The 72089-nt window shown below is 45.4% G+C and overlaps 1 protein-coding gene across 1 annotated transcript; it reads left to right on the forward strand.

Moving 5' to 3' along the window:
* The first annotated feature begins 1005 nt into the window (after positions 1-1005).
* Positions 1006-46078, forward strand: CA12 (carbonic anhydrase 12). The gene is made up of 11 exons (XM_065412524.1): positions 1006-1096; positions 5316-5336; positions 13513-13692; positions 17249-17391; positions 22611-22706; positions 27070-27133; positions 28344-28501; positions 36959-37085; positions 43264-43290; positions 44960-45044; positions 45994-46078. Exons 1-11 carry the CDS (start codon positions 1006-1008, stop codon positions 46076-46078), a joined length of 1077 nt encoding a protein of 358 aa, XP_065268596.1.
* The last annotated feature ends 26011 nt before the right edge of the window (positions 46079-72089 follow it).

Here is a 72089-nt window from a genome sequence, read left to right on the forward strand (position 1 = left end):
AATACCCATATATACTTAATAGTCAATAACTACTTGCAATCAGTAGTTAATACTCGTTATAAACACCCACCACCTTAGAGCTACATATTAACAGAACATCAGTCCCACTGGACCTCTCCTTGGGGTGAGCTGGCTCTCGGCCCCCCTGCGGAGATAGGGGGAGTACTAGAAAGGCCCTTCTCCAGCTGTAGCCTGGGACCCCTCGGGGGGAATGGTGTGCACTCCCCACATGCAGCCTGTGTTCCTCAGGACAATGTCCCCCTTCCTCAGGGGACATGCCCTCTTACCTCTGCTTCCCCCCTACCCCACCCGCTACTCCCCTCATTCATACATATACTGGATGTAGCCTTTGGGCTGTATCCTGATGACTCTCAATCTGTCCCATCTCATCTCTGCTGTCAGTTCCTGGTGGCTTCAATGGGAAAATCCCCTTCTCACAGCCTGGACAGTTTGTGACAGGAATTTTCCAAATTTCCCCTGAATTATTAAGAGTCTGACCCATAGTCCTTTCCCTCAGCTCAGTCTTTGGGATCTATTATACCTGGCTGGACCCACATCCCCTCAACCAAATCATGGTGGTTTGGATGTGGGAACTGGGCAGGCTAGAACTGGCAAAGCAAAGGATAAAAAACCCATGAAGCAATGTCCATTTCTTAGGCATTTACATCTCTTTTGAAGGCTTCTGAAGCTCCAGGTCTCAATTCTCCAGCTAAGTACCAAGGTCTAACACTTCTGCAGTACAACTGAGTAGGGGTTATCAAGGAAATGATCAGTTTCATGAAGATGCAGTGACCTGGAAGGCAGGTCTCTGATGACATCATTTGTTTTGGGCTGAGTCTGGGGAGGAGCTCTGTAAAAACCAGACCAAAAGAGAGAGAGGGGTAATAGCTCCTTAGCAGCAGCTCTGTGTGCATGTTACTGTTAGCCAGCTATCTGCAAGGGAGTTTCTTCAGGGAGTGAAGAAAAGCCTATGAACTGTTGGGAGATTCTAAATCTTTCCTTGAGATGTCAGCCAAGAGCTTCAGCATAGTCACAGCTGCTGCAGTGCTTATTCTCTTCCAAAAGACACAGCTCTCAGTGCAAGCACCGTTAAATGGTAAAGCCTTTCAGCTTTTTATTTTATTGGCATTCCTAATCTGGCAAGTCTAATGTGGGCAGTAAAATGGAGAGATTATTGGTTTCCCTAGTATGTTCATTGGTGTTGTTCTAGCTAGCAGATTACTTGGACTAAGTGTTAGGAAATGTCTCAGGGCAGGTACATTCCTGGGGAAGAGCATGTGAGTTTGTGTTATGGACTCATTCCACACTCAGTACTGCTCAGTCTGTGATCTCTCTGCTCCTCAGGGAGTGAGGCAGAAAAGGGACCCTCCCTGAGTTAGTGGGAACACTGTATACTCATCCCTTTAGTTTTAAGGAGGAAAAACATGGCTCAAGTCACTGTGAAATGCCACCTTTCTTACAAACTGGACTTGATGTTTTTGTTTTTAAAAAGATGGTGGTCAGCCTTCCCCTCTTGGCTTTTGGCTGGAGTTAATTCTCATCCATTAAGAAAAAATTCAGTGCAGTTATATAGGAAATAAGGGAGAACTGCAGCACGGATCTGGGGGAAGAGAGGACTGCTCAGCACCTGTGTGTTCATGGAGTCTTTGAGATTTAGCGTGACTTTGAGCACTCAGCCTCATACAGTGCCACACCAGTACAAACTACTGGATTACGGCTGTTTGCTAGCAAGGGTTACACTAGGGCTGGAATCAAAACTTTTGGGGTCAACATGTTATTTCAGGCATTTTTCCTGAGGAGTTTCATCTTCTCCAGCAGAATCTCCCACCTTTGGGCCAGTGGTTTTCAAACTGTGCAGTTCAGAGTCCTATTGGTGGTTCACAGAATAAAGTATTTAAGAACAAAGTAGTGGGTGGCTTGGAAGTTGTAGCATGTCTGGGAGAGAAACTCTCTTATGAGCTCTGAAAAATTATATGTTCCATTATAACAGAAGTGGTAATTGAGGTATGTGCCCGTCCTTCTGACTTCGCCAAGCCATAGGGGTAACAGATGGGGAGACCATCACTCCCCCCACACACAAGTAAGGGATAGCTATCGCTCCTCACTTTTCCAACTCAGAGGTGCATTTTGAAAGATCATCACTTCCTATATATATATATATATATATATATATATATATATATATATATATATATATATATATGTGTGTGTGATGGGACACTGTCACTATATTTCCCCCTCCCGCATGCCCAGAAACATAACTGAGTCACTCATCACTCAGACTTCCCCACACAAATGGGGGAGATTCCGCACAAGAAACTGTCGCTCCCACACACAGAGGGAAAGCCAAGGATTACCTGCTGCTGTTTCCCCCCTCACACCAAAGTGAATCCCGCATTCTGGTGACACTCACATTGGCCAAACCGGACAGTCTCTACGCAAAAGAATTAATGGACACAAATCTGACATCAGGAATCATAATACTCAAAAACCAGTGGGAGAACACTTTAACCTGTCTGGCCATTCTTTGACAGACCTGCGGGTGGCTATCTTAAAACAGAAAAACTTCAAAAACAGACTCCAACGAGAGACTGCTGAGCTGGAATTGATATGCAAACTAGACACAATCAACTCAGGGCTAAATAGGGATTGGGAGTGGCTGAGCCATTACAAACATTGAATCTATCTCCCCTTGTAAGTATTTTCACACTTGCTTCTTATCAAACTGTCTGTACTGAGCCATCTTGATTATCACTTCAAAAGATTTTTTTCTCTTACTTAATTGGCCTCTCTGAGTTGGTAAGACAACTCCCACCTGTTCATGCTCTCTGTATGTGTGTGTATATATATCTCCTCAATATATGGTTCACTCTATATGCATCCGAAGAAGTGGGTTGTAGCCCACGAAAGCTTATGCTCTAATAAATTTGTTAGTCTCTAAGGTGCCACAAGTACTCCTGTTATTTTTGCGGATACAGACTAACACGGCTGCTACTCTGAAAACTCTCCTCAACCTTTGCCAGTTGCTGCTATGCTAAGCTCTATCCCAACTGGCTGGCATTTTCTAGATACACTGGCATTTATTTTACTGAGAAAAATAGGGATGACAGTGGCCTTGTCTACATGGGCAAATTTATGATCCAGATTTCACCACCATTGCAGCTCTACAGATGGTAGCAATACTGAAAACTGCACTGTAGACAAAGCCTAGGAGATTTTGCCATCTTGTCATCCATGCCTATTCTGATCAGAGTTAGATGGCACTGTTTCTACTGTTGCTACCACCAGTGAAGCTACAACCGTAGTGAATCACAGGTCATTAGAGCTTGATGGAGAATGGAAATTCCATTTTGCCAAGGATTTTGAGATTTTGAAATTTGTTTTCATTCTGATTTGGAATGAAACCTGAACATTTCAAAGTTCTCCACACAAAAAATTCAGAAAAAAATTCAATTTCAGTCAATCAAAATGTTTCATTTTGACTTTTTAAATTTTATAATATATAAAAGTTTGCATTTCCTTTGAAAATTTCAGCACAAGGGAACCAGGGCCCCATAACTACCACTGAAACAGAATTTGAGGCCTAACCTTACCTTGCTTCGAAAATCCCATCCCTAATCAGAACACAAGAGCAAAGTACCTCTACTTTGCAGAGCCCTACTAGTTCATCTTGATGATTTAAGCTGTGTACGTGTGCAGGGCTATGCAGGTAACTGCACTTCAGGACACTGGAAAGTCAGACAAGAATCACTTATTATGCACATACACAATAGTTGTCAGACTCTTATAACTTAGGTTCCTTTTCCAAATAAAAACCCAGATCTAAATACCCCAAAGTTTGGGCTAGGTCAGATTTGCATCAGCTTGGAACCAATTCTATTTCAGGTATGTCAGTCCTGCATGAGGACAAGTGCCTCTAACTCCATAGAAAAGCTTGAAGTTTTAAAAATATGAATAGATCTCCATACCAAAAAAAAAAAATTAAAAAATTAAAAAAAATAAGCATTTGAACAGTTCCTTCGTGTGAAACACTTCCACCCCACACTAGAATGACTAAATGGAATTTTACTCTAACCAGTCACCTCCGCTTTGAGAAGAAGCAAGAGCGATTTCATTTACAAGAAATGTGATAGGCACACCCTACCCAAAACTAACTATCAGATCTGAATACCTACAGTACAGTGTTGCAAGTAATATCAAAGCTATATTTGGTGTGATCTGTAGCTGTGGAAATTGACAAACCATGGACCACATTCAAGATTTTAAGCAATCCTGGCTAGTTATTTATGCTCTCCAGTTTTACTTCTGAACCCTTGTCTTTGTTTGTGTATTGTGATACTTAGATTGACAGGATAACAAAAGTCAAAAACTATTTAAAATATTGCTGTGCTTCTTACAGAGATGACACTTTTTGACCTTCCAATGACTTGCAAAGGTATTGGCCCAAATTCAATCCCTAATGCAAAGAATTAATTTGTCCCATTGACTATTTTAACAAATAAGCAAACAATAGCCACCAAGTAATGGTCTCACACCTCATAGGAAGAGGCATTTACACTGTCTCCTAACAAACCACAGCCATTTCCTACAAGAATCACATGGTGAATACCCAGAATGATTCTGCAGAAAGGACTTCCTTTTATCTCTCACTTTGGCAGCTGACAATCAAATTTTGCTTGCTGCAGGTGTGCTTCAACCATCTGAACTATGCATGTGACCTTAAATGACAACCACATGCCTGCCCATTTGTGCTTCACATTGTACCAGCCAGAGAGAAGAGCTCATTTCTGTGTGTTGTCTCTTGCCATTCCAAAAAATTTGGCTTTAGAGAGGTAATTAATAAAAATCAATCAATCCAGCCAAGCCCCTATTTAGCACTTTTCATCTGTAGCTCTCAAAGTGCTTTACAATGGAGGGCAGCATCATTATCCCCACTTTACAGTTAGGGAAACTGAGGCACAAAAAGGGGATAGTGACTTGCCCAAGGTCCCCCCAGCAGGCCAGTGGCAGAGCTGGGAATAGAATCCAGGTCTCATGAGTGCCCATCAAAGGGTCTATCCACTAAGAAACACTACCTTTGCCAAGGATTCAAATAACTAACCGATTCTCTAGCTCTGTGGGCAGGAGCACAGGGATCATTGTGACTGACAGTACATGGGTTCAGTCTTTAATAATCTGTGAAAACTGGCCTCCTTGTACTGGACAGCTGAAATCAGAAGACAGTTAAGTACTGTAAAATTCACCAGCTGACACTATATAGAATAAGCTCAATTTCATATATTCACAGTTGTATTTGTTTTTGTTTTTTTAAACAGGATCTAAGTGGTCTTACATTGGTAAGTAGTTATTTTAATTCATACGCTGAAATTTAATTCTGTATTTTGTACTTTTAAGGAAAACAGGCCAAATTCAACCTGGCAACACCACACTGGAATCAGTGTAGTTATAACAGGGTTGAATTGGGCCCATTGTCTAGCAACCTCCTACTTAGATGTCAGGGTTTGGCATTGGGAAGGATTGCTTAGCAATATTCACAAGTGCCAGCTAAAGGGATCTGTGTTAACCTGCAAAATGACAAGAACTGCAGATGTTCCCCGAAGGTGCTGTCTTCATACCATTTACAAGTCTCCCTGTAGGGCTGTGGACAAAACCTCTTATTCTCCAATCCAGTCCCTAACACATACTGGAGGTGAATTTTCAAGCTAAAGATATTTTTAAAATGTTATTAATCTAATGACTTTTTATTTTAAGGTAAAGAAGGCATTGTAAAACCAATTTTAAAGACTGGGATTAGCATAAAATATTAGAATAGAAACTTTAATTTGTGATGAAATTTCATTTGAATGCAACTGCAGTAAAACCTGGTTAGAACACTGCTTACTGGGTTGTATGGAAAACAACACTGTATCTACGTGACCCACATCAAAACAGTAAAGCATGTCTTCTGTGTGCTGGAAGTCATCTCCCTCCATCTCCGTCACCCTATCGCCTTTCACTATGTTAGACACTAAAATGAAGTCAGCAGCAAGAGAAAGGAAAGCAGTGGCATTATACCCACTCGTGGTGATGGAGATGAGCATGCAGTTATAGGGGCAAGGGAAAAAACCATGAGAGCCATGAGCAGTGCTAGAGCTAGAGCTGCTATTAGTGACCAAAATCACTGTTTGTTAAATGAACACTGGATGGGACTGAATGCTGCCATTGCTACACCACTAGTGACATTAGAGCCCAGGGCTGTATCACAGGATACCATTGCATTTGACAAAGCATCACTTTCCAGAACAAACTGTGAACCTGACAGAACTAGGTACTTGTCTTGGATACAAATGGAACCTGCTGTATTTTATACAGTATCCTTAAAGGCAAAACTGTTCTACCATCTGCACTGTTCTTGTATAAAAGTGTAGCTCAACTGTGTTCTGTACAGCAGTCTTGTTGACATCATTAAGAATCGTATACGGTGTGATAGCAGAACATGCCTATTTGTGTAGGAACCAGTGCGGCTGAATGGATCACAAACTGAACTGGGACTTGGACCTGTGTTCCACTCACAGCTCTGCCTATGGTCTGCTCTTTGACAAGTTACTACACCTCAGGGAGTTCCCCATCTGTAAAGTGGTCATAATGATACTCAATGACACACTTCTTTGTAGTGACTGGTCCCTGCAGGTGATGTTAGGGGGGAGCTAGTGTTCTCATCCATGTGCAGGGGAGTAGAAGGACAGAGATAGACTCCTGGTACCTTCCATCCTCTTTTGGCCCTGCACAGAGGTCTGGCACAGTCTAGCCAAGGGAACAGACATGCTGAGAAACCATGTGCCTTTGGCCTTGTCTATACTGCCACTTACAGCACTGAAACTTTCTTCACTCAGGGGGGTGAAAAAACACCCCCCTGAGTGATGCAAGTTTCAGCACTGTAAAGTGGCAGTGTAGACAGTGCTCCCAGTGCTGGTAGCTATTCCCCTCGCGGAGGTGGTTTTATTACAGCGTTGGAAGAGCTCTCTCCCAGCGCTGGAGCCGCGACTACACAGCCATGTTAAAGCGCTGTCACGGCAGCACTTCAGTGTCGGCTGTGTAGACATATCCTTTGTTACATACACAGAGGATATGTCTACACTGCAATTAAAAACCCGCAGCTGACCCTTGCTAGCTGACTCGGGCTCGGGGGCTGTTTAATTGTGTGTAGATGTTCAGGTTGGAGCCTGGGCTCTGCAGCCTGAGCCTGAACATCTACACTGCAGTTAAACAGCCCCGCAGCCCTGCCAGCCCAAGTCAGCTGGCACAGGCCTCCATGGGTGTCTAATTGCAATGTAGACATACCCTGTCACTTTTCTGCCCTAGTCCTACTGGGCTTCTGCACTGCCCAGCACTCTGCATAGCCAGACCTAAAGTCCCAAGAGTGGTCAGTTTTACACAGCATTGAGGTCTGAAGCTAGGGATAGACTGATTTGAGTAACAAATTTGTGTTTCTCTCTGCTGTACAGATTAAGCCTTATTATCCAAAAACCATTTCCCATTAGTACTTATGTGTTTGCCTTTCCTTGACCACTTCTCTTTCCATGGTAAAGGTCAGAGAGTTAAGAAAAGAACTAGAAGTGTCAGCTACAAAAACAGTTTCAACTTCAGCTAGAAAACTGGAATTACAGGGCTGATTTAATCAGTGATAGTTTCCATCCCCAGCCTTGGAAAGAGGTGTTTTTATAGCCTAGGACCCCTTTGTCAGCAGTGCAGTTTGGCCACGGTTTAAGTGACTGTTTCAATTCTTCTGCAGCTCCTCACTAGAAGCTGAAAGTCAATTGACCCAGTGCTCTTTGTATGCTGGCCCTCTGCCTCCTTAATCAGGAGTACTGGATATAAATTGAACATACAGAATTACTACTTTAAGGTGGACAGCTGGCTAGAATGCAGAAAGTTAGCTGGTGTTCCACAAGAGTATTAAAGAAGAATCCCAGCAAGGTTATTAATGCACTTTAGTGCATCTATGTGGAGGGGAAGTGGGTACCACTGCAAGTAACCTTAAGTGTCATAAATTAACAACACTTTAATTAAAGCTGAACAATCTTTAGTTTTATTGTTGCCATATGTTTACTTCAGTTCAGCAAGGTGCACAGAAGCCTGTGCTAAGAACTCTCACCTCAAGTGGGAAATGTGCAACTTTGATGACCTTGTTAGAATATCCCTAAAGTTTCCAGCACAATTATTAGGCCTTTAGTTAAAGGCTGTTTTTGGCAGTTCCCCAAGATGACCACTTAACAGGTTTCTCTCTAGATAATGCCCATCACTGAGCTTCTGCATGTTACCACATTTGTGACTGTAGCTTGGCTTCTTGGGTCTCGTTGCTACAATTGTATGCATGCAGGTCACAAGGTGGGGGCAGGGAGATGGCACAACCCCAACATGCAGCCCCAGTTTTGGGGTGTGCGTTGCTCAGCTCATTACAAAGCTGTGCATCAGTATAGTTTCAAGTAATTTTTATTAATCATATTTTACTTACACGCTTCTCTTGTAATGCAGCCACAAGGGCAAAGTCAGATCTCCTTACGCTCATTCACTCAGGACTACTTACTGCATGTGAGGAAATGCATGACCAGGAGCTAGAAGTTGTACATTAGAACAGGAGGTGGTCTACAGGACAGGTGGTCTACAGTAATCTGGGGTCCTAAAGACACCATGACAGGGAGACCCCATGGCCTCACCCTCCAGCACCTGGAACAGTAGAGGCAGGGGTCCCTTCTCCTCCCACAGAGGCAGAGGCAGCAGCAAGGGGCCTCCTTTCTCACATGGTAACAGCACCCTACCTTCCTCTGGTAAATGAGATCACTGCACTCTTCTTCCACACCCAGAGTCCTCTGCGATCATAGTATAGATCATATCATAGGTAGGGAGCAGTGACTTGTGGATAATCACCCATTGAGATGCATGGGGCAGCTCATTCTTCCTGAGCTATCTTTTGGCTGCAGCTATCGCTACATTGATTACACTTGTCATGTTTTGAAGTTTTCTTCACAACTATGAGCGCTAGAAACTTTCTATTTAGAAAACTACAATTTTACTGTAATAGCACAACCCCAGGAGTTGGGGCTCTCAGCACGAACCAGTAGTACCTATGCCTTAATCTGGCCCTAACTTATATTGCAACTTCTTACACTCTGCTGTTAGTTGCTTTTCTTTCCCTGCTCTAGTGCTCACAGACACCCTTGATCAGTGGACTAAACTTGGAGGTGATGTGTAAGGGTTGTGTGTACAAATGGGCTTGAACCTGAGTAGATTTAAGTCAGTCACACTAGGCCTTCTAGGGGCCCTGTCCACATTATAGAATCTTACATTTGAACACAATTGGCAGTGTTAGGAGACAATGCTGAGCACAGCTTGTGCTGGTCCACTATGACTGCAAAGCCCTGGACAGTAGGTCATCTAATTTGAGGGCTCTCCATTTTCAAACATAAGATATTTTTTTTTTTTTGCTGTAGACAAGTGCTAAATCAGTTTAAGTTTACGTCAACATACATGTTGACAGGCTCCCTAGATTTACCTCTGAATTTGACCCTTGTTCTGCAACATAGGACTCCTATTTCCATAGCAATCCATTCCCACTCTGTTGCAACCTATTCTTCATATCCGTTGCACCAGAAGGAAGAGTACTAAAACAGCAGAGCTGTTCTGCAATGTCTGGCATTTAAATACCATGTAAACTTATCACTCATTCCGTGAGTCCATCCCTGATGTCCCTTATGCAACAGCGAGCTGGACTGAACCCTAGTACATGCAGGTACAGCTTCCAGTGACTTCCCCCATATATGCCAGGGTTCAATCTGGCCCACCAAAGGCAAACTCTGTTTCACACAATCTGTTACAGCTGAGTTAATTAAAAAGTGCCTTAGAGCGCCATTGCTTATCTGCTAAGGAAACCATAATTTCATAACTGCCAAAGTGTGACAAGAGTCCAGCTCTTTCAAGTGAGTTCTGGTGCACTAAAACAAAGACGGCTACATGACAATATGCAGGGTTCCTGCAATGCCTGGAAAAACTGGTTATGGACAAGGAAACAAGCTGATGAGTTAGCTGAAGCTGATGTGGGGAAATGGACAAGAATCTCTGTAGTTTAATCCTCATTGGCTGTCATTCTCTTTGCTTACCAGAAATGTGCACATCCACCCTGATGTCATTGATGTGCCTAAAAATCTCAGTAATTGGCATATTTTACAAGAAAAAGAATTATCTCCAATCTCAACTGCTGACCAGTTACTAATCCCCAGTAACCCAATCCCTCCAAAAAAGTAGGTCTGAAAAAGTGTATTGCACTTCATGATGTGGTTTCCAATGGCTGAAGTCAGATTTCTGTTTTACTAATCTTTAAAGACTAGCCATTTAGCAATCACGTGACTGCCATAATCTTGTTGGTACAAGATATTAATGTCTTCCTGGAAACCCAATACCTTAGCAAGGTGCAGTCAGAGTTTGGGCCGGGCTTCTTGGGTTAAGACTGGGGCAACCCTTCCTCCCCTGTCCCAGCTCCACACAGAAATCTAGCCTCTGATTCAAGGAAGCAGACATCCATTTTTACCCTGCCTGCTGGGCCCTAACTGACTGCCGCCTGGCCTTAGCTCCTCTAGCTGCTTGAGGACTGATTTTCATTGGTTCCACCTGCAACTGATCCTTGGTGGCCTCTCTAGGCAGCTCAGGAAGGACTAAACTTGGTGCTCTTTTTCCCCAAAAGGACACCTCCTTCAGGCAGGGTGCACCAAGGTGGTAGGGCCTCCAGCAGAAACCAACAAATGCCTGGTACACCCTGTCAGTCATTAAACTACAGCTGCACTGGTGCTGGAAAACAGGTATGAAGTTTTGTAGTATAGAGGCAAGGGAGAACCCTGGAAGTTTTGTCTGAATAGTGACTACAGGATCAGGCCCATGGCATCTGAAATGCATGAATAAGATAGAGAGGGCTGAATTCTACTCTGTTAGACTAAAAGAACTTGTATTGAAGTGAAAGGGACGGCACTTGAGGATAGAATTGGTGTAAGTGCTTTAGTTTGTCTCTCTCCCGCAAATGTATGACATCACCTAAACAGATTTTGTAGTATATTTGCCACTGTCAAATCTAACAAAAGTTGAAATACAGATTTCACTTCTTGCACTAAAGCTTAATAAAGACTTGCACATCACGTCTCAACCTCAAGCGGCCAATTATTTTTATTTCCTGATGAGCTGGGTTATATCCTCAAAGTGTGTGTATTCCCATAACCCAGTGCCAAAACAAATAGTACATAGTTCAGATTTCTGTTCTGTGTTCTGATGAATGGGTCAGTGTTTTGCTAAAACACATGCAAGACGGATAGCTGTCACCTTTCAACAGTTTTGGTCTACTATTTATTAGCTCTCAAACCCACTAAAGAGAATTTAAATGCTGTTTAAGATATGCCATGAAAATCTGGGAGATAAAGAATCAAAGGGATTTGCACTCCAGCACTAAGTGAGATCCAATTTAGATTATATTTGTGGAAGACAAGCTCCCAGATCACTGAACCTTAACAACATCAGCATCTATCAATAATTTTCATATTCATTAGTTTTCCTTTTTAAAACATTTGAACTAGTTTTGACATCAATGTTCTGATCTAGGTCAGATTCTGGCACCCATAGTTCAAGAAGGATATTGGTAAATTGGTGAGGGATCAGAGAAGCGCCACAAGAATGATTAAAGGATTGGAAATCATGTTTTATAGTGATAGTCAAGCAGCTCACTCTGTTTAGCTTAACAAAGAGAGGATTAAAAGAGGTGATTTATTCACAGTCTATAAGTACCAATATGGGGAACAGAAATTTGGTAATAGAGGGCTCTTCGATTTAGCAGATAAAGGTACAACAAGATTCAGTGGGTGGACACTAAAGTGGAGAAAATTAAAACATAACATATCTGGTAAAAAATATACTCTGTTAGGGCCCAAACTTGCCAACGTGTATGTAAGTGATTTGATTTGGTAGTTAATGGTGCTGCTTCGGTGAATAAACATTTTTAGCACTTCTTTTTAAAGTGTCAGTGCAATTGCCTGGCTACAACACAAAATGATAAGACAAGACAACTAAAATCAGTGCATATCATCAAATCAGCTTTCCGTAAGAGTTTCAGACATTTTGGAGAACTCTAGTAAAATATTCCAGGCCCTTGGACCCACTGCCTGAACACCTGCCTTGATCAAGAGTCAGTGTGCTTTCCCTTTTAGCTACAAGATTTTCCCAGTCTTTTTGTTCTGTGATTACTTCATATATCTCTTCCTAGTGAGCCAAGGAAAAGAGTGTAGCTTCAGGCACCCTTGGAGCTTCAAAAGCAGCCCCATTTTGATGACTCTCAGGAAGGACATACCCACCAAATCAAGCTGACTCTCACACTTCATGTGTCTATCTCTTGTTGCCATTTTAGTTGCCTAAAAATAGATATTCAGTCTAGAATACAACAATGGCATGGAGTACAAAGTATGAGTTCTAATGCAATGGCTCAACAAAGAGACTACTTTTATAGCATTTAGAGAAGAGGTGTTTACTGGTAAAAATGAAATGTTTTTAATCAAACAGTAGAGCATGTTTGAAAGAGATCATCAAAATTATTATTACAGATTATGTCTGAGACAAATCAAGTAGTTTAAGGCTATTCAACTCAAGCATAGGGCCTCTTCTGGGCAGCATCTGCGTGGATCCCCAAGAGTATAAGAGACGCCCCTCTGCCACCACACATCCAAGCAGCAGCTGGCCAGATTCCACACCAGAAGTGTAGTTCTTGTCTCTCTCCTTCTGCCCATTGGTGCCTAGGTGTCTGAAACGGGCCAGGGAGGGTCCATAGCTGACCTTCCCCATAGTAGCCACTGGATGAGTACATTGCACCCTCTGCTACGGGAGGTGCAGTTCCTGGGAGCCCAGATTTCTTTCTGCAGATGCCAGCTGGTGACATGGCACCTTTAGTTCTCACATTGCCTATGATAAATCCTATCCCTCAGAAAAGGGGCTGGTTTTATAGATAGTTTATTTCTATGGAAGTGAATCATTTACATGTATACGTCAAGTTCTCTGAAGGCTTTTCCTATTTGAGGGTGGAGCTGACTAGATACGAGTTCATGTATGTAGTGACTAATAAAATCATAGATTAATGTATATTTACCATTAGAATTAAATGAATTTGAGTCTTAATATATAAGCATTTTTTGCACCACAATTTCTTAGTAATGATGGGTCAAACTCAAACTACTCAGTCAAGGAAGTTACATGAACAGCTTTGATTGCAGGAATTTGGCCCACTCCTTCCAGTAATAGACTGAATGTGTGAAACTGAGAAACAGTTTATCTCACCATTTTAAATAGAGAAAAGGACAGTTAGATTCTGTTCTGGGTTTTGGGTGAATATTCAGGGAAACAGGGGAGTTCTTATATTATCCAAACCAGTTGTTACTAGCATGTAGGGAAAGTACCAATGAAGACAACAACAAAGATTGATAAACCTGTCTCTTCTGTTAACATTCCCAGGTCCTGATGGAGAGAAAACTTGGCCCAAGAAGTATCCATTTTGTGGAGGAGTATTCCAGTCTCCAATAGATTTTCATAATGATATTCTCCAATATGATACCACTCTCTTACCTTTAGAGCTTGTAGGCTACAATGTGTCCTCCACTGACCACTTTATGTTGACCAATAATGGTCATTCAGGTAAGGAAACCAAATGTGCAGCAAGAGAATTTGAAAGAAAGAGTTTCTGGACTTATATTTCATTTCTTATATTATTGGCAGTGATCGACCAAACCCTAGCAATAGAATACAAACATCTTGGATAACTGTCTAAAGAAACTTGTAATTATAAAACACACAGCAGTGTACCATATATATAGCTGTTGCACTTTAGATTAACTTATGCTTGTGAAAAGTTTTTCTTATTAATTTGGTTAAAATACTCAGAAATAGGAACAGAATTTGCAGCTTTGTTTAGAAAGAAGTGAAAAGTCAGTAAATCTGGATGAAGTCACCCTTAATAGATATTGTAATTAACTGGAAAGATAAAATGTGGTTCACTGAATTTAAGACAAAAATCAAGCAAACCTGGGAGTTTCAGCAAACGCCTCTACTATTTGAATGAAGATAGAGAACTTCCTTAAGTGTGAGACAGAAAGACATATATAACCATTAGGATCAGCTTACACACACGCCTAGCGCCCTCCACTGTAGCGTTAAGGCAAGATACCCTACCAACAACAACAGGGATGAGAACAGAGATGAAGCAATCTCTTAAAACTTCAGAATATTTCAATGCCACAAAGTAGAATACTTATAAGCCAATTCCCCACAATTTTTTCTAGAAACAACGTAAAGACTTACAAACGAGAACAGCAGCAAGGCTCTCCTGCAGCACATCCTTCTTCAGTACTGCCAAAGCGTCAAAAAACCCTGCATTATAAAATACCTCAGACTTCACCCCTTCCCAGCATGCTTTGTTAAAAGGAGCTTGACAGGCAAGCCTCTCTTTTCTCACTGTTTCTGTGGGATAAACATGCTCTGTACCATACCCGTAAATAGCCAGGTCCCCCAAGGAACTGTACTGGGATCAGTTCTGTTCAACATATTCATAAATGACCTGGAAAAAGGGGTAAACAGTGAGGTGGCAAAGTTTGCAGATGATACGAAATTACTCAGGATAGTTAAATACAAAGCAGACTGTGAACAGTTACAAAGGGATCTCACAGAATTGGGTGACTGGGCAACAAAACGGCAGATGAAATTCATTGTTGTTAAATGCAAAGTAATACACATTGCAAAACATAATCCCAACTATACATACAAAATGATGGGGTCTAAATTTGCAATTATCACTTAAGAAAGAGATCCTGGAGTCATCGGGGATAGTTTTCTGAAAACAGCTGCTCACACAACTCTCCCAGTCAATTCACATTCCATGTATTAAATTCTACAAGAATATAGGGGGGAAATGTTCTAGACCAGGGATCGGCAACCTTTGGCAGGCTGAGGGATGTGCTGGCCACTGCTTCCCGCCGCCCCCATTGGCCTGGAGCGGTGAACTGCGGCCAGTGGGAGCCACGATCGGCCCAACCTGCGGATGCAGCAGGTAAACAAACCAGCCCGTCCCACCAGGGTGCTTACCCTGGCGGGCTGTGTGCCAAAGGTTGCCGATCCCTGTTCTAGACTCCCTTAAATTGCCTAGAGAGTTCCAAAGACTGCTAAAGATGATAATCCTCCAGATACTATAACATATGGCATGTGCTGGATTCTGGGTTAAGAGCCTGAATGGTTTATTCTGCTATTCTAATTCTCTGTGTCTGTTACAGCTGTCCCCCTGCTGCATTCCTTTTCCCCCCTCTCCTTTCTGTTTGTCCTGTGTGGCCGCCCCTCCCGGCCATTGTGCTAACTAAAGTCACAGCCCTATTCATAGGAATGGCTTGTACAGACTAACTGGAGCCATTGCTCTGCCTAGGGAGGGGGCTTCTTGCTTCTTTGTTTGGTTCCTTTGTTCAGACCCGGGCTCGGTGTGGGGGGCGCTGCCCAGAAATGCAAGACCTGAAGTGGCCAACTAGTTAAGCATATGAGTCATACCTGTGACTCAGAACATGCCCAGGCATGCCTATGCTTACCTGCAGCCTTTCCCTGCCTTCTCTCCTCCCCTGTATCAAGAGGAGCCAATCAAAAGTACTGGTGGGAAACTGCCTGAGTTTGCCTTTAAAGCCGGACATTTTCTGATCAGACCTCGGAGAAGGTCCTTGCTTTGCCACCTGGTCTGATCAGCTAGGGGTCTTTGGGGGGCCCTCTCCCCGCTCTCGTTTGTTTTTGAGCGTACCCCCGTTTTTAAACTCCCCTCCCACGAACAACGAATTTGTGCCTGGAGATCTCCTGATTATTGTAAGCGAATCGAGTCCTCTCTCCATCCTCCAATGCTACTGCCGTTCCTGTCTCTGTGCTTGCTGCTGTCCTGGGGAATGGTAAGAACTCCCTCTTGCAAACTCCCCCTGTCCTAGCTGCTGGCCTTGTTTCCCCAGTAGACAGACTCAAGCTAACTCCTTGATCTGTATCTGTAATCTGTTTCTGGCTCCGCAGCGCCTTTGCTGTTAGAAATAAGCCTGTGCCGCTGCTAGGCTGTGCCTTCCTGGACAGTATCCTGGGCTGCCGGCTTGCAGCCACCCCACTGCTGCGGCCACCACTAGCCCCCCCCCCCCCCCCCCCGGGTTGTACCCTGGGCACACACCACTCTGCCCTCTGGAACTGCTCCCCCTCCCGATCAAAGAAGTGGCAGGGAGTGTAAGGTGCACCTATTAGAATCAGGTTCTTAGTCCAGATAAGTTGTAATTTCATTTTGCATAGCTGTGGTTAAGTTAGGTTTAAAGAATTGTTTGTATTGTGCTCTGTAAGTTAGGTTTAAAAAATTGTTGCATTGTGTTCTGTTACTTGCTAATTTGTGTAGTCTTGGTTAAGTTAGATCATAGATAAGATTTTGCTGTGTTCTGTATAATTGTGGTTAAGTCTGTCTTCCCGCTACCCCCCCCCCCAGCTTGCCCGTGTCTCCCCCCCGAGCTCCCCAGTCACTCGTTGCAGTCTCTCTGCTGTTTAAACTTGCAGCCTGTCTGCTCTCTGTGTCTCCCTGAGTTTAAATCTCCCTCCGCAGCGCCTCTGCCTTTGGTCTCCCTTCCCCTACGTGCTCACCCCGCTCCTACTGCTGCCAAACCTCAATTGTATTACTAAAGTCTAGCATAAACCCCCATTGGTTACCCTTTTCCTTTCTAACACACCTCACATTTTACATTTACACCACTGTGACATATTTTTACCTAGAGTTGTTGGTTATTTAACACATTTTACCCATAACTGTTAGTTGGTTATATGCTGCTGTGACACACCCTTTACATAAAAACTGTTAGCTACCTGTTACATTTATACTTCAGTGTTAATTGGTTACCAACTGTATTGTACCCAACTGTATTGTACCCCACTATTGAAACCCCCTATCCTATTTACTAAAAGAAACCCCTCCCCAATTGTCTACCTTAACAAACCCCATACCCCTCACTATTGAATTTTCCCTGTTTTTACATTTTCTTAATAAAGTTGATTTTGCACCCCACCAGTGCAGTAGTTGTCCCCCAAGATCCCCTACCTGCTGGCAGGGTCACTCTGAATCCAATAAAGTCAGACACACTAGTTCTGTGAACCAAGTGCATCAACACAGCAATATAATCTTCTCCCATATTTTTTGGTCTACTTGCAGTAAGAATGAGTCTGTTTCCTACCATGCACATCAGAAACCTCCCTTTCCAATACACTGCAACTCAGCTTCACCTACACTGGGGAAACCGGAACAAGCCAGAAGGCTCGGAGCACACAGTCAGTGGAAGGCATTTTGCAGCAGAGGTAAGATGGTCTCAAGTCAGAGAAATCTGGAAGGGAAAATTAGACAGTTCCCACTATTTCAAAGCTAAAATTTGTATAGGCAGTGGCTGATGTATTCACCACTTGTGTATAAGAACATTCTGCCAAAGAAGGCACACAGGCACTAATTTAAACACTTATGCTCTTAATATTTAATATATCCTATATCAAGATGCTACAAGATGCTCTGGATTTAGGCTGGACTCAGTAAGTGGTATGGCTTTGTTGCTAAAGCATGACACTGGGAATCAAGAGATCTGAGTTCTACTCTCAGTACTGACACTGACTTGCTCTGTAACTTCAAGCAAGTTATGTATTCTCTTGGCACCTCAATATCGCCACAATGGGGATAGTGATTAGCTGCAACAAAGGTGTTTTGTGAGGCTTAGGCCAGGTCTACACTACCGCGGTAGTTCGACAGCTGGCAATCAAACTTCCGGGTTCGATTTATTGCGTCTGGTCTGGACGCGATATATCGATCCCGGAAGCGCTCGCCGTCGACTGCGGTACTCCAGCTCGGTGAGAGGAGTACCGCGGAGTCGACGGGGAGCCTGCCTGCCGCGTGTGGACCGCGTCTGAACCACGGTAAGTTCGAACTAAGGTATGTCGACTTCAGCTACGTTATTCACGTAGCTGAAGTGTAGACCAGGCCTTAATCTCACTGTTTTGACATGCTTTGTGATAGCTTTTATATAGATGTATCCATCAGACTAAGAATGATTTGGTAGGTCTTTTCCACTTCTACCTTTCCTGATTCTGTCATACTAATTTAGGAATAGATATTGAAAAGCAGCACCGACTGCTAAATCACTGAGAAAGCATTGAATCAAAATGTTTGGCTTTTCAAAATTGATCCAAGTGTTTTGCGTAGAGGTTCGCATACATGTAAACTTAAAATGTTTGTACCATGCAGATACTCTAAATTCTGCTGCTTAACACCTATCTATCCAACTGGAGACTAGAGATGATGCAGAGCACTGTTTAAGTAACAATGTGTAATTATGCTCTTTGTTGCATGACACAAGCTCAAATAGTCTCTCTGCAGTTCTGCTTGGGTTCAGTGTAGCAGATGTGGAAGTGCTATGTGACCGTTACATGAATAGTGTCTGGGTCCTGGTCGGCAACATAAGGTTCTATATAGTTAGATTGGTTTAATAGAATTTCCTGTATGAATGTATTCAGGGCCGGCTCCAGGCACCAGGCAACCAAGCTGGTGCTTGGGGCGGCACCTGGAGGGGGGCGGCGCGGCGCTCGGGCCGCCGGGGAGAGCGGGGCCACAGCCGGGCTCGCCGCCCTTCCCCCGGTGCTCTGGCCGCCCTCCCCCCCCGCGCCCTCCCCCCAGCTGCCGGGGGGAGAGCGGCGAGCCCCTGCCGGGGCTCGCCGCCCTGCGCTCTGGCCGCCGGGGGGAGAGCCGAGCCCCAGCCGGGGCTCGCCGCCCTCTCGCCGCCCTGCCCCCGGCGCTCTGGCCGCCGGGGGGAGAGCCGAGCCCCCGCCGGGGCTCGCCGCCCTCTCGCCGCCCTGCCCCCGCCGGGGCTCGCCGCCCTCCTCCCAGGGCTCCGGCCGCCCTCCCCCCCGGCGCCCTGCCCCCGGGCTCCGCCCCCCCTCCCCCCCGCGGGGGGGGGGGGGCGGCCGGAGGCTTTTTTGCCTGGGGCGGCAAAAAAGCCAGAGCCGGCCCTGAATGTATTAGTCTAGCTTAATAGGGGGCTGTTGGAAAAACAGCAGGGAAACAACGCAATGGATCTAGATAGGCCATACTCCAAAAATATTTGTGGGGCAATTACAGGAAAACGGCCTACTTCCAGGTTCCAGTCCGAAGTTGCACTGTTGTTTTGCCAGTTCTGGACACTAACAGATCAAAGAGCTACAAAACAGTTTAAAACTGACACATTCTCTGAGAAGAGATTGAGCAGCTTGTAAAGGAGTCATTCCCTGAAGCAGTGGGGAGAAATGATTGGTGAGTTATGGGATGAAACCATCACATAGCCTATAGCGGTCTTTGAGTGCCTGTAGGATGCTTAGACCTACCAGAATCCTGACTGCTCAGATGGGCAGGCACCTGGTAAACTGGACATGTGCATAATCTGTTATTGTTTTAAGATCTTTTTCTCTGCAGTGGTTTTGTTCTAAATAAATAATGCTCGGCTTTAAGAAGGCTGTCTGATTACTGCATACCACCGTCAGTGTTCTTGACATTAACAGACCTGCAGCTATGAACTATAAAACAGGCCTGCTGAGGTAATCGCAGTTAGCACCTGGGAAAGGCCAGTCCAAGGCCTGATCTGAGAGTGGGAGAATTGCATGAACCCACCCCAAGAGCGGTGATGGCTTGAGGCCTGAGAGAGGGTGCATTTGCACAGACCAGGAGGGGTCTGTAATGGTGACAATCAGTTCTAAATGCATACAGCACAATTCATGGAAATCTATTTTAGTAATCAACACTGGATTTAGCAATGAATAATTATATGCTCAATTTATTCAATTTATAATCCCAGAGTAATTACAAGTCTATCTGAAATTGAAGTAGGATTAAAGGTACAATTCTAGGCTAAGGACAATACCCATACCTTTTGCTGAAGCTATTGGAAAGGCCATTTCTTTCTCACAGGCTAACTCCAACAGTGGAGACTTCCCCTTCTTCAGTGGCTGTGGGAAGGGGTTCTGTGCAGTTCAAATATTTTTCAGAATAAGTTTGTCTGTTACCTTAAATCCCTGCTCTACATACACCAAGTCATCGCAAGGGTGAAGTTGGAGAAATCCAGTCAAACATAATTCATTAATGAAAGCTCATTCAGTTGGATGTATATATGTTAGCTGGTTAAGGAGACTTGTTTCTAAAAGGAATTTAACCTTCCAATTTCCGAGATACAACTATACCTCAGTATCTTCACTTGCATTCCTAAATTTAAATTCAGGAGTGCTAGAATGTTTGGTGCCTCTGCCTACTCTATTCAATATAGGTTCTTATATCATGCTCATCACTGTAATAGCTGGGCACTTTACAGTAGTGCATTAAGCAATGTGACTAACCTCTCATGTGTGATTTGTTCTCTCATCTTCTCCCCATGGGGAGAATTGTATGTACAATGCAGTGCTTTGTTCTGGTAGTTTTTTTTGTTGTTGTCAGGGTGGGGAGCTAATGCCTATCTCAAGCCACTTCATTCATATGGTAATTCATAAGACTTCTACCAGGAAATTTTCTGGTTTGTAATAAGTAGCTTTGGGACTGGCACAGAACAATGCTGTTTGGCCCTAGGGTGGACAGGAGGAGATATGAGGCCAGAATCCTCTCACACTAACACCAGCATGACTCAAGATTAACTCCATTGACTTCAACAGAATTCCTCTGGATTTATATTGCTGCAAAAGAAAAGAAAATTTATAACTGCCTATTTCCTACATGTAGCAACCAAGGGTGTAGCCAGTCTTGTTTTGGCTTAATTCACATACTTTAACATGAAATAACTGCACAGCTGGTGACTTGCTCAGCTATCCAAGACTACATCAGAGAGCCAAACCACATTATTATCCAATTAACACACTAAATGCTCGTGTAAAGCAAGTTAATTGCATAACTGCTGAAGAGTTTGCATAATATTATATAGTAACAATGTAATAGATGATGTTCCATATGGGACAGGAAAGTAGGGTAAGGTACGTAGCAAAGCCCAGGGGAAAGCTTAGTAAGTCAGGCTTCCATCAGAGAATTCCCAATGCTCATCTGATGTTTTAGTGGAAAATTTCTAGATTGTTAAAGAGTGATCCATCAAGCAAGACCAAACCAAGCATCAGCTTCCAGAACATGATTTTGTTAATACTAATAATCTTTAATTGATAGGTACCTATACATGAGGTCTCTGGGAATCTTAGCAACAATAAACTGAACACACTATTTACACTAAATTCTTGACTCTTTTTTGAAAACAGTAAGCATATCAAAATTCAGTATTAGATTTCTATGTTCCCGAATCACTGTGAACTGAGAGACTAAGTACTGTCACCTGTCATGCAGTTGTTCTCTCTTGCAAATTACTATGCGAGTGCCTGATCCTGAACTATTAGAATTTTTCCATCTACTTTAATGGTACAAAAGTGGGTCCAAAACCTTTTTTGCAACTGTTTTAAAAAGTGATTATAAAAAAATCAGAATATTTGTTAAACATGGGTATTTAGAGGACTTAATTTTAAATACCCTTCTCTTCCATGTCCTTTTTGTAGTTCTCCAATAAGCACAAATAACGGTGCTGTTGGCAGACCCCATTCCAGCTGTGTAACTAAGTCTCTCTTGCAGCCTATTTATTTATATTTCCACACTGACAGCATCAGTTTCATCATGTTAACATTTCTTGTTCAAAATATTTAACTTTACAAGGCAGTTCTAAAACTGTTCAATTTCTGATGACAAAGAATCACAGGCCAGGTGTTTTAATGTAATTAAAGTACAATTAAAAAAATTCAGCGTGAATTTTTATGCATGATTGATGTGCATGTAAGTGTGTTCACTTGGCCATTTCAAGTTTGGTCTGGGATTATTTTAAAATGACTTGGCCTCTCCATGACCAGTCTTGGGGTCAGTATGAGGCATAGACACCACAGGCCCATGCCGAAGGCAGTAACTTCTGGCACTGTGTGATTAGATCACAATCTCATCTTTAATTTAAATAAAAGAAAGTTTCTAGTCCTCGTGGTCACAAAGAAAAGCTTGAAAACGTAATCCAGGGTAACTGATGCAGTGACATCTGCCTGAGTCTGCAGGCAATCTGAAACAATACCTCTTAAAGGGGTGAACTGTACCATGAGTCTCAATGGGGGTTAACCCCAAGAGCCACTGCTCTGGTTTCCACCAAATCCACCCCAGCAGAGGACTCTGTGCAACAGGAGAAGAGTACAGGGGGTCCATCATATCCACCCAAGAAGATATACCTTAATTACTGTGGCAAGTACTGGGGGTGGGGAGAACACCTGCTATTGACTCTGCCTCTCTGTGGAGGAGAGGAGATCCCCACCAATCATGGGTGAAAGAAGGCAGCACCATAACACTGCCTTTGCTTCTCTGAAAGGGGAGGGGGCCTCCTGCCACTGCTAAAGGGGAAGGTGCTGGGAGGCCTTATGTTGAGGTGTCTAGGGCCCTGGATTGTTTTATGACAACAGAAATGCAACCATGAGCCAGAGGTGATAATACCATTACTTCTTCCTCTCTGTAGCTTCATATTGTACATTATAACTCTGACAAATATCCCGATGTAACAGCAGCAATAGACAAATCAGATGGGCTAGCAGTTTTGGCTATTCTCATTGAGGTAAGATGCATGCCTTGTACTTTTTTCATATTTAATAATGCTATAATTAAAGCATCTGTAAGCTTTAAGTACAATTAGATGGCTGGGATTAACTTGGAGACCATCAATATTGGCATGTCTGGCTATATGGTCTCTCTCTTCCACTCCACCTACACACACATATATGGTCAGATTCTGCCCTCAGTTATATTTCTGTGAACTAGGTGTATAGTGCAGGAGAAAAGATTGAGTATTCCCTCAGATTTTAAAATGAAATAACATCAGGCATGTTCATATCCTTTTGAATTTGCTTTCTACAGACTAAGGAGCAGGTGAGTTTCTCACAAATGATAGTAGAAAGTGAAGATCAAGTCTGCACATTTGAATAGTCCCAGATAGTAAAGGCAGTTTTATATGTAGCACAGAACACTTTTTAACACAGCAGGGGTCACCAGGCTGGCAGAACCCTGGCACAGGTAATTAATTATTGAAGACTAGGATATGACCATACCCTTCACAACTAGTACTTCACAGGCACACAGTTCCTTTGTATCAATGAAGCTGGTGGTGACAAAAAAATTATGAGACAAGTAAATTAGTGCACCTTTCAACACAGCAGGGGGACAGATTTCCACACCTAACCTTGACACAGAGGCAATTAAATAACCCAGTCAGCAATCTGATGGAACCTCCTGTAACTCTGCCAGGCAAACATTTCCAATTACTTTGTGTAAATGTGACCAAAAAAGGCTAGCTATAAACTCAGCACTCAACTAATGAACTTCACAGTAGAGCGGATTGGAAAATGTGTTTTCCCCCGACGAACATTTTGACTTTTTGTCAACAAAATTGAAAACCCAAAAACTTTCAGTTTTCCATTGAAAACCTGAAAGTGTTCAAGGAATGCAGACACTTTCTGAGGAAAGTTTTGTTTCTTTGAAAACCCAACTATCTGTCAGAAGGCTTCTGGTTTTTCTACAAAATGCTTATTATATAATGCTGCTTAAAAATCAAATAAGGACATCTCCAAATTTAACATTATTTACTTATTTCCATCTGAGAACTTCAGAAACATGGTGGCTTTCAAAGCTGAACTTAGGATACAATTTTTTCTGGTTGCCAGATGAGTTGCTGAGAATCAGCTCCAAATTATTAAGAAAACAGGCATTGATTAGAAGCTATAGCAGTAAATCTCTTATTGGATATTAGAGTTATGACACTCACCACTGGTCCTGCCCTTTTAACAGTGTCATTCTTTATTTTGAATTGCAAGCAGCAGACTAACAATTTCTGGTTGGCAACAGAGAACCCAAAATATGCTACCTATGGCTATGACTAGAAACCTATGCATGATCTGAGAAGCCTGTCAGTGTAGAATTAGGATGTATAAAGTTCTTAAAGGAAACAGACTTCCATTTGTTTGCCCAGCAGGCTAGCCACTAAAAGGCTACCTGTTTTTCCAAACACACACCTTAAGGTGTGTTACAGAATAAAGAATGTAGGCTTCATCTAAAACCTTCCTGGTCTGAAGTCTTCTGCTCCATAATGCTGTTCTGCAGTAAGGGACCAATCCTGGCTATATAAAGGATTGCAAGATGAGACCCTAAGAGGTTACATTTTATGAAGAACTGTGTGGAATTTCAGCTAATGAGAGTTGTGCAGCTATATGCTTTGGAAATTTATCCTACAGTCAGATATTACTGGTTACTTAGTTTAAGACTACTGTTATTCATTGAGTCCAAGGGCAGAAGGGACTATTAGATCATCTAGTCCAGGGGTCTCAAACTCAAATGACCAGGAAGGCCACATGAGGACTAGTTCACTGTCCCGAGGGCCGCATCACTGACACACACCCCCTCGCTGCCCCCGGCCCTGCCCCCACTCCACCCCTTCCATGAGGCCCCGCCCCTGCCCCACCTCTTCCCTGCCCCCATTCCAACCCCTTCCCCGAAGTCCCCACCCCAACTCCACCCCCTCCCTGCCCCCAAGGGTGCAAGAGGGGTGTGGTGGGGGCTCAGGGCTGGGAGTTGGGGTGTGGGGTACAGGACGGGTGAGGGGTGCAGCAAGGGGTCGGGGTGCAGGGTGCGGCAAGGGGATCAGGGTAGGGGGTCGGGGTGCGGGGTGCAGGAGGGGTGAGGGGTGCGGCAGGGGGTTGGGGTGTAGGGTGCAGGAGGGAGTGTGGGGTGTGGCAGAGGGTTGGGGTTCAGGCAGGGGGCTCAGGGCAGGGGGTTGGGGTGCAGCAGGGGTGTGGGATGCAGCAGGGGGCTCAGGGTGAAGCAGGGGGTTGGGGTTCAGGCAGGAGGCTCAGGGCAGGGAGTTGGGGTGCAGGAGGGATATGGGATGCGGCGGGGGCTCAGGGCAGGGGATTGGGGTGCAGGCAGGGGGCTCAGGGCAGGGAGTTGGGGTGCAGGAGGGATGTGGGATGTGGCAGGGGCTCAGGGCAGGGGATTGGGGTTCAGGCAGGGGGCTCAGGGCAGGGAGTTGGGGTGCAGGAGGGATGTGGGATGCGGCAGGGGCTCAGGGCAGGGGATTGGGGTGCAGGCAGAGGGCTCAGGGCAGGGAGTTGGGGTGCAGGAGGGATGTGGGATGCGGCAGGGGCGCGGCAGGGGATTGGGGTGCAGGCAGGGGGCTCAGGGCAGGGAGTTGGGGTGCAGGAGGGATGTGGGATGCGGCAGGGGCTCAGGGCAGGGGATTGGGGTGCAGGCAGGGGGCTCAGGGCAGGGAGTTGGAGTGCAGGAGGGATGTGGGATGCGGCGGGGGCTCAGGGCAGGGGATTGGGGTGCAGGCAGAGGGCTCAGGGCAGGGAGTTGGGGTGCAGGAGGGATGTGGGATGCAGCGGGGGCTCAGGGCAGGGGGTTGGGGTGCAGCAGGGGTGTGGGATGCAGCAGGGGGCTCAGGGTGAAGCAGGGGGTTGGGGTTCAGGCAGGAGGCTCAGGGCAGGGAGTTGGGGTGCAGGAGGGATATGGGATGCGGCGGGGGCTCAGGGCAGGGGATTGGGGTGCAGGCAGGGGGCTCAGGGCAGGGAGTTGGGGTGCAGGAGGGATGTGGGATGTGGCAGGGGCTCAGGGCAGGGGATTGGGGTTCAGGCAGGGGGCTCAGGGCAGGGAGTTGGGGTGCAGGAGGGATGTGGGATGCGGCAGGGGCTCAGGGCAGGGGATTGGGGTGCAGGCAGAGGGCTCAGGGCAGGGAGTTGGGGTGCAGGAGGGATGTGGGATGCGGCGGGGCTCAGGGCAGGGGATTGGGGTGCAGGCAGGGGGCTCAGGGCAGGGAGTTGGGGTGCAGGAGGGATGTGGGATGCGGCGGGGGCTCAGGGCAGGGGATTGGGGTGCTGGCAGGGGGCTCAGGGCAGGGAGTTGGGGGGCAGGGGGGCTTCGGGCTCTGGCCCAGAGCTGCTTACCTAAAGCGGCTCCGGGATGGCAACAGCACACACCGGGGCCAGGGCAGGCTGCCTGCTTCCCTGCCTACCCTGGCCCCAGCCCCGCTCCGTGAAGCAGTTGGAACCATGTCCCTGCGGCCCCTGGGGGAGGGGGGATGCAGGGCTCAGTGCGCTGCTTGCCGCTCCTCTAGGTACCTCCCCCGAAGCTCCCATTGGCCGCGGTTCCCTGTTCCCGGCCAATGGGAGCTGTGGGGGGGCAGTGCCTGGAAACCAGGGCAACACACGGGGCCCTCTGCTCCCCCCCGCCCTCCCCCCGGTCACAGGGACGTGATGCCAGCCGCTTCAGGGAGCGGCGCGGGGCTCGAGGGGGGCAATCCCACGGGTGTAGTTTGCCCACCCCTGGCCTGGAGGTAGGCCGGGAGGGGAGGCACGGGCCGCAGGAAATAGCCCTGTGGGCCGCATGCGGCATGTTTGAGACCCCTGATCTAGTCTGACCTCCTGTTTGTAACAGGCCTTTAAATTTCACCCAGTTATTCTGTAAGCATTAGTATACAGCTCAATTTAATTAACACATACAATAATCATTGAACTGATTTAATGCAAAATATTTCTCCTTGAACACTTTAGTTATTTAAGGTTTTAACTTTCCAATTCATCATATTGGATAATAAGCCACAACTGATAAGCCATAATTATGACAATTTAATATTGTGTAGTGTGATAAAGAAATCAAATACCCCCAGGCTGCAGCTTATAATTTTAGAGAGTAAGAGTGTATTGAAATGGAGAGGAAGGAGGGGACAGACTAAACAAAACAATCCCAGGGCACAGCCTTAATTTCTACATCAGCCTATGTTATTACATCAGTATTGGTGTTGTTGGATGGAAAATTTTACTAAAAGGTGACACTGTCAATCAAATGTTGAACATCAGTTGTCTGAAGAATTTAAGATTATGCATACAGAGCCCTGATTACCTGGACAGCTGTTAACAGACTATTTGTTACAGATAGGCCCATTCAATCCATCCTATGAGAAGATCTTCAGTCATTTCCAGAACGTGAAATACAAAGGTGAGTGGCTGTTGTATGCAAAAGATCAACAGTGGCTGAATGTATCAGAACCTTATCATTGATGGGATTCATGCAGGGCATGTCATGCTTTTGTCAAAACTGCTTCAGAACGGTTCCAAGTACAGTGCACTCCTCTTAAGTGCATCATACAGCTAGCTTGAGGTAAACTTCTGTGCATTAGTATCACATGTTCCTAACTGGGTTGTATGACTTGCATGTGCTGTTACTTTGGTTACTTGCCCTTCAATTTAGTATGCAAATAGCTGATTTATGCAAATAATGATCACTGGTGTGCTCACTGCCAGTAAGCAAATGGTCAGAACTCACCGGATTTTTTCCTCAGGTATCTTTTTAAAAAAAGCTGTTGGTGGATGCAGTAAAATGCAGACAATGTTGACGAGATGTATAGAAACATGGTGTTGACAAGAAAATCTTCAGCGGAGTGGCAAAAACACTCAAACCATTATGAATAGCAGACAGCGTATTTCAAACCCGAGTCCTCTACACATAGGTCTACACTGTGGTTGGAGGTGTGATTGCAGCATGGTTTAGTATATCCATGCTAGCTTTAATCTAGCTAGCACAGCTAAAAATAGCAGTGAAGATGTGGCAGCATGAGCTTCAGCGCAGGTTAGCAACTTGAGTACATACTCAGGCTCCTTGGTGTACTTGTACAGCTTGGTGCTGAAGCCTGCACAAGCACGTCCTCTCTGCTAGTTTTAGCTGTGCTAGCTAAATTAAAGCTAGCACAGATACACCTATCAAAGCTGCAATCACACCTCTGATTGCAGTGTAGACAAACCCTAAATGTCTAATATTGGGTAGTTGTCTGCATTGCTTATAAAGAAATTCATTCAGTAGTGCTCCTGAGCAGAGCGCACTCAATAGTAAAGAGCAACTTTTCTCATTAATCACAACCCTGGTTTGGTATCCAGGTGTAACATGTCAGACTTGTATAAGAACAAATTTAGAAGTGGTTTAATGAACTACATTTCTATATTAAATTGGGTCTAGCATCTATCAAAGTAAATTTTTTCCTTTTCCATTGAGATCAGAATGTTTGCTGAAAACAAATTTGCCCTACTGGGACTCACCTGTGCAGAGATATACAGCAAACCAATGCAGTAGGAAGTCATAATGATGCAAAGTAGATTAGCATTGAGAGAAGTGTGATTAAGAATACGGAATTAACATGGATCCTCTCTTTCAGACCAGGTAGCTCTAGTCCCAGGTTTTGACATCCAAGAACTGCTTCCTGACCAACTGGATGAGTATTATCGCTATGAAGGATCCCTGACCACTCCTCCTTGTTTCCCTAGTGTTCTCTGGACAGTTTTCCGACACCCAGTAAAAGTTTCACAAGAACAGGCAAGTTTAAGTAAAACAGATATTTTCTTATTTAGCCTGTCATTGTAGCCTAAAGTCTGATATTAAATTAAATGCTAATAAATTAATCTGTTTGGTGTTTATTAAGGAATGTTAAATTTGTATTCTCATTTCCTGGATTCCAAATATGAAGTTTTCCATAAGGTCTCTCTGACAAAGCTCTGTCCTTGTCTCCGTGGGTCCTGCGTTTCCTGGCGGATTTCGCTAGCCTCAGAGGCTCACTGTGATCCTCCACTTAACCCTTCTCTCTCTAGAGACAAGGGTCACAGTCTACTGAGCCATTTTCATCATAAGCCAGCGAGGGAGGTGAGGAGAAGCTATCCTCCTTTGCACAGTCTCTGTTGTCTCCCAGTCTCAGTAATTAATCAGGGGGGCAAAGAGGGGGGGAGCCCGGGCCCACCCTCTACTCCGGGCTCCAGCCCAGGGACCCTAATAGTATCAACTATGGTAGCTGACCTTTTAGGAACAGGACACGTACAATTCCCTGGGCTACTTCCCCACAGCAGCCCCCACTTCCTCAAGCTCCACTTCACCTTTACCTCAGGGCCTCCCTCCTTGTGCCTAATATGGTGTGTACAGCTCAGTCTCTCCCACAGCGCAACTTCTTCTCACAGCTCCTGACATGCGCGCATAGGCGCCAACTTTCTCGGGCGCGGGTGGGTGCCCGCGCCCCCCGCCCCTTTCCCCACCCCAACTCCACCCTTTCCCTGCCCCTGGCCCCCATTCCAACCCCACCCCAAAGTCCCCGCCCTAACTCCGCCCCCTCGCTGCCCCTATTGGATCCCTTCCCCAAATCCCTGCCCCGGCCCCGCCTCTTCCCCCAGCACGCTGCGTTCCCCCACATCCCCTCTCCCTCCCTGCCCCGCGAATCAGCTGTTTCACGGCGCAAGCGCTGGGAGGGAGGGAGGAGAAGCAGGATGCGGTAGCGTGCTCGTGGAGGAGGCAGAGGTAAGCTGGAGCAGGGGGGGCGGGGAGCTGCCAGTGGGTGCTGAGCACCCGCCAATTTTTTTCCGTGGGTGCTCCAGCCCCGGAGTCGGCGCCTATGCATGCGCACCCACCTAACTCGGAGGCTTTTAACTAGTTTCAGCCAGCCCCTGATTGGCTTCAGGTGTCCCAATCAACCTAACGTCCTCCCTGCCTTCTGGAAAGCTCTTAATTGACCTGGAGCAGCTGCCATTTACTTATCCTGGTACCAGGGATTTGTTTAGCCTGGGGCTAATATATCTGTCTCCCACTACTTTTCTATAGCCATCTAGCCTTGCCCCGTCACAGTCTCATAAAACGAAAAGGTGTGATTATTCAAATTAATCTTGGAGTGGGAAAAAGAAAATTATTTAATCTCTTTGATCCATCATACTTTGTGTCATAACTATAAAGGGAAGGGTGGCAGCTCTCCTGTGTACAGTGCTATGGAATCCCTCCTAGCCAGAGACTCCAAATCCTTTTACCTGTAAAGGGTTAAGAAGCTCGGGTAACCTGGCTGACACCTGACCCAAAGGACCAATAAGGGGACAAGATACTTTCAAATCTTGGGGGGGGGAAGGCTTTTGTGTGTGCTCTTTGTTTGAAGGGGTTGTTCGCTCTTGGGACTGAGAGGGACCAGACATCAATCCAGGTTCTCCCCATCTTTCTAAACAAGTCTCTCTTATTTCAAAATTGTAAGTAAAAGCCAGGCAAGGCGTCTTAGATTTACTTTGTTTTCTCAACTTGTAAATGTACCTTTTACCAGAGTGTTTATCTTTGTTTGCTGTACTTTGAACCTAAGACAGAGGGGGGTCCTCTGAGCTCTTTAAGTTTGATTACCCTGTAAAGTTATTTTCCATACTGATTTTACAGAGATGATTTTTACCTTTTTCTTTAATTAAAAGCCTTCTTTTTAAGAACCAGATTGATTTCTCCTTGTTTTAAGATCCAAGGGGGTTTGGATCTGTATTCACCAGGAGTTGATGAAAGGAAGGAGGGGGGAAGGGTCAATTTCTCCTTGTTTTAAGATCCAAGGGGGTTTGGATCTGTATTCACCAGGAGTTGGTGAAAGGAAGGAGGGGGGAAGGGTCAATTTCTCCTTGTTTTAAGATCCAAGGAGTTTGGATCTGTATTCACCAGGGAATTGGTGAAAGGTTTCTCAAGGCTTCCCAGGGAGGGAATCCATTGAGAATGGTGGCAGCGGGACCAGAGCTAAGCTGGTAGTTAAGCTTAGAAGTTTTCATGCAGGCCCCTACATTTGTACCCTAAAGTTCAAAGTGGGGATACAGCCTTGACACTTTGTTTGCAATTGACATGCAAAGGCCACGGGACTGGAGACTGGATGGCTCTTTAATTCAGAATAAACACATTATAGTCCAAATTTTCAGCCCCACCTTAACGGGATCTTTATTTTTGTGCCCACAACTTTGTGGATAAAAATAACTGGTGATGCAGTTTAAGGTCACCTGAACTTCCAAGTACCTGACTGCCCCTGAAAATTAGATACAGGACACCTTAATTGTGTCTGCTAACCATCATAGGTGAAAAGTTTCACCCACAGTTAAACAGGCACACAGAGAGAGATTTATGTTTGAAACTCGTAGTCAATTCCTTTGTTTCAGCACTTGCTCTCTACATGCAAGTATCTTTCATGAATTGCTAGTCCAATCCTATGTAACAGTAATATCCAGATAGGAACAACTTCTAGCTTTGATTTTGGTTTCATAAAACCAAAGCCTAACTGGCGACGGGTTATTTGGCAAAACGAAAGCTACCCTGGTTTTTACCCACCTCTAGTCTTCATGTGCACGTCTTAGGCTGTGGCTACACTCGAAACTTCAAAGTGCTGCTGCGGGAGCGCTCCCGCAGCAGCGCTTTGAAGTGCGAGTGTGGTTGCGTGCCAGCGCTGGGAGAGAGGTCTCCCAGCGTTGCAGGTATTCCACCTCCACGAGGCTGGGGCACTGTTTACACTGGCGCTTTACAGCGCTGTAACTTGCTGTGCTCAGGTGGGTGTTTTTTCACACCCCTGAGCGAGAAAGTTGCAGCGCTGTAAAGTGCCAGTGTAGCCATAGCCTTAGAAACTAATTAAGTTTTTTCCCCCCTCTCAGGTGGTCAACTGATAAACTAGCAGGAAAAGAGAAGAAACATGTTCTATACTGAGTTATATAACCCCCAAACACCAGCTTCTTCTGACCCACATCAGGTGGAGAGAGCTTAGCTAGTAACTTACAAATAAGAAATCCAAACTGTTTTATCACAGAAATCTATGACCAAGTTAGCAGCTGCACTCCTTTTGGTGAGCATTCATTTCTATGAAGCTCACCACTGCATGTGCATTCCTTACCTTACCAAAATATCCAGCTTATTAAGATTACTTCTATTACTTCAGACTTGGACTGTTTGCGCTAATATTTCAACCACCCCTTCATGGAAGGAAACTTTCCCTCAATAATAATTATTTTTTTCTTCACTAGTCCTTTTATTATAACTTAAAATCAGACCCACTCATGTGATACCTATTCCATTCCAGGTCAAACAGCAGGAACGAGTGGGATTGGGTACTTTTTTGGGGGTTTTGCATTCACAGATGTTTGTTTGCTGTGTTTTGAGGTTTAAGAAAAACAAGCAGAGAACAAATCTACAAACATTCATCATGAAATAAGGGCTTCCTCTTCCACATTTTCCTGACAGCTAATATCAATTATTAGAGTTACTCTAACATAATTAAATTAAGTTAATATATGGACATGGAGAAACAGCCTTTTAGACAATTGAGGTCACACTGTTTGCACATCAAATTATATTTGGCATAAGTGCTGGAACTAGGGGTGCTGCTAATTGCATCCCCTGGCTTGACATGGTTTCCATCATATCCAGGGTTTACAGTTTGGTTTAATGGCTCTCAGCACCCCATTATGAAAATTGTTCCAGCACCCCTGACATTTGGGCTTACACAGCACATTGCATTGGTAGCTACTGCATAACTGAACCCAACTCCTTCATCCATCCCTGTGTGTTGAAACAGTCCCTCATTGGATGGACTTGATTCTGAGGGTATGGCTACACAACGGGATTAATCCGAATTTATATAATTCGAATTTTGGAAACAGATTGTATAAAGTCGAATGTATGCGGCCACACTAAGCACATTAATTAGGCGGTGTGCGTCCATGTACCGGGGCTAGCGTCGATTTCCGGAGCGTTGCACTGTGGGTAGCTATCCCATAGCTATCCCATAGTTCCCGCAGTCTCCTCTGCCCATTGGAATTCTGGGTTGAGATCCCAATGCCTGATGGGGCCAAAAACATTGTCGCGGGTGGTTCTGGGTACATCCTCCCCCCTCTCCAGGGAAGCAACGGCAGACAACCATTTCGCGCCTTTTTCCTGGGTGAACAGTGCAGGCGCCATACCACGGCAAGCATGGAGCCCGCTCAGCTCAAGACAGCAGTCATGAACATTGTAAACACCTCACGCGTTATCGTGCAGTTTATGCTGAACCAGAACCTGCAAAACCAGGCGGCGAGAAGTAGGCTACGGCAGCGCGGCGGTGAGAGTGATGAGGATATGGACATGGAATTCTATCGAACTGCGGGACCCGGTGCTTTGGAGATCATGCTGTTAATGGGGCAGGTTACAGCCGTGGAACGCCGATTCTGGGCCCGGGAAACAAGCACAGACTGGTGGGACCGCATAGTGTTGCAGGTGTGGGACAATTCCCAGTGGCTGCGAAACTTTCACACGCGTAAGGGCACTTTCATGGAACTTTGTGACTTGCTTTCCCCTGCCCTGAAGTGCCAGAATACCAAGATGAGAGCAGCCCTCACAGTTGAGAAGCGAGTGGCGATAGCCCTGTGGAAGCTTGCAACGCCAGACAGCTACCGGTCAGTCGGGAATCAATTTGGAGTGGGCAAATCTACTGTGGGGGCTGCTGTGATGCAAGTAGCCAAAGCAATCACTGAGCTGCTGCTACGAAAGGTAGTGACTCTGGGAAATGTGCAGGTCATAGTGGATGGCTTTGCTGCAATGGGATTCCCTAACTGTGGTGGGGCGATAGATAGAACCCATATCCCTATCTTGGCACCGGAGCACCAGGGTACCCAGTACATAAACCGCAAGGGGTACTTTTCAATGGTGCTGCAAGCACTTGTGGATCACAAGGGACGTTTCACCAACATCAACGTGGGCTGGCCGGGAAGGGTTCATGATGCTCGCGTCTTCAGGAACACTACTCTGTTTAAACGGCTGCAGCCAGGGACTTACTTCCCGGACCAGAAAATAACCGTTGGGGATGTGGAAATGCCTATAGTTATCCTTGGGGACCCAGCCTACCCCTTAATGCCATGGCTCATGAAGCCATACACAGGCAGCCTGGACAGGAGTCAGGAGCTGTTCAACTACAGGCTGAGCAAGTGCAGAATGGTGGTGGAATGTGCATTTGGCCGTTTAAAAGGTCGCTGGCGCTCGTTACTGACTCGGTCAGACCTCAGCCAAACCAATATCCCCATTGTTATTGCTGCTTGCTGTGTGCTCCACAATCTCTGTGAGAGTAAGGGGGAGACCTTTATGGCGGGGTGGGAGGCTGAGGCAAGTCGCCTGGCTGCTGATTATGTGCAGCCAGACACCAGGGCGATTAGAAGATCACACCAGGAAGCGCTGCGCATCAGAGAAGCTTTGAAAACCAGTTTCATGACTGGCCAGGCTACGGTGTGAAAGTTCTGTTTGTTGAAAACCCGCCCCCTTGATTGACTCATTCCCTGTAAGCAAACCACCCTCCCCCCTTAAATCACAGCTTGCTTTTAAAGGAAATAAAGTCACTATCATTTAAAAATCATGTATTCTTTATTAATTGATTATAAACATAGGGAGAGAACCGACAAGGTAACCTGGGTGAGGTTTGGGAGGAGGATAGGAGGGAAGTAAAAGGCCACTGACAAAATTCAATATAATGACAGCCTTTTGGTTGGGCTGTCCACTGGGGTGGAGTGGGAGGGTGCACGGAGCCTCCCCCCCCCGCGTTCTTACACGTCTGGGTGAGGAGGCTATGGAACATGGTGAGGGGGGAGGGAGGTTATACAGCGGCTGCAGCGGCAGTCTGTTATCCTGCTGCCGTTCCTGAAGCTCCACCAGACGCCGGAGCGTGTCCATTTGATCATGCAGCAGCCCCAGCGTTGCAGCCTGCCACCTCTCATCTCGAGCGTCCCTCATGACCTCACGTTCACTGGCATCTTTCCTGTACTTAGATACCGTGTCCTTCCACTCATTCAAATGAGCTCTTTCATTGCGGGTGCATTCCATTATTTCTGAGAACATCTCGTCTCGCGTCCTCTTTCTCCGCCACCTTATCTGAGATAGCCTTCGGGACGGAGGAGGGAGGCTTGAAAAATTTGCAGCTGCTGGAGGGATGAAAAAAAGGAGAGAAGTTTTTTAAATGATACATTTTACAGAACAATGTTTATACTCTTTCATGGTGAACAACATTATTCACATTACATGGCACATGTGATTTCAGTACAAGGTCGCATTTTCCATCTTAATATTGAGTGCCTGTGGCTTTGGTGTTAGAGATCACAGGCGCAGGTCCGGGCAACAGAATTCAGTTTGCATGCGGCCATGGTAAGCCATTGTCTTTCGGCTTCTGTGCCCTCCTTTCCCACACACCAAGCAAAGCCCGTTGACTGCTGCGGTTTTCCTGTTAACCTTCAGCAGCAAAAAACAAACTAAACCCCCCGCCCCCCATCCAATTCTCTGGGATGATCGCTTTATCCCTCCCCCCACCGCGTTGCTGGTATCAGGGAAGATCCCTGCAGAAACCAAACTAACCCCCCGCTCCCCCCTCCCGCCATGAATTATCTGGGATGATCGCTGTACCCCTCCCCCCACCGCGTGGCTGGTATCAGGGAAGATCCCTGCTAGCCAAAGGCAAAAAGCTCAGCGCCAATTCCCCCTCCCCCTCCCCCCCCCCCCCCCCCCGCACTTGGCTAACTGCAGGGAAGGATTTCTTTTCAGCCACAGGCAAACAGCCCAGTAGGAACAGCCACCTCTGTCCCCTTAATTAAATTCCCATATTTCAACCAGGTTACCATGAGCGATATCACTCTCCTGAGGATTACACAGCAAGATAAAGAACGGATGTTGCTTGAATGCCAGCAAACACCGGGACCATACGCTGCCAGGCTTTGTCATGCAATGATACCAGATTACTTGCTACTAGCATGGCGTGGTCAAGTGTCCTACCATGGAGGACGGAATAAGGCTGCACTGCCCAGAAAACTTCTGCAAAGGCTTTTGGAGTACCTCCAGGAGAGCTTCATGGAGATGTCCCTGGAGGATTTCCGCTCCATCCCCAGACACGTTAACAGACTTTTCCAGTAGCTGTACTGGCCGCGAATGCATCCCAAGTCCTCAGGGCAAATTAATCATTAAAAAACGCTTGCTTTTAAACCATGTTTTATATTTTAAAAGGTAAACTCACCTGAGGTCCCTTCCATGGGGTCATGGTTTTGGGTACTGGCTTGGGAGGGTACTTCAGTCAGGCTGAGAAAAAGATCCTGGCTGTTGGGGAGAACGGAGTGCTGTGTGCTCTCCGCAAGCTCGTCCTCCTCCTCCTCCTCTTCCCCGTCCGCAGAATCCTCAGGTGTGGCTGATGAGATTACCCCCGCCTCGGAGTCCACGGTCAGAGGTGGGGTAGTGGTGGCGGCCCCCCCTAGAATTGCATGCAGCTCAGCGTAGAAGCGGCATGTCTGCGGCTCTGACCCGGAGCGACCATTTGCCTCCTTTGTTTTCTGATAGGCTTGTCTGAGCTCCTTGACTTTCACGCGGCACTGCTCTGAGTCCCTATTGTGGCCTCTCTCCATCATGCCCTTGGAGATTTTTTCAGAAGTTTTGGCGTTTCGTCTTTTTGAACGAAGTTCTGCTAGCACTGAATCCTCTCCCCATATAGCAATCAGATCCAGTACCTCCCGTACGGTCCATGCTGGTGCTCTTTTTCGATTATCGGCCTGCATGGTTATCTGTGCTGATGAGCTCTCTGTGGTCACCTATGCTCTCCTGTGCTGGGCAAACAGGAAATGAAATTCAAATGTTCGCGGGGCTTTTCCTGTCTACCTGGCCAGTGCATCCGAGTTCAGATTGCTGTCCAGAGCGGTCACAATGGTGCACTGTGGGATAGCTCCCGGAGGCCAATACCATCGAATTGCGGCCACACTAACCCTAATTCGAAATGACAATATCGATTTTGGCGCTACTCCGCTCGTCGGGGAGGAGTACAGAAATCGATTTTAAGAGCCCTTTATTTCGAAATAAATGGCTTCGTTGTGTGGACGGGTGCAGGGTTAATTAGATTTAACGCTGCTAAATTCGAATTAAACTCATACCGTAGACCAGGCCTCAGTGTCATTTCAGCATAAGATGATGTCTAAACATACCCACCTTGCGTTTTCTATACACTGGATGCTGAATTGTATGCTTTGTCCCTAGCTGCTGGCACTGGAAACAGCTCTGTACTGCACACAACCCAATGACCCCGCACCCCTGGAAATGGTTAATAACTTCAGACACATTCAGGAGTTTGATGAAAGGCTGGTTTCTGTCTCCTTCCGTCAAGGTAAGTAAAATAAATGCCTATGTAAAGAAATAGTAAATAGTTATGCATGTGGATTTGGAATACTAAGTGCCTATAGCATTGCTTTGGTTTATTCAGGCACAAAGAGATCAGTAGGAGATTTCACACAGTATCGTTTCCCCTTACATTGTGGTCTCCCTTTTTCTCCTCTTACAGTTGCTTATATGAGCAATTGTATGAGAATAAGGTGAATACAAAGTTCTTTTTGTCACCCATTAGGATCAAGTGAGCAGATCCCACTCAGTCATTGTCCTTTGATCTTGAAGAGTAGAGTGAGGAAGATCGGGCAGGGGAAAGTGTATTGGGGAGCCCCAGCCCTTCTTGTCATGCTCAATGGGAGAAGAATTTTTTGATATTATTTACTCCAGACCGTTTTTCTCTCTAATTTTGAATCTTTTACTTCCAGTCACTGTTTTAAGTGGCATTATGATCACGTACATCCTCCAGTTCCATGTTGCCAAATTTTCCTCATTTTAATTAGCCTGTCTAAGCTTTTATCAATTAACTCTAGCATACTCCATAACTGCACTGCAGCCCCCCATCTCTGGACCCCAAACATATTTAAAAACTTTTGCTGAGGCTCCAATCCTGCTCCAGTCAAAGTCAATTACAAAATGCCTGCTGACTTCAACAGAGACAGGATTGGGCCCTTGGGAAGTTTCATGAGATATGCAATTTGATTTTAATACACAAAAGAAAGGGCAGAACTTTGCAGGGCATGTTACAAATTGGAAATCTAGTAATGCAGAGAATAGTGGAAACATATTCCTTTTTATAAGTATCTGATTAGAATGAGGCAGAATATGTTAACCTTTGGGGAAAAAACTACGTACTTTTACATTTTGGATTGAAGAAAGACCATTTTTTGATCCAGTCTTGAGGCCTGATCCTGAAAACATGTATGGAAATAAAGTTATTCCAGTCCAGTGACCACTAAACTCAATAGATGTCTTTCCATGGGCTCTGAACTAGACTGTAAGTGTTTGCAGGGTCAGGTACTTAGCATGTGTGTTTTTAATTTAATAAAAAAAAAATAGCACCTTGACTTTGGAAAGAGATTTCAGACACAGTGATGTCAAACTCAGCTGGTACAGGATAATTATTGTGCTGACCACACTCTTAAAAGGAATCATAATTTTGCATTGCAGGGAGACTGTTTATGGGGAATTACAGAGGATGTCCTTGAGGAGTTTGAGTTTGACACCTAGAAGAAAAAATAACTCATAACAATGGATTGCATAATCCACTGTTATGGATGTAAAATTAGCCATCTTATTAAATTGAAGTCTAAGGACACAATTGGTTTAAAGAATTTATTATGTAGTGCTACATAATGACAATTGTGTGTGAGGGGCTTTTGCATAAATGCCTGCACCTTTGATGATGAGCTTTCCTGTGTATCAGTACGGTTTACTTGGATTATTTGTGCAAAATGAACTGTAATGATCAATGTGTGGCTCTGAAATCAGTCAAAACCATTAAGTGGGCTATCACTGAGTTGTACAAAGCCCTTGGAGTGCTGGCACATTCAATGCATTGCTTCAGCAGATGGGTCTAAGTCAAATACTACACATCTTCAGACAGATTGCAGAAGTTTAAAACAAATTAAGAATCCAATCCAGCCAAACAGTCAGTCGGCAGATTAATAAAGTTACATATTAGTGTATCCATTACAAAATCCTCAGGCAACAGTATCTGCTTGTTATTCCACTTTTTGTCAAATGAACAAAACACAGGTAGGAAATTGTGCCACCCTCAGGAAATTGACCAGACTAGCTCTCCTGGAATAAACTATTCTGCAATAGTATCAGAGGGGTAGCCGTGTTAGTCTGGATCTGTAAAAAGTAAGAGAGAGTCCTGTGGCACCTTTAAGACTAACAGATGTATTGGAGCATAAGCTTTCGTGGGTGAATGCCCACTTCTTCGGATGCATGTGTCCGAAGAAGTGGGCATTCACCCACGAAAGCTTATGCTCCAATACATCTGTTAGTCTTAAAGGTGCCACAGGACTCTCTGTTGCTATTCTGCAATAGTATCCACAGGGGGAACTCTATTCTATTAAATGTGTAAATGCCTTATTCTGCACTATTACAGTGTCTCCTGATTTCTAATTAATTAATCACTCTTGCTGGGAACTATGAAATAGTTGCCTCTCAGGGAAAGCTCTTATGGAGCAGATGCATTTGAAAAGGTCAGATTGGTGTTTTGGTGTTAACGGCAATTCAGGGAACTTTCAAAAGTGCCTTTAAACTAAATCAGGGTTCACTTAGGCCTCATTTCTGTGCATATAAAAGTTAACTATTTTCACTTGCAGCACTTGAGGCGGGACAGTGGTTTAAGAATAGATGTCTCACCTCCCTACATTGTTGGTTAGAGTATGAGTAAAATGTATCTAGAGTTAACAGATGTTAATGGTGAAGGGGAATCAGTTTTACACTTGATGAAAGAGGTCAGTATAACACTTTACATTTATTTAGCACCTTTTACCCCAAGTTCTCAAGGCATTTCACAGCCCCCTGGAGGCATATTCATTATCTCCAATTTACAGATGGGGAAATTGAGGAACAGGAAGACTTTCTTAAAGTTTTACAGGAAGTCAGTTCCAGAGTGGGACAGAACCCAGGAGTATTGGCTCCCAGCCTTCTTTGAACCATTAGTTAACACACCTGCCCTGTCAATAAAATAAAATGCTTGATGACTGCACTTCTACAAATATATAAAACTTTCAAGAGTCTTGAATCTAACTCAGTTAGTAGTTAACAATTAAAAAACAACTGTCGTTTGCTTTTTCCCATCTTTATTAACAGAAGGGATAAAATGTCTCAAACACTACAAACTTAAATCCCAATCTTTGGGGCCCAAGTGCAAGTAAAAAAAAAAAAAAACGCCCATACACGAATAAACCTAAGTTACTGTAAGGACAGTTCTGTGATTTTGACTATAAAGAATGAATCTGAAGTCCACCCAGTTTTAACTGCCTAGTTTTAGAAATGATGTCCATTTTATAGTCTTGAAGCTTTAAAATTCCACCCCCCAGAGTGAATTCTATTGAATACCAGCGAGTTGCTGTAAAGGAGACACTCTTCTACATAACAGATGGAATGTTAAGGCTCCAGACAACTGTAAACATATTTAGTGTACCTGGAACATTTCAACCTTTTCTAATGTGCTCTCATTTCACTGGGCATTAGACTTAGATTTACTCAGTGGTTTGAGCATTGGCCTGCTAAACCCAGGGTTGTGAGTTCAATCCTTAAAGGGGCCATTTAGGGATCTGGGGAAAAAATCTGTTTTGTTTTCAAACAACTGAATTATTTTTCATTGTTGAAAATAAGAGATTGAATTTACCATTTTAGCAGTAGACAGTCTAAGTTTTAAAATCTAAAATAATTGACCTTTGTTACATATTTCTTCTATCCATACCAGAATTTTTAATCTTGTGTCACTGCTGGAAGAATAGAAATTATTTTTATAATTGCCTATGTTTCATAGAATCATAGAATATCAGGGTTGGAAGGGACCTCAGGAGGTTATCTAGTCCAACCCCTGCTCAAAGCAGGACCAATTCCCAACTAAATCATCCATTGGTTATTATTCTGAATGTAGTTCTGAGGTCTGGCCAGAACATAACACCAAATCTACCTAGTTTGTATGACAAGAGATCAAGCACATCTCTGGGTATCTATTTGATTGTATGTATTGTGTGTGTCAATGCATATTCTAATGAAAACAGTGATCTCTCCCTTTATAAAAGATCACAAATGCCTCTCTGTTGTGCATGAAGTGCCTTCTCAGTCTCTGTTCACATATTGCTCTGTGCAGTAAGGAATCATTTGACTCGGACTGCCTCATTTCTCACAATAAGTCATCAGTATTAACAGAACTACCCACTTATCAGGTTAGTAGCTGAGCAAAAGAGTTATTTCGTACTGTATCAGTGACAAATTGGAAATAAAAACAATGAGGAGTCCGGTGGTACCTTAAAGACTAACAGATTTATTTGGGCATAAGCTTTTGTGGGTAAAAAACCCACTTCTTCAGACGCATGGAGTGAAAATTACAGCTACAGGCATAAATATATATTGGCACATGAAGAGAAGGGAGTTACCTTACAAGTGGAGAACCAATGTTGAAGGCCAATTTAGTCAGGGTGGATGTAGTCCACTCCCTAAAATTGATGAGGAGGTGTCAATAGCAATTTTAGGGAGTGGACTACATCCACCCTGACTAAATTGGCCTTCAACATTGGTTCTCCACTTGTAAGGTAACTCCCTTCTCTTCATGTGCCAATATATATTTATGCCTGTAGCTGTAATTTTCACTCCATGCGTCTGAAGAAGTGGGTTTTTTACCCACAAAAGCTTATGCCCAAATAAATCTGTTAGTCTTTAAGGTGCCACCGGACTCCTTGTTGTTTTTGTGAATATAGACTAACATCCACCCTCTGATAAATTGGAAATACTTTCTTATTTCATGTAAGCAAAGCCCTGACGGCATTGGGAATAAATTACTTCAGTGACTATGTGCAATTCACAGACAAGAAACACTGGTCATCTCTAATTTTTTGTCAGTTCTGCACCTTGACTTTTTTTCATTCTACCCCAAACTCAAAGGCAGCAGCAAAATTAAGTGTTGTTGAATAGATTGTGTTGCACTATATGTTCCAACAAAGATAGGCTTACATGTCTTGTTTAATTTCCACTTACTTAACTGAGGCTTGAACTAAAAATTTGATACATTGGTGAACCTCAGCAAATTTGGGATAAGGTTGTTTATACGACTAGGAAGCTGGGCCTTTATTCTTCCCCAGCAACTTCCCTCTCTGCCCGTAACAAGCCTCTTTAGGAAGGGGTTGCAGCATGACAGAAGGGACTTAGAATAATAATAATGTCAGCACCTTCACAGGTTAATGTTACAGAAGAGCAATATCTCAATACACTGCCATTATGATTACAAATACTCCAGTATTACAAAGCCCGTCTTATCCAAAATAGACAAGTAGTGACCAATGTGTTTACCAGATCATCATAATACTAAAACCAACCTCTCAGATACATCTAAGCCAGTACTAGCTGTACATACAATACAAAGAAGAAAGCAAGTCAAATGCATGCAAACAGAGGTCTACTATAAACAAGCTATATTACTCAAATGTCAGGAAGTAACTGTCCAAGTTTTGCACATAATGCCACCCCTCACTATTTGGCAACAAAGTAATTGTTCTAGAGTTTTTATCTTTGCCCTGCAGGGCAAACGTGCCTTTTAAAAAAATTATAAACTGTTAAAGAGAAGTAGTTTGTGCATTTTATTGCTTCTTTATTATATAAAAATACAAAGAGAAGGAAAATCTTTGATGTTTCCTTTACTTCAGTGTTAGGAATCCTGACTTCCCTCTCTTTTGGGGTGTGTGCGGGTGTCTTTGGAGGACCTGGATCATTACTATACAGGAAACTGAGACTCGGCCAGCCACCAACTGAGGGAATATTGAGTCTTAATCCTCAACATTCCCTCTCCTCTCACTTGAGGGCTGGGAGAGCTTAGCTCAGGTTTCAACTTCCTGTGACAGGTCAGATTTCTTTGATGTTCTGCTGAACACAGTAGTAATTCTTGCCATCATAGGCCAATCTGCCTCCTTAGCTACTTCAGATGCTGTGCTATAATAGGACAAAGGGACTCAAAGTCAGACCAATGCACTTCCTACTGTCTCATGCTTTAGAGGATCAGATGATTAGCGGTAGTATACAATTGCATATAGTAGGAGTTTATGCCTTTTTTCCTGAAGCTTCCAGAATTAGTCATTGTCAGACACTGAATAACTGGTGTGCTCCAGTATGTCTGTCTGTGATCCACTCCAAACCTCTGCTCTGGCCAAACAATGTGCAAAGATTTTAAGGTGTCTATGAAGCAGCAGTTGCAATACTGACTATAAAAATTTTCAGATTGCCTGTCACTTAAAGCACTGCTATCTGCAGGGTCTGTCTTAAAAGCCACACATTAAAAATGACTACAAGACTAGTACCCAACCAGCACCATTTACCAAGGAGAAATAAAAAGTTATGAGGAAAATACCTGATCTATATTTCTTTAATACTTATTTCCAGTGTAACCTTAGTGATTAACCTTTCACTTTTTCCCTCCCTGCCCCCTTCATTTTGTCAAGATTCAGTACACGGTGGACTGAGCACGGGTATGTTGTTGGATTGCTAACAGCATATATACACAACAGTGATCTTTGTGATTCAGATTGATTGAGCTTCTCATTCTATGCAATTTTCCATTTCTGTCTTAAAGTGACCTTTCAATATCTAATGTACCTCTTTGCTGTAAGTCCTGCCCTATGGTTAACACTAATTATATTGAATTATAATGCATGATTTAACTAACCTAAAACAAATCAAATAATATACTTTTCACCCATAATATCCAAGTGCTTTACAAAATGGCGTAAGCATTGTTATTACCATCTAACATGGAACATGAAGTGACTTGCCCAAAAATCACACAGAGAGTCAGTGTCAAATCCAGGAATAGAGTTTAGGTTTCCTGTCTTCCAGTCCATCCAAACAATCACATAATTTAGCTCCTGTTTGTAAGCAACATTTCCTTTAAAGACATTCCGAATATGTACCCCACAGCCATCCTGCTGTTCTCACACCAGGAATGGTCTCTGGGGTTACAGAATCCATTGTTTAGGTGTAGTGATATTTTGATAGAAAACCCATTCAGTCTTTTGTTGCAGTTAATTGACTGGGGCAATGAACCAAAGCAAAGATTTCTAACACTAAAAAAAGGATCATTTATCAGCAGCAAAACCTCCCAAACAACTTTTAGGCACATTCCACCTGTTGTGGTTTTAAGTGTTCACTAACAGATGCAAAACACCCTCCCACCCCCCAAAAAACCAACAACCCTGCAAGAGCACTGTTAACATATGCATCTTGATGCCAGTTGAGAACAGCATGATGCAGAGCCTTTACAACCACTTGTGCCAAGAGTAGGAACAGACTTCATTTTGGAAGGTGGAGGAGATGGTGGGGAACTGCATAGGGATGTGTTTTTATCCAGGAAGCCACAGTAGAGCAAAACCTTATTGTGCACATCCATGACTGCAACAGCAGCAGGCCTAAAGAGAAGCCTTTCTGACTTCCAGAGAGGCAAGAACAGAGGCAGCCATCTCTTGTTGAGCGTAAGGGATGCAAGGTGGTATTATTGTGCTGTTTTCATGGAGTGCAGATATGCATGTCAAGTCAGTGTTTGGCCCTTTGTTGTTGATGATTAAACTCACCCCAATTATTTACAAGTATCAGGTCTGCAGAATCTCAAGCTTGAGAGGGTTATCCAACACATCATCTCCAAAGTGCTTACAGACATGAACTAATGACATTTTTTAAATGTTATATTAATATCATGATTTAATCCTCTACCTCCTTTAACCTTTGTAGCAACACCTGAAAATAATATTCTCAATTACAAAACACACCACCTGCAGCAAGGACTACATTCAGCTGTGTTCTTTGGGCATAGAAAGAGCAGGAATTCGTTTGGCATTCTCTCTGATTTGGGCCTGATTCTTGAATTTTGCCTGTACTGAACAGAGATGTTAACTGACAACAGGCATAAAGAACCCTGATCCTGCAAGCTGCTCCATGACTCCTGTGCCAATTCAGTGCTCCTTGGGGCTCTGGGTGAGTACAGATGTATGCCTATGTGGATCCGATTTCAGGATGGGGTCTTCAGGTTTGTATCTTTTGAGAAGTCTACCTAGTAAAGGAATAAGTTTGCCATTTTACTTCCTTTAAGTAGCTTTGTACATCAAAGAAAGAAAACAAACCTGTGCATTTTCCTCCTTTTCCTAGGTGTTGTCCTTTCAGTTGTGTTAGCCAGTGTTCTTGGAGTTATCATCATGCTTGTAGTAGCCTTTTGGCTGCTTAGGAAGAAGAGGTAAGAGATTTTGCTGTCCCACCTTTCTTTGTTTAAACATGGTAAATATGTTGATTCTCCTCTATGATTAGTGGACCTGAGCAGACGAAACCCATTTCATAGAAAATAGAGAATAAATATGAACTCATGCTGGTGTACCGGAGATGACTTTTGCCCCAATGTACCTATCCCTCTACCCTAACCCCTATAGAGGTGCTCAGTTTTTTGCCAAAATACTTCAGCGATGCTCACATTAACCCCCCTTCCCCCGCCCCCCCAAGATATGGAGTTCAGAAGTGAGGAAAAGCCTTGTAGCATGAGTCTATGGAGAGCAGACTTAAATGCTTTCTGTCCTGGACAGCTCCAGGGAGTAGAGGCTAGGGAATGAGCTTCTTCTTTCTCCTCCAACTCTGCATTCTAACTGGGGTGGACAGCTGGCTAGATGATGTGCTCTCTCCCAGCATTTGCCATCTCTCACCCCCCTCTATTTGTTCTTTCCCTGATCCCATTTCTGTTGCTTAAAATTTACCTGCTTTTAGCTGCTCTCTGAATCTGCTGCTGTGCCTATGCAGTTGGAAAGGAAGTCAGACTAGAAGAGAGTGGAGTTTTAGAATAAATCCCTACCACAGGAATGGTTATGTCAATTAAGGGACGGAGTCCTATATGAGATATATGCTGAGAGCACTTGGCTTTTATAGCAATCAGTCTGGGTTAGTTCTGGAGGAGAGACCAAGGTTGCTTACTTCCCCTTTGCCTACTCAAAGTTTTCCCTTGTAATGAACACTAGCTTTGTATGGTGCATAAACTGTTATCCCTACATATTTTTAAGTACTGGCCCCAGTGAGTGGTGCAAAGTGCACTAGTACTGAAAGTATCACTCCATACCCTGAAAAATAATGTGTTTTAAATAGTCATCAATGCTTTTCTCTCATTGCAATTTCACTTTGCTAATGTATTTATTTTGTTATAGTTGCAAAAAGGAACGAGAAGACAACAGAAGAGTCATCTACAAGCCAGCCTTTGACAAAGAGGATGACAACACCTCTAAAGTATGAATTCCTACTCTGCCACAGCAGTCTCTTTTCATTCATGGCATCAAGAGAAGTTTACCTTGGGCAACATGTTTCTTGTCTCCAGCCAGTTATAAACCTTGGATGCACTTTTAAAACAAAGCAGCCAAAACACTCTGTGGTAGTCCTTGCCCACCTGAACCAAACCAGTTTTCTCCTAAGCACGAAAAGCAGTCAGAGAACTTTTTTGTTTTTGTGTCAAATATGACAAAATGTCACTGACATGAAGAAATGTCCAAAAACTACACACCTGTTAAAGTTTGTCCTAAATTACCTGGAGCAAGCAATCTAATCAAATGCTTGTCTATTTGCACAAGAGCTTAGAGAGATGTAATCAGCCAGTATTCTGGCTGGACTTGAAGGCCATTTTCATAGAATCTTAGAAATGCAGGGCTGGAAGGGACTTTGAGAAATTCATGTTGGGCCTTTTTAATTTATTAATTAATGATACACTTGAGCTTTATGGGCTGTTCATGCGACATATTTCCCACAAAACATTGAAGTCTAAAGACATTCATTAATCCGTTATCACTACTGTATGGGGGTGTCTATATCCACTTCCCCGCTAAAAATTAGAATTGGGTGCTTCTCCAACAGTGGGAGGTTTAGCAGGAGCGGCGCCAGGGTTTTTGCCACCCTAGGCGGCAGCACTCCTACTCTGAGCATTCGGCAGCGGGGGTCCTTCCGCTCCATGTCTTCGGGGCACTTCGGCGGCGGGTCCCAGAGCGAGTGAAGGACCCCCCCCAACGCCAAATTTCCACCGAGGACGGCAAAATGCCACCCCCCAAATCCTGCTGTCCTAGGTGACCGCCTAGGGTCGCCTAGTGGACGTGCCGGCCCTGAGCTTTCGTATAAACCAGGTCTCCTAGACCTGCTAGTGTAGATCAGCCAGTAGCATGGTTTATATGATAGTTGTTAATTGCAGTGGACAGTCTTCTATACTAGCACAGCCATTGGTGGAGCTGCAACAGTGGGAAATATTAGGGGGAAGAGGCTAGCATAGATATAACCAGAGCCTCTTGCCCAGTCAGTGGGGTTTGAACCTAGAACCTCCAGTGTTAGACATTTATGTCTCTCTACTACTTGAGCTAAAGACTCCTAAGCTAGTTGCTGTATAAGACTCATTACCTGTTATGTGTGTCAATTGCTAAAGGGTGAGGAAAATGATACTCTCCTTGTGTGATTTCCATAGATACAACCTAAACCCTTCCTCACATGTTATTGTGCTAATTTTATTTAAAATTTGTGCCTGAATGATGGGGGATAATGCAATTACTACTTTTAATCAGTCTGCTTTCCATTATAATCATGAAGCTGATTCTTTTGATTGTATGAAATGAGTATTGACTAATACTCAGTGTGTATTATGAGATTGCATAGTAGATGGTTTTGATGAATTAGTTGTCTAAATTTAGCAATTTAATTATTAGAAGAGAAAATGTATTTAATTAGAATTATTGTCTGAGATCTCATAAAATGAGTACACTTAAAGTTTTCACTGGCTCCAGCATTATTTCCATTATGCATCTTCAAAAGTGTTTAGCATGGATTAACTCTGCTTCCATTGAAGACAATGGGAGATTTATCATCGACTTCAGTGGGAACAAAATCAAGCTAATCTCAATCTCCATATATAGGGAATCCCTCTGGAACCTGTATTACTGAAACTTTAGGTGTGACACTAGGGTAACATCTCAGCAATTTGAAAGGCTCACGCATGACTTGCCAGGCAGGAACTCAGTCATAGTAGAGATGGGCCTGAAAAACAATCCCAGATCTGAACGCCAATGAACATTGGGGAAGTTCCGATCAGAACTTTGCAGCTTGGATCCATTTCCCTTCTGAGTAGCTCAAGCATACACTACTGATGGCATATAGTACTGAAGAATTAGCACTGGGAAGGAAGACAGTTATTAATACTATAATTACCAAGAATATGATATGTTTGAACTTTCAAATTAAGCACACTGATAGAAGTTATGCAGTTAATAGTCTGACTGGTATCATCATGCTTCCCCTTTTCCCTATTAATTATTTATTTATGTCTTGTCAAGCTAGAGTGTAAGCTGCTGGGACCAGGAATTTTGTCTGTATAGCACCTAGGAAACCCTAACTGGAGCCCCAAAACTCTATTGGAATAAATATTTTGTGGGCTCAGATGTTCAGGAAACTTTCATGAGATGCAGAAAGAAAGGTACGAAGGGAAGGGGGTTAAATTGAAGCCATAAAACTTTCTGCAAAGTCTAATTTTAATACCGATTGTCACTATTCTTCTTATTAATCACTCTAATAAACCTCATGATGCAACAGAGCAGAATGCCACTATGAATGGAGTTAGACCTGGAATCACTTTGGTCCAATACACTGTCCTCCCGGAATTCTTTCGTGCTCATCAGGATGTGCTCTTTTAATGGTTAATTTCAAAGATCAGAGTTTGCTTTTTGATCTGCTTAATCACCACCTTTTTCCGTCTGCCAAAGGGACAACTAATTTCTGACAAAACCTTGCTTTGAGTGGCTCTGTCCTGTCATGACAGGTGGCAGTCACACTCCTATATGGAAGATGTTAATATCAATGTGATATCTGCAGCGGCACCGGCAGAGCAGGCTGTTCAGCCTGACTGGCCTGACCCGTCGATGGACGACTACAAAGGGAGGCCAGGCTGATGTATGACCTGCCACTGTCACTGGAGCGGGAGGAGCAGCAGCGCCGGCAGTGGTGCTGACCACGAGACCGTGATCACAACATGGAGGAATGGTACCGCCGGTAGCAGCTGTTCTGAGATTGGCTCAAGCGGGCAGATCCGCGATGGTGAGGCGCCGGCGATCAATGTCCAGGGCTGTGGAAGTGGTGCAGTAGCGGGGTCCTGGAGTGAGACGACGAACGGGAATGGCGTCGATGTTCGTGTTGCGACTGGCTATGATAGCCCCTCTTAGACGAGGGCTTTCAGCAGCATCTGCCTCGGTCCCGTCGGTGTCCGCTCTTTGAGGTGCAGCGGTGCCTGGAATCTCTGTCAGTCAGAACCCAGCCAGACAACCTGGTGGGGGTCGATGGTGACCTGCATGGACTATGCACGGGACGGTCGCTGAGCGGCAAACAGTGTCAGGAACATTCCCTTGACCATGACCGGTACCGAGCCGGGGGCGACTGCGGAGATCCCAGCGGCGGCTTGCCTCTGGACCACAGGGCCAACATTGGCGGTGCTTCTGGTACCGGCATGGACATAACGTCCTGGGCCGCTTGCAGGGCTCCCGGCATGGAGGACATCCGGACATCTGAGGAAGCCTGCTCCGAATGGGACAGGCTACTCTGCTCGACCTGAGTCGGAGGCCTAGAGGCCGATGGGGACCAAGGACTTGCCCAACATGGGTCTAGCCTCTCCTCCAGTCTTGCTCCGGTGCCGCGGTGGCGAAGGCCTCTTCTTAGCCTTCTTGGCGTGCCCTGTGGATGGGGAGTGGTGCTGATGGGTAGATGGCATCGGGGGGGGGGGGGGGAGGGGGGCGCCTGGATGGCCTGGAGCCTAATGTCTCTCTCTCTCTTGGTCCGAGGCTTAAACAACTTGCAAATCTTGCAGTGATCGCTGAGATGGGTTTCACCCAAACAGTGTAAACAGTCCGCGTGCAGATCACTTATTGGCATCGGTCGCCTACAAGTGTCACACAGCTTAAAACCCAGGGCACGCCCCGGCCCGGGCACACGCCCCGGCCCAGGCGCACTAACTAAACCTAGGGTGACCAGACGTCCCGATAAAATTGGGACTGTCCTGATTTTGAGGAATTTGTCCCGCGTCCCGACCGAAGTACAGTCGGGACGCCATTTGTCCCGATATTTTGTTTCGGGCCTTTCCCCCCCCACACACTCACCCGTCCGGGTCTTCGGCAGCAATTCAGCGGAGAGTCCTTCAGTTGCTGACGGTCTTCGGCAGCAGGGGCTTCTATCTTTGGCGGCAAGGTTTATTACCCGCCGCCGAAATACCGCCGAAGATCATGAGTAACTGAAGGACTTTCCGCCGAATTGCCGCTGAGGACGCGGACGGGTGAGTGTAAAAAAAAAAAAAAAAAACGCTCCCCACCGCAGCAGTCTCGATATTTTCCCCTTACCATCTGGTCACCCTAACTAAAACTAATCAAACTACTAACTACAGGTACCGTGTTTCCCCGAAAATAAGACAGTGTCTTATATTAATTTTTGCTCCCAAAGATGCGCTAGGTCTTATTTTCAGGGGAGGTCTTATTTTTCTTGTCCTGCGGCCAATCAGTGAGCTGCGCGGCGGCGCCCGCCGCTACAGTCCAGAGGAGTCAGACGCCTTACGGTAGCTTCGGGGCCTTATATTCTGGGGTGGCCTTATTATCGGGGAGGTCTTATTTTCGGGGGATGTCTTATATTACAGCGAGAGGCAAAACTGGAAGTAGGTCTTATTTTCGGGGAAACACGGTACTACTACACTGAACAAACAAGAGTTCTGGGGAGAGCTGCTGCAAAGCTGGAGCAGAGCAGTTCCGAACCACCTTCGCTGGCGGCAAGAAGGAACTGAGGGTGGGGGGAGCGCGCAGCGCCCCTTATACCGCGCCATGGAGGCACCACTCTAGGGGTTGCTGGGGGCGCTCCCCTACGGGTACTGCTAGGGGGAAAACTTCCGACACCGGTGCACGCAGTGAGCACGCACACCTACTGTGGAATACACATGAGCAATCACTCGAAGAAGAAGAATATTTAATGCAATACATGACATCGTGACACTGATAAAGCTTGAGCTGACCTCAAAAGTCGGAGATATTTGTAACCAGGAATCTGTATATAATTTAGAAAACAGCATCCTTTACATTAACATTTGAGGGTTCAATGATGCAGGCTTTTTAAAAATTTATTTTAATAAATTATAGTAAGTCTAGTCCTTAACATAAGTTGTTATGATTTCAAATTTAATTTTAAACAGGTTTAATTTGAAAAAGAAATGTATTTAAATAAAATACCTGATTTATATAAAATCCTTTTTTTTTTTTTTTACTTTAAAAAAATCAATTGTTATCAACCCTGATATAGGATGTTGGAAGTCCCTGTCTTCCAAAATATTAATACTACCACTAATTACCCTTGAACTTGGCAGTCTCAGATGCACCAGTGATGCAACAGACCATGGAAATAATAAATAACAACAATAAAAATCCTCACTCCAGATAAAGGATAAAGCAGATTCTTAGGGTAGTGTTGGGGAATCTTGTACTACTGCTGTCAGTACCGTGCCTGTGCCACACAGAGAATCTTTCAGTCTCGAGAACTCTCACTCACCCTCTAAATTCACTTAAACTGTAAAGGTGCAACTACTTTACTCCTGGGGGAATTCTGCACCCGCAAATCCAAAATTCTGCACCCAAAATGCAAAATTTTGCATATTTTATGTGTCAAAATAATGCAATACAATCACACCAGTTTAAATAAATTACCAAAATAAGTGAAACTACCATACAGGGGGGGAAAAATCACAATTACTGTTATGCATTTCCTAAACACATGAAAGTTAAGTTACAAATACTCGGTAACCAAGACCCCGCATTCCAGTTATAATCCTGGATTTTCATTTAAATTACATTACTTTTATTTTGGTGACTGGTGTTCTATAAAGTAGAATATCGCTTTAAATTGCTCAGACTTTCACACAAGAAAGTCACACGGTTTTGCTAATCATTGTCCTGGATATTTTTAAAAAATGGATAAGTAAAATAGCTCCTGAGCTGTAACCTAACCCCATCGTGCCTCTCTGGCACAGGAATAAAAGCGAGAAAGCACATAGACCTTTCTAGCTGAGGAGTATATTACTGTCATTTACAATAAGGCTCCTTTACACCACTCTGGCAAGGTAAAGGAGCTTTAACTGACTAAGAATGGGAACAATTAATGAATATTAACAGCCTGCCTGCTTAGTTGTTACATTTCTGCTCTGCCTCAGTGACAGAGCCTGCTTCACACAGCCTACGCCTTCAAGCCCAGGATGCAGCAACAGCGAGGAGAGGGACAGAATGAATCTCTCTCACTCATTCACACACAGGCAGGCGCCCAGCCCCACCCCCTTAATGTCTCTCCATGGACCCACTCAGACCCAGCCTCTCTTCTCCCCTTCCCCCCCCCCCCCCCCCGCGATCTGCTGCCTGCTCCTAGAAGACACGCCCGGGCTGTTGCAGAAGGGGCGTGTGTTTGCCACAGATTTCTTGGCTCCCCCATTTTTTTGCAGGGGAGCCAAGAAATCTGCGGAAGGTATGAATTCTGCGCCCCCCACCAGGCACAGAATTCCCCCAGGAGTAACTACTTAGACCAGTGATACTCAGACTGCGGCTCACAAGCGGCTCCTTAATGAGTCTCTCTGCTGCACATGATATTAAAACACTGTGTGATTTAATTATTAACCAATCAGGATACTTTTACTATGTTATTAACCAATTAAGTTATCAACTTGCACTAAGTTATTAACTTATTTACTGTGAGAATATATTACACACAAAAATATTTCCCATCATACTGTTTAAGTATGAATAATACTACAGTAAATGAAACAATGAATTCACACTACTATGGCTCTTTTGGGTAATGTTGATTGCTAATTTGGCTTGTGAACCACTGAGGTCTCTGTATCACTGACTTAGACTATGTCTACACTACAGCTTATGCTGGCATAATTTATGTTGCTCAGGGTGTAAATAAACGCTGGCATTGACGCTCATATGCACACCGCTATGTCAGCAGGAGAGCGTCTCCCGCCGACATAGCTTCTGCCATTCATGGAAGTGGGGTTTTTATGCCAATGGGAGAGCTCTCCCCTGTCGGCACAGAAGGTCTTCACCAGATGGGGGAGCTGTATTGGTACAGCTGCGTCGCTGCAGCGCTGTACATATAGACATGGCCTTAGAGAGTAAAAACAAGTAATTAGCTGGCTGAAGCTCATTTGAGTTACTACATCTAAAGCTTCAGCCCTACCTAATGCCCAAGGGCTCAGCTCAGCAATAAACATTCAACCATACCACATTATTTCCCAATTAAGTTTAATCATCTAATTTCTCTGGAGTCAAAATATTTACAGGCTTCTAACAAATCAGCAAATATAAAAGGCAAAATAATTACAATAATAATTACTATGAATCACCTCCTGAAGTTTCTCCCTACTGTTACTCACACCTTCTTGTCAACTGTCTGACATAGGCCACTCTCTTACCACTTCAAAAGTTATTTTTCCTCCCTCGGTATCCTGCTGTTAATTGATTTATCTTGTTAGACTGACCTTACACTTGGTAAAGCAACCCTCATCCTTTCATGTATTTATACCTGCTCCTGTATTTTTCACTTCATGCATCTGATGAGGTGGGTTCTAGCCCACGAAAGCTTATGCCCAAATAAATTTGTTAGTCTCTAAGGTGCCACAAAGACTCCTCGTTGTTTCTCCTGAAGTTGTTCTTTTAAAAAATAAACAACAGGTTGCCCTCAGTAGCTACATATATATGCTTAGGATTTTAAATACTGAAATGAATATTTATATCTCTAAATATTTATCTGTCCAATATTTCCACTTACAAATTAATCGGTGACTAAGACTAAACCCAAAGTTTTCAGTTCAGATGAACTGACTGCATAATAGAAATTTAGAAGATGGATGAAGTACAAGGGAAAAGCCAAACTGTAAATGAGGAAAGCATACAGTTGATGGATCATATATGAATAAAAATATTACTTATTAGAAATTTTAGGGCAATATAAGGCATGCACAGACACTAGAGCTACCGGACCTAAAACCAATCCAAATATATATCAAGTAAATTGGATGCCAACAAAAAATGTTTGAAAAGAACATGCTGCATAAATTCGGTTAATTTTGCAGTATGGAGAGAGCCTAAAACAGTTTTACAACACAAGGCTTGTATTCCACAAAGGTTAACTGATAGCCAAAAGACTTTGTATCCAGCCTCTGAGACGCTTCTAAATCAGTTTAACAATAAAATCCTAAATTATACTGAGTGGTGACCAAGTCATTGGCATCCTAGATGATGATCACCAAACATTAAAACTGAATCCAGTGCAACTGATACACAAGAGCTTGTGGCAACAAACCATCAGGGAAACTGGATGAAAGGAGTGTGGAACAAATCCAGACAGGTCAATATTTGGTGCATGGGCATTTCATAAGAGGTTATGATGATCAATTCTCTCATGCAGCACTATGACAGAAATCTAAAACCAGAGAGCTGCTGTATTTTACCAATACCACCAAAGCAGTTCTCTGACACCAAAAAAGGAGCAAATATAAGGGTTAAAATAGAATGGAAACCTTAAAGATAGTGGCCAATATACAACCAGATTAACACGTGTATTGCATGCATCAGTAATTAAATATTTGGTGATATGCATATTAATATTAAAATTATGAATAAAACTTTTCCTTTTAAGAATGAGCAGACAGTAGAAGGTAATTTTAAGTATAAAATGGAGCAGGAGGAAACTTACTCCATAGCACTTCTTCTCGCACATGGCTTCTGATGGCACAATGAATTAGATATTGAGTAAGTGATGTAGACACTCTATCATGGCAATATCATCTGGAGACATCAAGTGCATTAATCCACCATCAAGACGATAAAGAGGGCAATCCATAACTGTTTGTTCTTGAGCTCTACAGTGATATCCCATGCATGTTACTTGAATTACAATGAATACTCTGATTTGGTATGTGGAAGAGAGATTTCCTCCTGTGTACACTTTATAATTCATTTTCTTGAGCACACAGTTCCAAAGAAGGCCATGTAGCTAATCAAGTTCTAGCCAATATACATATCCTTTGATGCCCACACAAGTTGGGAATATCATTTAGATCACTCCCCTTCAACTCCCCCCCCCCCCAAATTCCTTTTATAAAACACCATTTAAATCCTATTTGGCTCTTTGGAATCTTGATCGGTCTCAGAATTTGTACTAATTTATACAAATACATGTTTCAATACTTACACAAATGTTGATACTAGCAAAATAAGGGAGGTGACATTTAAATATGTGATATGATGTGCTGGAGCAAATGATATCTCAATGTACCAAATTAAGTTCATTACTGGTGTAGGTACTTCTACTAATTCAGTCATTTTCAAATATTAAACTTCATTAACCACACAGACAGAATCTGGATGATTTCTGGTGCAAACACAGGTTGAGAAATTCTATTGAAGGTCATCTACATGCAGTTGATCCTGGATGAATTATAAACTGTTTGGAAAAGTTTCTTAGTTCTCTAACTCACTTTATACAGCTGACATTTAAAAACAAAAACACAAAATTCAATTCAAACTCCAGAGCCTCCTTCACTTCCCTGAATTACGGAAGTATTTATGGCCCTTGATAGCAAATGACAGTGTTGCTTAATTATAGATTTGGGCCCAAGTCTTCCAAAGCCTTAAGCAAAACAACTTGTGTGGTCCACCAAGCTCACACCCTGCCTCACAGCTTTCCTTCCCATACTCCCATCTGTCTCAAGCCAACCTCCACCCCTTAGACTGTGCTAACCTCCCCCTTCACCCTTGCTGAGTCACCACAATCACTGGTAAAATCCTAAAATGGACCAAGAAACCAGGTTGTGCAGCCAAAGTACAATTTTCTACCTGAAAGTATAACAGATAGGGCAATTAAGTATTTGAGCATATGCTGGGGTGTGCCCACTAGCGCTAGCCAGACAGGACTATGGCTAGGGAATTTAGAATGAGGAGCTACTAAACCAGGCCCCGAGACTGCTGCTAATTAATTATTACAGTTTAGCTAACAAACATGACTTCAACCACTTGGTAAGATAGGCTAATATCCCAGAATCTTCACTAGTAGCAACCACCTAGTGTTTAAAATATTCTTGGTGTCTCAAACGCTAATGAAATCATGTAAGTCTCAGCATTAGCACTGCTGTATTGTTATGGGTGGATCTGAAAAAATATCTGCTGACAACTGAGTCTAAGTAATTAAATTAAAAATCTCTATCAGGTGTTTGTCCTATTCTTGAGAAAACAGACTCGATGGAAGATACAGGCAGTGTGTCCTGTGAACAGGGCATTATACTAAGAATCTGAGACCTGCATTCTATTCCTGTCTCTACCACAAACTCATTGTGTGATCCTGGGATGATCACAGCACCTCTGTGCTGCAGTTTGCCCATCTGTACAAAAGAGATAATTATAATGACCTTCCTTTGTAGACCACTAAGATCTACAGAAAGGGAAGTGTTATGTAAAACCTACATTAAAATCTGTCAACTCAAAGGCACAAAGAATACAGGTTTTCCACATTAGTTTCTAGAAACAAAATTTATCTAAAAATTAGGTTAAAACCACAGAAGTTGCATCACAGTTATATATATTTTAAGTACTATCAAATTTATCAAAATACTTCAGTAAATCCTATATCCGCCAGCGCAGAAGGGCAACAATATTTATATAGTGCTTCTAAGGGTGGGATCCACAAAAGAGACTTGGGTGTTGCAACACTGATCTTCACAATGCCTAACTTTAAGGTGCCTAGAAATTCACAGGAACGCACTGCAATCCACAAAGCCCTCTGGGTTAGGTGCCTACATTCCCTATACAATAAACAGGAAGAGACAGGTGCCAAAGAATGTGATCCACAAAAACCAGCATGCTAGGCAGGGAGCTGCTTAAGCTAGCCAATCATTTTAAAGTTTTTATCCACAGTGGAACAGTCATTGATCCAAAGAGAGAGGGACTGACTCTGAAGTCCAGAGGCTAGGGCACCCATCTGGGAAGTGACGGACCCCAGATCCAGTCCCTCTGCTCCACTCACTCTTTTGTTATTTATACAAAGTGGAGCAACTTCAACAGAAAAGACGGAAGTGTCCCACATCAGAATATCCCATAGCTAAGTGGTTAGAGCACCTCTCCTGAGATGTGGGAGACTCCTGTTCAAATCCTTTCTCCCCTCTGCATAAGAAGGGGAATTGAACCTGGGTCTCTCATGACCCACGCAAGTGCTCTAACCACTGACCTAATAGTCATAATGTAGGTGGCAGTGACACCATCACTGGATTTTGAATGGGACTCTGTGAATGCCCTACCGAATTGGGCCATGCATGTGACTAAGGACTTATCTACACTAGCACTTTACAGCGTTGCAACTTTCTCGCTCAGGGGGTGTGAAAAAACACCCCACTGAACACAGCAAGTTTCAGTGCTGTAAAGCGCCAGTGTAGACAGTGCACCAGCGCAGGGAGCCGTGCTTCCAGCACTGGTAGCTACGCCCCTCATGGAGGTGGTTTTTTAGAGTGCTGGGAGACAGCGACTACACAAGCCACATTAAAGCGCTGCTGTGGCAGCGCTTTAAGGTTGCCAGTGTAGACTAGCCCTAAGGCTGCTCAATGCCCATCTTCCCTCGGTTTGTAAATCTCTTTGGAGCTCAGGCAGGGAGATAGGGCATATGCAGTGCTCCTCCCTCTAGGCATCCAGATGCCTGAGGAGGAAACATAGGCACCTAGGAAGCTTTCACCCTGAAAACTCAGGCGCCAAGTTTAGGAGCCTACAGAGTTTGGCGGGAATTTTGTGGATTGCAGTGGAGCCAAAACCAGGATTTAGGTGCCTAAATCCCAACTTAGGCACTTAAGTACCTTTGTGGATCCCACCCAATATTTCTAGTTTGCACGTAGCAGCCTTCCTAGGAGTTACCTGGATTCTTCTGCAAAGACAATAGTCTTAGATGAGCAGAGAAACTCTGTATGTATTATACTGCTCATGCATCTCAACCCTCCAAAAACCAAATGGAAAACAGACAAAATACGTGCAACACTCAAACTGAGGTACAGACCAAATGTAAACATGGAACAATGCAGCACTACATTAACATATATAAAGTTTTCTATAGCCTTAATGTGAGTCATCATTGCTAACAATTTTCAATAACCAATCATCACTAGGTTTCCAAAAAGCCAGTTTAATTTAGGACTAAAATGAGTGTGATACACCTTTACCTCGATATAACACTGTCCTCGGGAGCCAAAAAATATTACCGCGTTATAGGTGAAGCCGTGTTATATCGAACTTGCTTTGATCCGCCGGAGTGCGCAGGCCCGCCCACCCGGAGCGCTGCTTTACTGTGTTATATCTGAATTCGTGTTATATCGGGTCGCGTTATATCGGGGTAGAGGTGTACTTTTATCAAGTTCAGGTGTGACACTCAAAACTTACCAAGTTATCTCATCTCCCCCTTTCAATATTTGTATTGATCCCAGTGCCCTCCAATTCTCATGCATTATATTTATCATAATTTTGTTGTACTGTAAAAAATCTGACACTAATTTTAAAAAAACTGTACCAATCCCATACCAATTATTCCCCCATTTCTTTTCTGGATCATTCATTCTCTCTACTGACACATTAACAATTAACGCATAACAGTTTCACAGTTCTGCCAATTAAAGGTTGCAAGTGAGGAAATAAAATAGTACCAAAGGCAATTCAAATCTCCTTTTTATTTCTCTTTGATAAATACCAATGCTTAAATAAGAGTGTTTTCACAGTATTACATTTTAAAATCAACATGACTTGGTAGTTCAGTATTGTTAAATGGCACAACACTTTACAGTTAACAAAGAGACCATTTTAACTGCTCAAGTCCAAAGTTAATATATGTTTAAACATATATAAATATAATTGCAAAAATAAAAACCTACCCTCAAATAAAACAAAAATATTTCATTATTGTGATAAAACCTTACCATATGTTTTTAATCACACAAAGAGTTGCCTTTCACAATGTCTGTTCCTTACAAGCATTAGGGGACTTGGCAGCTCAGGGAATTAGAAATGGGTTATGGACATTTACCTCTAGGTTTGAACAGAGCCAAGGTTCATGATCTACAGAAACCATTGTGCCAATGTTCTCTGTTACGCCAGCATAAATCCACAGTACTTCCTTTGACATCCAGATTAATTCTGTTATCCAGCTTGAGTAACTTCATTCAAGTCAAGGAGCAGAATTCAGCCTGATTCCCTGACAATAATTTAGACGACTATGTAAAACAAACTGTTGATCTTAGTCCCATTCCTAGTGGACAAGAATCCACACCACAGACATCGGCACCCTTGTTGGTAGTGTACCCAGAAAGGATAAGGAACTTCTAATCACCAAAAGTGAGTCATCAATGACAGGGTTGAGGCACCTTGGTTCAGTAGTGTGGGGCAGCATCCCATTGGATGGATACGGGGCCTTTAAAAAAAATACAAGTACAGTAGAACCTCAGCGTTACGAACACCAGAGTTCTGAACTGACCAGTCACACACACACAGAGGAAATACAGTACAGTACTGTGTTAAACACTGAAAGTTTAAAAAAAATTGACAAGGTAAGGAAACTGTTTCTGTGCTTGTTTCATTTAAATTTAGATGGTTAAAAGCAGTATTTTTCTTCTGCATAGCAAAGTTTCAAAGCTGTATTATGTCAATGTCCAGTTGTAAACTTTTGAAAGAACAACCAGAATCTTTTGTTCAGAGTTACAAACATTTCAGAGTTACAAACAACTTCCATTCCTGAGGTGTTTGTAATTCTGAGGTTCTACTGAAGTAAATTCACCGTTAAAATTAAAAATTAATTTAAAAAAAAAGCCATTTTCTTCTTATACTCTGAGGCAGACATCTCCAGCAATGTTCATTAACTCTAGTTCACAAACCTGCAACAAGGGTTAAAAACAAAAGCTTCTTAAAACTTGTATACAGTGTATGAAAAGATACAAAGTAACAACACTGTAGTGTTAACCAGCTTTATAAAAATCTCTTCATTACTAGGGCCATGTTAACTTAGGATCAGAAAAGCACTTGAACACAAATTACTTTGTGATGACTTGGTAACAAATTTATTTTACTAAGCTAATAAACTGGAAGCAAACAAAAGGAAGCTCTGGCACTTTAATATGGGTTTAGAAATATCCAATTTACATTATGAAATATGCTAAATATTTTTTAAATTTTTCAGTTGACAAATTTTTGAATTAGCAAAAAATTAAAAACCTCAGACACTAATTACTATTAACACAAAATTTGAGATTTAGAGATCATTTCAGAAAAATGTATTTCGTAATCACTTTCTCATTAATTGGTACACAGAAGTGCCATCAATAGAGGGCACCTGCTGTCAGTAAACACAAAATATGCCACTATACTTGTACAGGAAAATAGGACTCTGTATAGCAGATCTCTTTGGAGGACTGGTGCTTATATTTTAGTTTTTCCTCCATAGAAAATGGATTAATGATAAAGGAAAGTTTTTTGGGTGAAGGGAGAAACAGGTTACAGACATTCATAATAAATGTTGTTTGTAGTGTTGCTGAATATTAGACACAGTGGGTGAGGTCATATCTTTTACTGGACAACTTCTGACAGTAAACGAGACAACTTTCAAGCTCCACAGACCTGAAGAAAAGCTTGGTGGAGCTCAAAAGCTTGTCTGTTTCACCAACAGAAGTTGGTCCAATAAAGGATACTACCTCACCTACCTTGTCTCCCTAGTTGCAATAAATGGCATTTGGGAGTAAACATTTTGCAATTAGATTTTTAAGATTCCCTGGCCCTTTTCTTTCAGATAGAACAGGCATTTTCCCAAGTTTGAAGGGGAATGTCTTTTTGGAACGCATGTATTTACTTACAGGAGTAACTTGTGTGTGCCAATGGAAGAGTGAATTACCCTCCAAATACAGGTATTTAAGACAGGAGAATAAAGTGGAAAAAAGCATTTAACATTGTTATTTAAGCTTCTTTCTGCTCTTAGAGTACAACAATGTCAATCTTTTACTACTCTCTTCAAAAGGAAGGGAGATTCTGACATCACCAGTATATTTCAAATGTTGTCCAGCCACTTCATTTTTGTAAGTGAAGGCAACCTACCGTTGGCTTTGATAAGAGCGTCAAAAAATTGAGCTGCCATTGTTTATTATGTCTCATGTCACCCGTCAATATATTATATATCAAGAGAGGAATGTCTTCATTTAAAAAAGAGTCTTAAAAAACCCCAGCAAAATGAAGTCTCATCCAAAGTGGAGGAATTCATTTAAAATCACAGTTCTATCCCCCCTGGGAACATGCTGAAAACTCCCTCTCACCCTGCTGAACGATCTAAGTAATATAGGCTGCATTCAAGTACTGTGAGCGCATCTCAGACTTTTAATTAAACCTACATTACCAATCTACTGTGCTACAGGATCCTGAGCCAAAGTGCCCCTAGTATTACAAATTTATTGTGCTGATATGGCACACCAGTCATTACAGCTATTCAAGCTGCTTGTCACTGTGTGTCTTGGTGCCCTACAAGGATGTACTGGTTTGTCATTTTAACATGCTTACATTTCAGACTATCATGTTACAAAATATAATTCAGGGAGGAATAAATTAGGATAAATAAATTAAGCAACTCACAAAACTGTAGATAAATCTTAATACTCTAAATATTTTGTTTGTTTTAAACCAAGTAAACCAAAGGAACACAGTATATACTGAAATGTTGCTTTTGTAATACTTATGCTTATATAATACTTAATAATACTTATGTAATACTTAGAGACTGCTGAGCTGGAATTGATATGCAAACTAGATACAATCAATTTAGGATTAAATAAGGACTGGGATTGGCTGAGCCATTACAAACATTGAATCTATCTCCCCTTGTAAGTATTCTCACACTTCTTATCAAACTGTCTGTACTGAGCTATCTTGATTATCACTTCAAAAGTTTTTTTTCACTTACTTAATTGGCCTCTCAGAGTTGGTAAGACAACTCCCACCTGTTCATGCTCTCTGTATGTGTGTATATATATCTCCTCAATATATGTTCCATTCTATGCATCCGAAGAAGTGGGCTGTAGCCCACGAAAGCTTATGCTCAAATAAATTTGTTAGTCTCTAAGGTGCCACAAGTACTCCTGTTCTTTTTGCTAAAAAACTCATTACTGAAAACACCTTAGACCCAGGTGTGAATGTAGCAGTCTAACCCATTCCCATTTACGTTATCCATTTTACATTATACTGTAATGATATGGTAGATATACATGTGGGAAACAGACTCAGCAGCATTCATTTCATGTAAAAAAAAAAAAAGAGTATCAATTCTGAGGTGCCTTACTCCTTCTTTACTTCATGGTTTGGGTAAAACTTTTAACCACTCTGGAAGAAGTTTATTAAAATAGCAGCTATGTGGTTTTCTTCAAAGAGAACTAACTCCAGGGTATCCCCTCAGAGTTTATATAACAGAGATGAGAGGCAATGTACTATAACTTCGTTTCAACAGGCAGCCTTATAATGAAAAGCCTCAAAAGGACAGCTATATTAAACAGTATATGTACTGGATTTGTTAAAAATTTGTTAAAATTTTTACCTTGTCTTCAGAAATCTAGCAGCATAAAGGCACAACATATCTTTCAAGACTAAGGCCTGGATAACACTACAAAGTTAGGTCAACATATGCCGCATTAGGTTGAGTTAATAATTTATGTGTCTACACTACCGAGTCCCTTCTGCCGACCTAAAGGGCTTGTAAAGTCAACTTCTGTACTCCACCTCCATGAGAGGCATAGCGCTTCAGTCGACATTCATGTGTCGATATGGGGATAGTGTAGACACTGCACCGTGTAATCCGAATTAATTGGCCTCCAAGAGGTGTCCCACAGTGCTCTGCTGTGACCGCTCTGGAGAGTGCTTTCAACTCCACTGCACTTCAGCCAGTACACAGGAAACAAACGGCCCCCTGTTAAAGTCCCAGGAACTTTTGAATTTTCATTTCCTGTTTGATCGGTGTGGAGAGCTCGCCAGCACAGCTGTCAATGGATGCTGGAGGCCACAGGAGGTAGTGGATCTTATTGTTGTGTGGAAAGAAGAGTCTGTGCAGGCAGAGCTCCAAACCAGCAGAAGAAATGCTAACATCTATGCCAAAATCACACAAGGCATGGGGGAGAAAGACTACACCAGGGACACACAGCAGTGCCGCAGGAAAATAAAGGAGCTTTGGCAAGCGTACCAGAAGACAAGGGAGGTGAACAGTCGCTCTGGTTCTGAGCCACAGACATGCCACTTCTATGACGAGCTGCATGTGATTCTAGGCGGTGACCCCACCACTACCTCAAAACGCTCTGTGGATACCTCCCAGGAGCCCCGGGTGACCTCAGGCAACAACAAGGAGTTACAGCAAACAGAGGTAAACACCTTAGCAAAAGGTACATTTACTAGTTGAGAAAACAAAGATAAAACTAACACGCCTTGCCTGGCTGTACTTACAAGTTTGAAATATGAGAGACTTGTTCAGAAAGATTTGGAGAGCATGGATTGATGTCTGGTCCCTCTTAGTCCCAAGAGCGAACTCCCCCCAAAAACAAAGAGCACAAACAAAAGCCTTCCCCCCACCAAGATTTGGAAGTATCTTGTCCCCTTATTGATCCTTTGGGTCAGGTGTCAGCCAGGTTACCTGAGCTTCTTAACCCTTTACAGGTAAAAGGATTTTGGAGTCTCTGGCCAGGAGGGATTTTATAGTATTGTACACAGGAGGGCTGTTACACTTCCCTTTATAGTTATGACAGAACCCCTTTCACTAAAATGTCAAGTCTCGCGAACCCCCTCCTCAAAATGAATATTTCCAGGGATTTTCTCCTTTACCTGAGTATAAATTATAAAAACAGTAATCTTGGAAATATAAAATTTGTTTTGATGACAAGCTTATTACACACTTCATTATTATTATTTATCATTACAGTATTTTTATTACATTATGAAAACGGCAACACTCTTCCAAGATCTTACTTTCGTAGCTTGTATCACTTTGAATAAGCCTGTTATAAGACAAGGCTCCTACGTTTCATGCTGTTTCACCTCTGATACTCCTTGATGAAGGTATTTAAGAAGTCAACTTAGAGTTCCTCCTACACAAGCATTCAGATCTTGAGCAGGCCAGACAAACAACGCACGTTACAACAAAGCTTAAACTTGTTCTTCCTAATAATTTTAAAAACAATATTAGCTGCCTATTTAATTTTAAAAACAGGAAAAAATATCCACCTCCCTTTGCATTTCTTATAAGGAGTTTTGAAGTTTAAATCTTAGTGTGATAGATATGCTTGCTTTGATCTGCTTAGCTCTTGGAAGTCCAGGGGCTCCGGGCTGCTGGCCCTGTGCTGCCCGGGGTCCCTAGGGACAGCTCTGTCCGCCATTAGGGAATTTTTTCCCCGTGGACAACCTGTAACATTTCGCGAACCCCAGTTTGGGAACCACTGTACTAGATTAATTCATCAACACTGCTGCTGTACGTCTGATGTGCAGCGTGTAGTCTGCTGAAGAGCAGATTCGATACGAGCTGTGGCTTCACTCTTCTCTTCCCTGAGCTCTCCTACTGAGAGGTGAACAAGAGAAGTTTGTTCTTGCTTTGAGTCCAATAGCTTGGTGCTTTGTTCAAGGATCTCCTATATAAAGATGCTACTTATCATCTGTCTACATCTTTATAAGGCCCCCATCAGTGCAGTATTTGAGTGCCTGTTTCCGCCCAAGTTGCATAACCTCTCTGCCTGTTTACACAACAAGGACATCTATCACTGTCTTTAATGTTGAGAAGGTAAGAGTTTGATTTCAGGTTTTGGATGAGGACAAAATGGAGACTTGATTACATGCCAGGCGTCTGCTCGTGGAGGTGAGGCTGAACATGATGATGATGTTTTTTGGATTTGCAGCGTTCGCCTCTGCAGCAGGTTGCCCAGCTCTACTGTCCAAGAGAGGAAGCTCATCCTGGGCTCATGTAATTTTGATCCCGCCCCCTCTTGATAGGGCTGCCTGCCAGAGGTGAATTCTCACTGAGCGATACCCTCCGGGCAGCCTGCATGTAACTCAGAGGTTCTGGGGAAGATTTGTTGAGGGGCCAGAGAAGGCCAAGCCTGACTGCTGCTGCTTGGCAGGCCACTAGCCTTTTCTCCTGAGCCTTGGTTCCCGGAGGGTATACATGGCAGTCCTCTGTGCCCTTGGCCACTAATCTCTTGTTTTTCTGTTAGGCTCCATCCAGAGATAACGGATTGCAGAGGGCAAACTCAAGAGAGGTTCTGGACTCCTGGGACCTGAATCTTAATGTTTCTCCACCATAGGCAGGTCGGGGAAATACCCTTGTCCCCAGGGTTCCCTATTTAGTTCCCCAATAAGTCACTGGTGATCAGTGTGTGTCCCTAATAGCCCAATTCAGGAGCTGGAGCTTCCATCCTCTTCCCCTCGGTGGAGGAGGAGAAGATGGAAAAGTCCTAGACATACAAAAAGGGCGCCCTAGAGGTGAGTGAGTCTGACCACCCGTTCATTCTGTATGGTGCAAACTGAGCTCGAAAGCCTTGCTTGGTTGGCAGGTGTATGAGTGAGGCCTGTGGAGCCAAATAAAAGGCTCCTGCCCTAGAGATCAGAGCTCGGGTAGATCTTGGTGAGAAAGAGACCCCTCCCGTCTGGAACTCTGCAAGGCAGTAACCTGGGTATCCTCCTGCTTTCTCACAGGTCTCTGCAAGTGCTCTCTTGCCTATATGGGGACATCTACTGGCAGCCTGCCCATTACTCCTGCGGTGGCTCCCTCTGCTGGACTGTTTCAGCATTGCATCCTGACCCAAGTTTGGTCTGAGCATCTTCAGTGAGTATGTGCCCATCTAGGCTATGTCAGCTGCTGTTTTACACCCCACCTTCCATAGGCTTCCCTCATCCAACAGCAGCGTGGTCCAGCCCATATGATCAGCCTGCCTGTGTGAGCAGAGCATCTAAGTAGCTAGACCTGCGGGAAGAACTATGCCTGAATTTCTCTCCGCCTGAATCTTTGTTTGCAAAGAAGGAAATGGATAACAAAACATGAGTTTGCAACATGCACTTATCTTTAAAAAGCAGCCAACTGCATTGGTTGTAAATAGGGAGGGTGTCAGGAAATGTGGGGAGAGGAGTCTACTGTGGGTGTGCAAGTCTCTGTCTGGGGAGTGAACATGAGATCTTGGGTAACATCCCTATGCAGTCATGAGCATGCAGCTACCCCCAGACTTAGGAGTACCCTCACTTATGAAAGGCAGTTATGCCCTTGTGTGTTGCTTTATACAGTTGACCTGTAATGACGGTGCAACAGAATATATACGCCTGATTCTGTACGATGTTTCCTTCCCCTTCGCTAGACTCGAGTGTGGAGCAGCAATTGCTGTGAGGATAGACCCTGCAGCGAGGCCCTGAGAACCCAACACCCATCCCGCAGCTGCTGGTCCCAATAATCTTGGGGACTGACTGTCCACCCAGCTCCTTCCCCTCCTCTGCCCGGATGGATTGGGGGCAAGAGGCACCTTGAAGGACAGAAATACAAGTGGTGGCTGGTGCCCTGCATGCTGTTAAATAACCAGGCCCGCCTGCCTCCCATAGGATACATGATGGACAATTGAAGCCAGAGAAGAGCAGGAGGCTTGGACCACCTACCCTGCTGTAAGTCACGGCTGAGGGGTATTGCTGTGCTGGGAGGAGGGGCGGGGGGAAATCGGGGCAGGGTTCTAGGGGCAGGGGGCAGCAGCCACATCGCACGGTGGCTGGGAGCCAGAACCCAGTTGGAGTGACCTGCAGAGCGTAGGAGCAGGGAGAAACCCCAGAACCGAGGGCTATCTTCTCCCCGGCCATAGTTTGAAACTCCCTGCCCCATGGGGTGTTCCCATCCTGGCCCAGGCAGGAGCCATGGCTGGCCAGCAGGGTCTGGGAGTCAGAGGTGAGTCATTCCTGGCAGGCAGGGGGCAGTGGCAAGCAGACAGCGGGTGGACTCCACAAGAGGGAGGAAAACACCCTCCCATGGGAGACCCGGCTGCTGGAGGAGATTTTCCCCCCCACTCCCTCACCAGCTGCAGTGCCGCCGGCAGGGACTCTGAGTAGCCCCAGCCAAGGGCGAGGCTGGGGGTTGCTCCGAGCCTCATTTGGTGCTAACTCTGCAGAATCCAGCCAGGCGAGAACATTCTTTGAGGATGTAAGTACCAAGCAGGGCAGGCCCCATGGCGCTATAGGGCACCCCACAGGGGGAGATGCTCAGGACCTGCCCTCACGTGGAGGGGGCTCAGTGTCCGATGCAGGCACATTCCTGGATTTGTGGGGCAGCTCAGCTCCTCTGCTAGGGGAGGCAGGGATACAATCATTCTTGGGCCCTGGGCCCACAATTGTTCAGCAGCCCTGGAGCCCAGCAGGAAGGAGAGGAGTTTGCAGAGAATTGTCCTGTCATTTGAACTAGCTGAAACCTCTCCGGGCTCTGCAGTTGCCAGGCTGATTCCCAAAGCATGTGAGGGCCTGAGCATGTCCCCCCTAACCACCCTGCGCCCCCTGTCTGCAGGAGAACAGCGACCTGAGGCGGGCCTCCATGGAGCTCTTTGGCCACCTCAGCAAATTTGTTTCCAAGAAGTCATCCCTCTTTGGGGCTGAGGTGGAGAAGAGCATGGGGACGCTGCTCATCCACCTACAGGACGGGGACCCCCAGGTGGCCCAGGTGAGTGCAACTGAGGGATCATAGGGGCAGGGGTAGCTGGGGGCATTCTAACAACATGGCAAGGGTGGTACAAACTCCCCCCCCCAAGCCCTAGATCTCCTCAGTGCTGCCCTATGGCACCCAGGACCCCCCACTAATCCAGCCCTCCCCCACCCCACACAGAGCTCTGCCAGCCCTCAGAGTGTAGCTGTGGGGTAGATCTGTGGGGTTTCCTTCTCCTCCTCCATTCCCCACAGGCACCTCCAGCCTCCCTGCCCAGCCAGCCTCTCCGCGGCTATGGCTCCATTTTACAGCCTGCCCTGTTTAGTGGCGAGGCCCAGGTCTATCTCTGGCCCCTAGCAAGTGACCTAACCCAAGCAGGGCCTCAGGGAAGGGCAGGTCGCTGAGGCTGACTGGGTCTCCATTGCTGCTGCCCTGCCCTCACTTGTGTGCTAGCTCCTGTCTGGGAATGACCAGCCTCCTGCAGCAATCCCCCTCCCACCCCACCCCCGAGTAGCAGCCCCCAGTAGTGCCTGGGATTGAGGGGAAGCCAAGTAAGTTGGTCACCGGGCAGTGCTTTTAACCGCCCAACAGGGACCCACAGGGAATAGCCCCTTCCCTGCTCCAGGAGTGTCCCTCCCCGGCCCCAGCACTCGGGCCTGGCTCCCCTCAACCCAGCCAAGCTGGAGATGGGGGCTGTGGGGGCCTGGGGAACAACCGTCAGGCCAGAGGGGGTTCTGCAAAGAGGTGGCTCCTTGCTGCTCCGGCACAGCGGAGTCTCCCCAAGCCACACAGAGCCTGCGAGTTGGCAGCCCGTTGCACTCAGGGACTCACCCAGCTCCCTTCTCGCCCTCTCCGGCAGGCGTGCAGGGTGGCATTGCTGCACTGCGCACCCTTCCTCAGCTACCAGCCCCTGCGCACACTTGTGCGGAGCCAGCTAGCCGAAGGGGCGGCCCCCGCCATCCCCGCCTTCCTGAGCGAAGCCTGCAGGACCCTGGTGAGTGAGCTCTGGGGTGTGGGCCCTGCAGGACAGGGGGGTGGGAGGACCTAAGCACACAGGGAGCTTCCCTGCTCCAGGGAGCCCCCTCACTGACTCAGCCCCATCCCCCACCCTTGAGGATGGCTCCTGTACAAGTCATCTCTGTCCCATGGGAGGAGTCAAGGGGGAGAGGGCTCTGACAGCCAGGGGTTCCTCACCTCCCTAGCAGGCAGCTCCCCTCAGCCTGGGGAGGATGTGTGGCTTGGTACTAACTGTGTTCTTGGCTTCCCAGCTCCAGGACTGCCCAGGGAGGCTGAGCAAGAAGGCTGCCCTGAGAGCAGCAGCTGCCCAGCAGCTGATAGGTAAGAAAAGAGCTGGAGCTCTACTTCCTATTATCCCTCCCTGCCCCATGAGTCCGGGGCCCAGTGCCACATGCACACTGCCAACAGGGGGGAGGGGCTGGCCTCCTCTGCCCACACACAAACACACCCAACTCCCCCCCACCCCTTCCCATCTCCCTGGGACAAAGGGGGAACCAAGACTCCTTTCAGCCAGATGCGGGAGGGCTCTGCGGCCAGAGGGTCTCCTCTGACCTGGCCCTGGGCAAGCCCGGCACCGGCAGCAGGAGCAGGCCCGAGGGAGAGATCCTGCCTCCCAAAGGTCTCACCCTGGTTCCCCCCCACCCCACCCCGCAAGGCACTGGCCCCAGCCAGATCCCCCTGCAGCCTGTACAGGGAGGGCAGAGATTCACAGGAAGCCCCAGCCCTGCCCACCCCAGCTACCACCAGCCTAGGGTTACCATATTTTAATTTTTAAAAAGGAGGACACTCCATGGGGCCCGGCCCCGCCCCAACTCCGCCCCTTCCCCGCCCCCAGCCCCGCCCCAACTCTGCCCCCTCCCCTGAACGCTCCATCCCCTGCTCCTCCCCCTCCCCTGCTTCCCGCGAATCAAATGTTCGCGGGAAGCCTGAAACAGGGAGGCAGCAGGTAAACTGGGGCGGGGTGCGGCGCGGTGTGGCTCAGTCCGGCCCCCCTGGCCGAGTGGCTCCCTTTGGCGGCTGGCCGGCCCAGGCCAAGAGGCTCTGGCCCCGGCGTCTCCCGCCTGGCTGGGGCCCCGGCCCCCGGCCAAGTGCCCGCACCCCCGGCCGAGCACCGTGCCGGCCCCCGGCCCAGCACCACTAGGGTTACCATACGTCCGGGTTTCCCCGGACATGTCCGGCTTTTGGGTCTTTAAATAGCCGTCCGGGGGGAATTTGTAAAAAGCTAAAAATGTCCGGGATTTCCCCCCGGACGGCTATCTAAAGACCCAAAAGCGGCTGACAGGGCAGCCGCGCCGGATTGAGCCGCTCACTTGGGGCCGCTCCGGCAGCAAAAGCCCCTCCCCCGCTTCCCCCTCCCCTGCAGCTTCAGCACGCCGGCAGCGCTGCGTGGGACATAGGCACCGACTGTAGCCGGCGCCAGTGGGTGCTCGCGCCCCCCACCCGCTCCCGGCTCCGCCCCTTCTCCGCCCCCATTCCAACATCCCAGGCCCCGTCTCCTCCCCCTGGGTGCGCCGCTTTTCCCCTCCACCCCCCTCCCTCCCAGACTTTTGCGCGGCAAGCCTGGGAGGGAGGGAGGGGGGAGAAGCGGAGCGCTCAGGGGAGGTGGCAGAGCAGAGGTGAGCTGAGGCAGGGGAGCGCGGGGAGGGCTGCCCGCAGCAGGTAACGGGGAGGGGCACAGGGGAACCGCTCCCCGCCCCAGCTCACCTCCGCTCCGCCTCTGCCTGCTGCCTTGAGCGCGCCACTCCGCTCCGCTTCTCGCCCCCTCCCTCCCAGGCTTGCCGCCGAACAGCTGATTCGAGGCAAGCCGGGGGCGGGGCGGAGAAGCGGGGCGGCTGCGCGCTCAGGGGAGCAGGCAGAGCCAGAGCGGAGGTGAGCTGGGGTGGGGCAGGGCAGGGAGCGCGGCGAGTCAAGGGACAGGGAGCAGGAGGGTTGGATGGGGTGGGGGTTCTGGGGGGACCTGTCAGGGGGCAGGGGTGTGGAGAGGGATTGGGGCAGTCAGGGGACAGGGAGCAGGGGGAGGGTTGGATGGGTCAGGGGTTCTGGGGGTGGCCTGTCAGGGGGCAGGGGTGTGGAGAGGGATTGGGGCAGTCAGGGGACAGGGAGGGTTAGATGGGTTGGGGGTTCGGGGGGGGCAGTCAGGGAACAGGCAGCGGTTGGATAGGCGTGGGAGTCCCGGGGATCTGGCGGGGGCAGGGGTGTGGATAGGAGTCAGAACAGTCAGGGGACAGGTAGGGTGGGGGGGTCTCAGGAGGGGGCAGTTGGGGACAAAGATAAGAGAGGCTTAGATAAGGGGTGGGGTCCCGGGGGGTGATTAGGGGCAGGGGTCCCGGGAAGGGGCGATCAGGGGACAAGGAGCAGGGAGGGTTGGATGGGTTGGGGGTTCTGTGGGGGGCAGTCAGGGGGGTGGGAATTGGGAGGGAGTGGCTAGGGGGCGGGGCCACACCCCCCCCCCCCCCGGAGTGTCCTCTTTTTTGAAAGTTCAAATATGGTAACCCTAAGCACCACGCCTACCCCAGTCCCGACCCCGGCCCCGGCCCCGGCCCCCGGCCAAGTGCCTGCGCCCCCGGCCCGGCCCCCGGGCGGCCCAGCACCGCGCCGGCCCCGCGCCCCTGGCCCCAGCCCCTGCCGAGCACCGCGCCAGCCCCCAGCCCCGCACCGCCGGGCCCTACCTACCTATTTTCCCGGACATGTCCGGCTTTTTGGGATTTCCCCCCGGACGGGGATTTGAGGCCCAAAACGCCGGACATGTCCGGGAAAATCCGGACGTATGGTAACCCTACACCAGCCATGCAGGAAAAGAGCCAGGGCAGCAGCTCTGCCACACTGTGCTTCACGCCAACTCCCAGTGGGGCTTGTGTGCACAACACCTCTCCTGGCCTTTGTGGGGCATGAGGCCAAAGGCAAAATGATCCCAACAATCTTGGGGACTGACTCTCCACCCAGCTCCTTCCCCTCCTCTGCCCGGATGGATTGGGGGTGGGGGGCACCTTGAAAGACAGAAATACAAGCGGTGGCTGGTGCCCTGCATGCTGTTAAATAACCAGGCCCGCCTGCCTCCCCTAGGATACATGATGGGCAATTGAAGCCAGAGAAGAGCAGGAGGCTTGGACCACCCACCCTGCTGTGAGTCACGGCTGAGGGGTATTGCTGTGCTGGGAGGAGGGGCGGGGGGAAATCGGGGTAGGGTTCTAGGGGCAGGGGGCAGCAGCCACATCACACGGTGGCTGGGAGCCAGAACCCAGTTGGAGTGACCTGCAGAGCGTAGGAGCAGGGAGAAAACCCTCGGGGCTGGTTCTGGGGTATCTTCTCCCCGGCTATAGTTTGAAACTCCCTGCCCTGTGGGGTGTCCCCATCCTGGCCCAGGCAGGAGCCATGGCTGGTCAGCAGGATCTGGGAGTCAGAAGTGAGTCGTTCCTGGCAGGCAGGGGGCAGTGGCAAGCAGAGCGGGGGTGGACTCCACAAGAGGGAGGGAAACCACCTCCTGTGGGAGACCCGGCTG

This window comes from Emys orbicularis, chromosome 10 (genome assembly GCF_028017835.1).
Source record: "Emys orbicularis isolate rEmyOrb1 chromosome 10, rEmyOrb1.hap1, whole genome shotgun sequence".
NCBI classification, from domain to species: Eukaryota; Metazoa; Chordata; order Testudines; family Emydidae; genus Emys; species Emys orbicularis.

What these genes read in the sequence shown, in the direction of transcription:
- CA12 (XM_065412524.1), top strand. Translation starts at nt 1,006, where the DNA reads ATGTCAGCCAAGAGCTTCAGCATAGTCACAGCTGCTGCAGTGCTTATT. An exon ending in TTCTGTCTCCTTCCGTCAAG is followed by an intron (nt 37,086 to 43,263) that starts GTAAGTAAAATA and finishes CATTTTGTCAAG; the next exon opens with ATTCAGTACACGGTGGACTG. An exon ending in TGGCTGCTTAGGAAGAAGAG is followed by an intron (nt 45,045 to 45,993) that starts GTAAGAGATTTT and finishes ATTTTGTTATAG; the next exon opens with TTGCAAAAAGGAACGAGAAG.